Source organism: Ursus arctos, unplaced genomic scaffold, assembly GCF_023065955.2.
Source record: "Ursus arctos isolate Adak ecotype North America unplaced genomic scaffold, UrsArc2.0 scaffold_16, whole genome shotgun sequence".
NCBI classification, from domain to species: Eukaryota; Metazoa; Chordata; class Mammalia; order Carnivora; family Ursidae; genus Ursus; species Ursus arctos.
Window position 1 is genome coordinate 41610773 of NW_026622830.1, and position 60948 is coordinate 41671720.

At 41.9% G+C, this 60948-nt stretch overlaps 1 protein-coding gene across 12 annotated transcripts; it reads left to right on the forward strand.

Annotated features, from left to right (window-relative positions):
• The first annotated feature begins 29696 nt into the window (after positions 1-29696).
• ZNF133 (zinc finger protein 133) lies at positions 29697-54535 on the forward strand. 12 transcript variants are annotated; one of them, XM_057312682.1, is made up of 7 exons: positions 29698-29857; positions 30054-31154; positions 32448-32520; positions 42921-42998; positions 50294-50420; positions 50562-50660; positions 52611-54535. In XM_057312682.1, the coding sequence occupies exons 4-7, from the start codon at positions 42966-42968 to the stop codon at positions 54356-54358; spliced, it is 2007 nt and encodes a 668-aa protein (XP_057168665.1). In that variant the 5' UTR covers positions 29698-29857; positions 30054-31154; positions 32448-32520; positions 42921-42965; the 3' UTR covers positions 54359-54535. The 12 variants fall into 12 exon arrangements, with proteins under 12 accessions (XP_057168668.1, XP_057168665.1, XP_057168670.1 ...); XM_057312685.1 differs by lacking the exon at positions 32448-32520 and having other exon boundaries at positions 29697-29857; positions 42921-42992; positions 52614-54535; XM_057312687.1 differs by lacking the exon at positions 42921-42998.
• Positions 54536-60948: the final 6413 nt, after the last annotated feature.

Sequence of the window (60948 nt, forward strand, 5' to 3'; positions counted from 1 at the left end):
GCTACCAATTCTCCCTGTGGCATTTGGCAATTTCTCAGTTTTCTCATCAATGTGATTAGTGAAGGGCGCCACGGTCCCATGGACGACGCCCACAGCGACGCGATTTTCTACCACGTACTTGCAAGAACCCTGTCGTTTCCTCTTTTCTCTGTTACATTCTTTTGGATTATTCTAGGTATTATAATACATGTTTTTCACTGATAGCCCACTTCAAGTTAATACTGACTGAATTCCGGTAAAATATATGAATCTTTCCCCAGCATAGACCCATTCCCTTCCCTTCCTTATGATACTATTTTCTTAAGTAGCCCATCTCTATATGTTATATAACCAACATACTCACTCACAGACTCTTTACATCTATTATTTATACAATATTTGTTTTAGCATCTTAAGTTGGGGTGGTACCTATGTAGTAATCGATGAACCACTATTATTACATTCTTGTTAACTAAAAGTCCATGCTTTACATTAGAATTCACTTTTCGTGTTGTAGAGAACTATAGGTCTTTGATAAATGTATACTGTCATGTGTCCACCATTACAGTTTCAAAGAGAATAGTTTCGCAGCCCTAAAAATCTCCTCTGCTCTAACTATTCACCCCCGCCCTCAACCCCCAAACCTCTAGCAACCACTGGTCTTCTTGTCTCCGTGGTTTTGCCTTTTGCAAAATGTCTTATAGGTGGAATCATACAGTATGCAGCCTTCTCAGATTGGCTGCTTTCATGTAGCAATATGCATTGAAGGTTCCATGCTCTTTGCGGCTTGATAGCTCATTTCCTTCCATTACTAAATAATATGCCATTGTACGGTGGTATCACAGTGTATATATTCAACCACCTACTGAAAGTCACCTTGATTGCTTCCAATTTTTTGTGAATATGAATAAAGCTGGTATAAACGTTCATGCGCAGATTTTTGTGTGGACGTGAGTTTTCAACTTATTTTTTTTTAAAGATTTTATTTATTTATGTGACAGAGAGACAGCCGGCGAGAGACGGAACACAGCAGGGGAGTGGGAGAGGAAGAAGCAGGCTCCCAGCGGAGGAGCCCATAGTGGGACTCGATCCCGGAACGCCGGGATCACGCCCTGAGCTGAAGGCAGACACTTAACGACTGCACTACCCAGGCGCCCCTCAACTTATTTTTTAAATACCTGGGGGTGTGACGGCTGGAATGATAAGACTACATTTAGTTTCGTAAGAAACAGGTAGACTATCTTCCAACGTGAGTGTACCATTCTGCATTCCCACCAGCAATGACGAGAGTTCCTATTGCTCCACATCCTCACCAGCATTGGGTGTTGTCATTGTATTAGGTTTTAGCTGTTCTATCAGGTTTGTAGTGGTATCTCACTGTTGTTTTAATTTACAATTCCCGTGTGATGTGTGGTGTTGAGTATTTGTTCATACGCTTGTCATGTAGATAACTTCTTTGATGAGATACCTATTTAATTCTTTGGCCCATTTAAAAAGTGGGTTCTTTGTTTTCTTGTTGACTTTTAAGAGTTCTTTGTATATTTTGGATAACAGCCCTTCATCAGATACGTGTTTTGCAAAGTTCTTCTTCCACGCCATGACTTGTCCTTTCTTTTAATACAGTCCAACTTACCTATTTCTTCTTTCATAGATGGTGCTTTTGGTGTTGTAGCTAAAAGTTATTTCCAAACAGCATAAAGCCCTTGAGGTCCACCTATGTTGTCATGAATGGCAGGATTTCCTTCTTTTTTACGGCTGAAATATATTCCATTGTTTGTATAAACCATATTTTCTCTCTCCACTCATCTGTTGATGGACATTCAGAGTGTTTCCATATCTTGGCTATTGTGAATAATGCTGCAGTGAACATGGGAGTGCAGATATCTCTACAAGATCCTGTTTTCATTTCCTCTGGATATATACCCAGAAGTGAGATTGCTGGATCATATGGCTGTTCTATTTTTAACTTTTTGAGGAATCACCATATCATTTTCTATAGTGGCTGCACCAGTTTACATTCCCACCAACAGTATACTATTCTTGCTGCACGATCCAGTGTTTACCTATCTTTGCATCCTGGGGATAAATTCCATTTGATCATGGTGTATTATCCTTTCAACATGCTGTTGAATTTGGTTTGCTAGCGTTTTGTTGAGAATTTTTACATCTGTGTTCATCAGGGCTATGGGCTTGTAGTTTTCGCTTCTTGTAGTGACCTTATCCAGCTGTGATACCAGGTAATGCTGGCCTCGTAAAATGAATGTGAAAGTATTCCCTCCTTTTTAAATTCTTGGAAATGTGAGAAGTACCGGCATTAATTCTTTTTTAGATATTTGGTAGAATTCACCAGTAAAGTCATCGGGCCTTGGGGTTTTCTTTCTTTGGAGGTTTTTGATTACTGGTTCAGTCTCCTTAGTCATTATTGGCCTGTTTAGATTTTCTATTTCTTCATGATCCAGTCTTGGTAGGTCGTATGCTTCTAAGAATATATCCACTTCTTCTAGGTTGTCCAATTTGTTGGCATATAATTGTTCATTAGAGTATCTTATCACTGTATTTCTGTGGTTTAATGTCTTTTCTCTCATTTATAATTTCATTCATTGAGTACTCTCTCTTTTTTCTTCTTGGTAAATCTAGCTGATGTTTTGTCCATTGTTTATATTTTCAAAAAAACCAACTCAAAGTTTCGTTGACCTTTTCTATTCTTTTTCTATTCTCTGTTTCATTTATTTCTACTCCGATCCTTATCTCTTTCTATCTGCTAACTTTGCCTTAGTTTGTTCTTTTTCTTCTAGTCCTTCAAGATGTAAGTTAGGTGTTTATTTGAGATCTTTCCTTTTTCCCAGTGTAGGCATTCATGACTATAAAATTCCCTCTGCTTTTCCTGCGTCCTATACATTTTGATATGTTGTGTTCCCATTTGCATTTGCTTCAAGATGTGTTTCGATTTCTTCTTTGACCCATTAGTTGTTTGGGAGTGTGTTGATTGATTTCCACACATTTGTGAATCTTCCAGTTTTCCTCCTGTTATTGATGTCCAGTTTCATGCCATTGTGGTCAGGAAAGATACCTGACACGATTTCAACCTTTTAAAATTTGCTGAGACTTGCTTTGTGACCTAACATATGATCCATCCTGGAGAATGTTCCATTCTTGAGAAGAATGTATAGTCTGCTGTGGTTGGATAGTATGATCTCTATATGTCTGATAGGTCCATTTGGCCTAAAGCACAGTTCAAGTTAAATATTTCCTTATTGATTTGTAAGTCTGGATGACCTATCCTGTGCTGAAAGTGGGGCACTGAAGCCCCCTGCTATGACTATATTTTTGTCTATTGCCCCTTCAAATCTGGTAGTATTTGCTTGATATATTTAGGTGCTGTAATGTTGGGTGCATGTATATTTACAATTGTTATATCATCCTGATGAATTGACCCCCTTTTCATTCTATGATGACTTTCTTTGACTCTTGCGATAGTTTTTGACAGTCTGTTTTGATAGTCTGTTTGTCTGATATAAGTATAGCTACCTTTGTTCTCTTTCAGTTTCCATTTGTGTGGAATATCTTTTTCCATCCCTTCACTTTAGCCTATGTGTGTCCTTGAAGCTGAGGTCAATCTCTTATAGACAGCATGTAGTTGACTCTTATTTTTTTAAATCCATTCAGCCCCTCTGCCTTTTGTTCAGAGAGTTTAATTTACGTTTAAAGTAATTATTGATAGGTAAAGACGTACTAATGCTGCCATATTGTTTTCTGACTGTTGCATAGTTCTTTTGTTCCTTTTTTTATCTCTGTGTTCCTTTCTTTATCTCTCTTCCTTTGTGATGTGATGATGATTTTCTATAGTGTTATACTCTGATTCCCTTCTCTTTATCTTGTGGGTATCTACTATAGATTTTTGTTTTGTGGTTACCCTGGGGCTTCCATAAAGCATCTTCTAGATATCACAGTCTATTTTTGGCTGATAACAGCTTAGCTTTGATGACATACAAAATCTCTATGCTTCTACTCCCTGCCCACATTTTATGGTTTTAATATCACAATTTATATTTTTTTACATTGTGTATACATTAAGAAATTATTGTGGTTATAGCTATATTTAATACTTCTGTCTTTTAACATTTATACTAGAGCTAAGTGATCAACACACTGCCATATTATGGTATTAGAGCATTCTGAATTTCACTATATACCTACCATTATCAGTGTATTGCATATTTTATATGTTTTCATGTTACTAATTAGTGACAAGGGGAACTCAAGCCAGGGAGCTTCTCTTGGCACTGAGTGGTGCCAGCCTGGGGGATGGGATGGTGGCGACAAAATACAGCTTTCTTCCTACTCTTTTTGTGCAGTTATTCTCAGGGTTTTTTTGTTTCACTGTGTTGCTGAAACTTCTTTAGTGAACTCCTGAGCTCTCCCAGAGTTGTTTTTGTTCATGGATACTTGCCTAACTGTTGTCCTTTGTTGGAGGTTGGAGGTGCTGGGTCTCTTACTCCATTATTTTGGTTACTTATGCACATACATTTAAAAAAATTTTTAAGTTATCTCTACACCCAGCATGGGGCTCAAGCCCACAGCCCTGAGATCAAGAGTCATGCTCCACCAACCGAGTCAGCCAAGTGCCCCCTACACATACTTTCAAAGAGAAAAAATATACCTACTGATTTTTTCACTTAATAAATTACAAACACAAGGATTTTATTTCAGATAAAATTATTCATCCAACAGATATTTCCATACTTCTTATACATTACTATGTACAAGTAGGATAGAGAAAACAGATGAACAGTGTGTGGCTACCAAACAGCTTAAATTCCCACACAAATTTGGTACTTAACACACTGTGAATTAGAGTAAATGATCTCATTGTGCCATGTTAGTATTTTTAGTGTTTATTTTATGGTGCCTATTAAAGCCTTAATTAAAAATATTAAAGTAATTATATTACTTATCCCTTAGTTTTGTTTTTTTTTTTCTGTATAATCACTGTTGGGGCAGAATATCTTCCTCAAGGCATGATAAAAGATAAACGAAAGATAGATAATAGTGCAAGATATAAAATACCCAAATAATTAGGTTTCAAACTTCAAATTTAAGATTTCATTCTCATCTTGGCATTTAATTAGAGAAGCAACAAGATGCAATTAAGAGTGGTTTTTATTTAGAGACCTGCATTTGCATCCCTGCTTAGTCCCAAGGACTAGCTGGCACCCTCAGCAGGTTCCTTGACCCATTCATGTAAAGGATTCTATGGCTGGTCTGGATTCCCTAATCTACTGTGTATGAAGATCTATTTCTTATGGATGGCTGGAAGGCATTCATATATGTCCAGGGCTTACTGATGAGCGTTTTTGCTCTTCTGGGTAAAGGCTGCAGATGTTCCATGTGCCCAAGCAGGGAGAGCTCTGTCCCACTACGCACGAGTCTTGGCTTTCCCTGGACAGGGCATCAACTTTCCTAAGAGCAGAATCCTCTTCTTTTATTTATTCCCTTTGCCTGCCTCTCAGTTTCCTCATCAGTGAAATGGGATAACAACCCTCATCTGTCAAGATGATTGTGAGGAGTAGGACCATGCCTGGCACTGATCAGGTGATCAAGAAGTAAATCAATAAGTGATGAGTTCAAGCTTATCACCATATGATTTCCTTAGGGACACAGTGGTACATCAGGGTTGCTTAAGATGCTTGCTGAAACTCACCGGCCCACAACCCACCTTTGGCGAAGGCTCAGTATTCTCTCAGCAGTGGTCTTCCCAAAAGGCCAGCCCACACAGTAAGTCTTCTGGCACTGCTGCCCGAGTGGGTTCCACAGAGAATGACCGGTACAGCTGGGCTGCTACCATTGCAGAGCTAAGGTAGTCGACTGGAGGTCTGGAGCAGTGGTGATGCTCCAATGAACACTTTGGGAGGAAGTGGAAAGTTGAATGGATGGAGTCCCTGCAGGTGCCTCTTTTTCACAGCTGTCTCGAGGTCCCTTTGGAGAAGACGAAGCTGGGCTTACCCATGTCTACCTTCTGACTTACTCAGATGACCGGGAGCTGTCCCTTGGCTTGCAAGCATTCAGATAGCTGAAGTGCCTCCCATGTAAGTTTGGGGTTATAAAGGAAGGACAGGATGAGGCTCTGACATACCCTCTCCCCTTCCTGTATTTATAGAGGGCAGGAGCTGGATCTTCTGGAAGATCAGTGAGGTAGTTCTAAAATAAGTCCACAACTCTTTGAAATGCCTCCCCTTGAATGGTGGACCTAGTCCCCCTCCTGTCCCCGCCTTTGAATATGTGTGGACTTCCGATGAACAGAATGTGGTAGAAGTGATAAGCCGTCACTTTTGAGGCCAGGTCATATAGCTTCCTGCTTTCTTCTTTCTTGCTCTTGGAATCCAGTCACCCTATCACCATGTTGTGCAGAAGCTTGGGCCACACGCAGAGGGGATGTGTGGCCTTTTCACCCGGTGACTCAGTTAAGTCCTCAGCCCACAGTCAACTTCAATTACCAGACGTGTGAGTGAAGGAGATTTCAGATCATTCCAGCCCCAAACCTTCTGAGTCTGATAAACCATCCCCTTTGTGCCCTGTCTATATGCCTGTCCTCCAGGAACAGTGAGAAGTAAGAAACGATTACTATGCTGTAAGCCACCAGTGGTTGGTGTAATTGGTTATGCAGGAACAGAAAACCAGTACAGCCAGTTTGTTGTGACAAGTTAGAGCATCTTTAAAGCAATTCCACAGTTGAACCTACTCACTAACACTTAGACACAGGCAGCAGATGACTGTCATCCGCTTTTTTTCCAAAGGCCATTGAAGAGTCGAGGCAAGAAAAGCAGTTTTCAGTCTGATAAGGTAAAGCAACAGGGTACCATTCCCAGAGGCCATATTGGATAAGGTAAAGCAACAGGGTACCATTCCCAGAGGCCATATTGGAAATCTGTGGAAGTGTGGTTGGGGGTGGAGCAATGTGCAAGGCAGACCTGCAAAAGAAAGAATTAGCTAATGTCCCACACAGCTTTCATATCTTCTTTGCCCCCTGGCTCCTGTTGGATCTGGCCAACGTGAGGCTCTTGAGAAGAGAATGGAGGGTAGAAGGAGAGAGGTGAGGCTACTTCATATTCTAGTTTCCTCCCTGCCCAGCGGTGGGTTGGCGGTAGCCTGTGCCCACAGCTACAGCGCTGGTGTAGCCAGCTCCACAACTCACTGCGTTCCATCCATCGCTGCTTCCCCTGGAACCTGCAGGAACTTTCGCTAGCCACTTGAGAGCCTCATCCTTCCCTGATGGGTTCCCGGAAGCCTGCCTGTACTTTCATGAAACATCCTTCACTTCTTCTAAGCGTGCAGTCTGTGTCCTGCTGGGGTGCCCGTGGATTCTTCGTACGTCCACCGTGTCCTTCTTCAGAAGTATATTTGTTCTAACATGTTATCCCTGCTTACGTTAAGATTAGCTTGCCATTTCACTTTTCATATGCAAATAAGTCTGCTCTAGCTTACCTGAGCGCTAGTTTTCAGTCTCTCCTCCACCCTTAAATGTCGTCTTTTGTTTTTCTGTCCTTCTCGTCTGGAATGTATTTGGAACTTTTCCCTTACTTTTAAATCCAAATGTATTCATGACAAGTAGGTATAACTTTAACTTCTACACATAAGTATAAGCATTGACTCTTTTATCATGTTTTCTAGTGTAGTCGTGATAGAACAACCACATATTGAAATACGTATTACATAGTATTTCTTAATTTTTTAAAAAGATTTATTTTATTTATTTGAGAGAGATTGAGAATGAGCAGTGGGAAGAGGTAGAGGGGGAGGGAGAGAAAAAAGCAGACTTCCCGCTGAGCAGGGAGCCCGACGCGGACCTCGATCCCAGGACCCGGAGATCATGACCTGAGCCAAAGGCAGACACTTAACCACCTGAGCCACCCAGGAGCCCCTACATAGTATTTCTTTATAAACTACTTTTTTCTACTTCTATTATAGCTTGGAATATATACATATAAATTTTCATATATATAGTTGGGAATATATACGCACATGATATGTATGATGTATGTGTGATGTGTACATGTGTACATATGTACACATGTATTTAATTATATACATTTATTATCTGTGAATTTCACTTCCAGACAGTAAAGGGGATTTATTCCTTTACAATAGGGAGGTTGTTAGGTCTCATAGGGTTGAGGACCTCTGACATAATGGTTCCATGGTGTTAGAAAAGGATTGAACACAGTGTCCTCCGTGACATTGGCCCTCTCTACCTCACAGATCCCCTGAGCAACCTGTAAGATCTTGTAGCCTTCCAGAGAATGGCTACCCTCCAATCCATGAAAGGGCCTCCCATGGGCAGGAAGCTTTCGTTTGAGCACCTTCCCCCTCAAATCTTCCGGAAGTCTGATGTGCATTCTGAAACCCACTCAACCACCTGGAAGCCTCCGAATCACTCAAGCTGTAGATTGAAGTCAAAGCCTCCTAGGGTGGAAATGCACAATGTGGCTTCCTCAGCCCACATTTACTTGTCCTGTCCTCCACTTCCCAAGATACTGGGAATACGCACCAACTAGACAAAGCAGTGTAGACAAGGTCATGAGGACCTTCTGAAGTATATTGCTGAGTGCAAGAGTGATCACCCTGGGCCATTCCAGTGCCTTTAAGAGAAGACCAGTTAAAACCAGTTGTAAGGAAAACGCATGATTATAACACATCATCCTATACATGGACTGGTATTCTTAATTCTCTTATCCTTTCATGCTCTCATGAAACACCCCCTTCCTTGAGAAAGCTGCTGTTATAACGAAACCAGACAGGGACAAGGTACACTAGAGCAGATCTCACTAAAAACAATCAGACTCTTAACTGCTGCAATAAGTATGGCTCCATAATATCATCATCTTCCAAAAAGCTGAGAATATTTGCAGACATGACCTTATTTATTTATATGACAAGCCTATCCATAGGTAATATCATCCCCATTATATCTTATGCAGTTGGGACCATCTCAAAATCACCTGGAAAATTGGCCGTAAAGAAGAGACTGGAGGGGCGCCTGGGTGGCTCAGGGCATGTTAAGCGTCTGCCTTCGGCTCAGGGTGTGATCCCGGAGTTCTGGGATTGAGCCCCACATCGGGCTCCTCCGCTGGGAGCCTGCTTCTTCCTCTCCCACTCCCCCTGCTTGTGTTCCCTCTCTCGGCGGCTGTCTATCTCTGTCAAATAAATAAATAAAATATTTTAAAAAAAAAAAAAGAAGAGACTGGAAACAGTCTTGTACTTTTCACTTTCCTTCCCGACCTGTTAGAGCTTGTGGCTGCAAGGCGTGTGAGACATTTGGGAAAATGCATCTGCATGTTGCCATCCAAACGTGAAAACAGCACTATCAAAGCCTAATCATTTGAAAATGCTCTCCAAAAGGGGGAACAATTGAGATTCTAACCTATCACTAAAGATACTATAGGATATCTCTGGCTAGCACGCCTGCCAAAAGCACTGGGGGCTTCTAAGTATCACGCCATGAAAATAAGAGAAAAAAAAGAAAGAAAAGAAATATGAATAAAAAAGAAAGAGGTAAAATCAAGATTGCTTTTAATTGCTTTTAACAAAAGAGTGCAGGTAACCGAGAGATAGATTCCGTCCAGATCCCTCGGCTATTAGAGGCGTTACAATACTCACACATGAAAAAGAATCCAAGAAAAGGAAAGAAATAATTTGCCTTTTGAAGACAACTAATTTTCATCTCCAATTCACTGCAATCTTCTTCCTATTTGGCGTATCCTTCAGTGACAACCAAGAATCTGAAGCATCCCAGGGTCTCGATTAAACATATTCCCTCAGTGCATGTGAGGTATCCATGACCCTGTATGGTTGACATCAATGTCTACCCTTGAGCGAAAGTATCCTAGCCTATTGCTAACCTGAAACTTTTTCCTAAATCAGAAAAGTTAACTACAACTCTAGTAGAACATAGTATAAAAATAAAATAGAAATCGAAAGCATCTCTCTAATGCATTGAGTGTAGAGTTTGAGTTCCACCTGGCCAGGTAACACAAAGTTCTCCTAGCATCTTGTCAAGTGGGATGAGGCACTCGACCTGGGCGACCTTGCACACACCATAGTTCCTATGTCTGGAAACTTCACTGTAAAAGAATACGGCTAAATCAGAAGACTTTTGGAGCCCTTTTCTTGAGCTCCCACCTGCTTATGCATGAATTTGCTTGATGGGACTGCCGACTTTTTTGGCTGCACTTGGAACCAACTTGCGTTCCCCTTTGTGACGTATATCCCAGCATCACCAGATAATTATCTGAACTTTTTGTGCCAACGGAATGTTGAAGACTTTTCTACACTCACTACATTGACGTGAATAGTTCTTTACTTCATCACCTCCCCAAAAAGACTGAGTGTCCCCCACTTTGAATACCAGCAACCCAGCTGACACAGTAAGTACTCAATACATGGCTCCGAGCTGTCTATACGTTAGAGCATTTATCAAACATACAAATATATAACTAATATATCAAATCAATATAAATATAATAGAAATGGATATATTTGTGGGAGATGTATATTTATTTTTTAAAATTAATTTACTTAAATAATCATAATCTAAGATGACATTTTTGTTTCTTAAAAAAATATTTCTGAAAAAAAGCTGTTTCTAGGTAAGAAGAAAATGTGTCATTTCATCAATGATATGTAAGTAGGCAAGATAATGAGACCCATTCATATTTCATTTTCAGTAGAATCTTGAACACCGAGGAATTCAAAATGTATCATAGAAGCAAGACTGATTTAGCTTTTTTTAAAAAAGATTTTGTTTATGTATGTATGTATTTATTTTTCTTAGAGAGAGAGCAAGAGACACACAAGCAGGGAGAGGGACGGAGGGGAGGGAGAGAGAGAGGGAGAAAAGAAAACTCCTCGCTGAGCACAGAGCCAGATGCAGGGCTAGATCTCAGAACCCTGAGATCACAACCTGAGCCAAAACCAAGGGTCAATTGCCCAACCAACTGAGCCACCCAGATGCCCCTTGATTTAGCTTTGTAATATTTTTGAACAGTGAACTGGAAGAAGACACAAAAATATCCATTTAAAACCTGAACCCTTGCCGGAGTCCACCAATCAATGCTAGAATTCTGAACTTCCAATTCCCTGAATTAGGGTTTCTTTTCTTTTCTTTTCTTTTCTTTTCTTTTCTTTTCTTTTTTAAGATTTTTTATTTATTTATTTGACAGAGACAGCCAGCAAGAGAGGGAACACAAGCAGGGGGAGTGGGAGAGGAACAAGCAGGCTTCCAGCGGAGGAGCCTGATGTGGGGCTCGATCCCAGAACACTGGGATCACGCCCTGAGCCGAAGGCAGACGCTTAACGACTGCGCCACCCAGGCACCCGTAGGGTTTCTTTTCTTGGTGTCTGTCTTACTAAAGATGATCACTTTATAGTCAAATGCACAGATCCTTTTATTTCATTTTGTAAAGCCCTAATCCAACAGGAGCCCAGAATGTCAAGTGCATGAAACAGGAAAACATTCTGGGGGCACGTTCTGCTTGTTAACACTCAAGAGTTTTCCAGCTTTCTGAGCAGCCAGGGACCTGCCCGGCTACAGCAGTCTCCTCCCTTCTATCTCCGAAGCTCATCAGACGTTGCTCAATGGGCCCTGGAGGCACCTGCCTATCTCAATGTTCTTATCTTTCCATGTCAGGGTTCCAACCAAGTCCTGAGCACTTCGTGAGTGTCAGCTCTGAGGGCATTAGGTGATAAAATGAGGCCTGGCACCTCTCCTGGGGAAGCTCGTGCCTGCAGGGGGAAAAAGCCAGGAGAAACGTGCTGCATGGCAACGTGATAAGAAACATCAGGGTGGGGGTGCCTGCTGGGTGGCTCAGTCGGTTAAGCGTTGGCCTTTGGCTCAGGTCACTATCCCAGGGTCCGGGGATCCAGCCCCATATCGGGCTGCCTACTCAGGAGCCTCTCCCTCTGCCACTCCCCCTGCTTGTGTGCTTTCTCTCTCTCTCTGTCAAATAAATAAAATCTTAAAAAGAAAAGAAACATCAGGGCAGAGCCTTATAATATGGCCAGGAAAGCCACTCAGGACCAGGAAGGAGGGGACCGGGGTGAGTCTGAGACATGCTGAGCTGGAGGTGCCTGGCAGTCACGCAGAGACGTGCTCCCGACACCGGAGACGAGGTCTGGAGTTCCAGAACTCGGAGAAGGGATGGATCTTATATGCTACAGGCAGAGCTTGGTTCTGATTGAAAAGATTGCAGGGTTCTCCTAATTCCGAAACAATGGAGCAGTACACTTCCGGAAGGTGGGATAAGAGCATGAGAGCTAATCTGGCCGCTGAAAACAATGGCCCGATGCCAGCCCAGACGGGGATGTCTCCTAGGCTTTAAAAGTTGTTTTGTTTTGTTGAGGGTGTGCACTAGCAATTTCATTTGCTTGCTTGTTTGTGGTGGTCATCTAGAGATGAGCTGTCTTCTCCCAAGAATGTACTTAATTGCTGGGATCTAGAACAGACTTATTATCCATTGGCATAAAAATTTATGTGTGCCTGCAGGTGAGAAGAGCTGGTGTCTAGAAGAAGGGGTAGAAAGAAGGCAATTACAAAATAAGGTTATGAAATAAGTTGCCCTCCTGTTTCTTGCTTCACAGGACTTGATGACACCTACCAGGAGAGCTGTTTTATATCGCCGCACAGGGTGAGCACTGAACAAAACTAGGGAGTGCAATTCATATCTTAGACCTTGTAGAAATGGATACCTAGCACAGAAAATTTAAAGATGGAAGTAAAATGCCTTAAGGAAGGGGGCATCTTTTTCTAGAAACTCTCCTATTGAAGATGACTCACTGGTGAGAAATGTAAGAGCAGTAACATATACTCATTTCACCCAGATTATTTGAAGGCTGAGGAAACACGATTCACCCATTCTCTAGCTGCTGGAATCACACTGTGGGTATCAGCCTGAAATTCAGTCTTCAGCCAGAGCAAACACAATTCAAGATATAACCAGTTCTAAAATCTTGTTACTGTTGAATGCAATGTTCTTTGACCAGAAGAGAAGGTCCAGCAACTCCACCTTCTGCTTCCGTGTTGTGGAAGTGGAGAAGGAAGCCAGAAGCTGTCTTGACCTAAGTTCTTTGCTAGGATTCATGTATCAATTCCTTAAGTGGAAGATGTTTACTTACAGGAGCCCATGTCTTAATCCATTCTGGCGGCTGACGCCACAGGCAGAGTGGCTCAAACAATGAACATTTATTTCTCACAGTTCCGGGTGCTGGAAGTCCAAGATCAAGTCATCGGCGGATTCCATGTCTGATGAGAGCCCACTTCCCGGGGCTCTCACATGTGTCCTCGCGTGGTGGACAGGTGAGGGAACTCTCCGGGATCTCTTTTGTAAGGGCACTAATCCCTTTTATGAGGGCTCTGCCTGCATGACCACATCACCTCCCAAAGGCCCAACCTCCAAATAGTATTATGGGAGATTAGGCTTCAAGGTACGAATTTTGGGGGGGATACGAACATTCCATCTATAGCAGCATATCATCAAGAATACTACAAATGCTATTTTAAGGTTGTTAAAATTAATTCCAAAGAAAGAAAACACGACGTCCGTTACACCTTCGCTTGTTTAATTTTTTTTTAAATTTATTCCCTGGAAATTGTAAGCTCACGAGAAGGTAGATGCTATCTTGTTTATCACCAAATCCTTAGTGCCTAGAACAGTGCCAGGCACATAGTAGGTGCTCAGTTCGATTTGATGTTTACATTTTTGCTGACTAAGCAAATTGAAACTAAGTTTTGAAAGACTTTAGTCAGGATGAAAAGAAATCAGGCCCATTTCAAACCATCATGATCATCACACTGGTGACTGTGGTGAAGATTTACAGAGCAATGACTATGTTCCCAGCCACTGTTCTAATGGCTCAAGTGTATGGACTCGTGGAATCCTCATGACCCACTGAAGGCAGAATAAGAAATTTCCCGCAAATCAGCCAGTTGGTGATTTAATTCCAGAGCCTGTGCAGTTCACAGTAGGTGCCTTAGCCACCAGGATTAGTGGCTAACATCCTTCCACACACTTGTACTCCCCCTGAGACTGAGAAATACAAACCGAGCTGGCTTTCTTGTCTTTCTATCCAGAATGTTTTCTCTGTACGTTGAACTCATTCAACAGTTTCTCAATTACCCCATTTTGCTGGTGGGAAAATTCCCAAATAGATAGCAGACTTTCTACTCCATGAGCAATTTCTTTTGAATATTATCTGGTGTTTGTAAGGGCCACACCTGTGGTTAGCTCAAATATGCCTATGCATTCCAACACCCGAGACCCTATTTCAGCCCACCATCTTAAAATGCTCACAGTATAGGGGCGCCTGGGTAGCGCAGTCATTGGGCAACTGCCTTCGGCTCAGGGCGTGATCCTGGCGTTCCAGGATCGAGTCCCACATGGGGCTCCTCGGCTGGGAGCCTGCTTCTTCCTCTCCCTCTTCTCTGCTGTGTTCCCTCTCTCGCTGGCTGTCTCTCTGTCACATAAATAAATAAAATCTTTTTTTAAAAAAATGCTCACAGTATAGGTTTTAATGGGGGCAAGGACTTTGTTTTGTTAATGCTGTAAACAAACAGAGGTGGCCACAAAGTAGACCACCAATAAACATGAATTCATGTTCTGAGAACCTTGGGGCATTATGTGAACTCCACATCCCCATCCCCACCCCCACCCCCACCCCCAAAAAGACTAGCTCTATTACCTATCTCTGCTTAATTTTAGAGCAGTAAATTGCCCTACAACTATAAGAATATGAGTCCTTGTTTCCATCTTTTTCAATAATATCCAGACTTAAAATACAATGAAATGTTTCAGTCTCACAAATATTTGGAAAGATACAAAAATCAACGGATTCCTCTGAGGCCTTGGCTAGCCGTGCTGTTCAGAGAGAAGGCTAGCCTCTGGACAACTGAACCCTGAAATTTGAGAAGTTGGCCGGCTCCCATTGTTCCCCCCACACCATCCCCAGGAGTGCCTGCAGGGAAGGGAATGAATCGCCGGGTTTAGGGCGCCCCCTGCTGTTCAGCGCTGCCGCTGGGAGAACGGGGAGGGACTTTCCGTGGATAAGCAGCTTGGGTGAAAAGGTCGGAGAACCATCTATTTCATTTCTGGAAAGGACCTCAGAGGCGACTAGTTCAAACCCACATATTACAGATGGGGAAACTGAGGCCCAAGGAGGTCAAATGTCTCACCCCCGGGCACCCAGCTGGTTAAATCTCTTAAAGGGGAAGAAGCTGGGTTCCCCTGCCTGTGCCTCCCATAGAGGGAAATTGAACTTGGAACTCGTCTCTTCCGCCTTTTTAAAAATTTAGACGTGTCATAAAAATGAGTTGCTGAAATCCAGCCAACAAAAATGTGACATTAATGAGGATCTCACACTTAGAGGAGGAGCAGTAAATGGATTATTACGAGCACAGAATCCAGTTTAATACAGACCCAAGACGAAGCCATCATGAGAATTACCGGGTAATTGATGGAATGTAAACGATGTGAATTTTTACAGAATAAAAATAGTTCACAAAAATTGAGCGTTGGGGGAGTTTATTTACAGGCTGATTTCCACGCTTCTCACAGCACATCCACAGGTACTGCCTAAAATTGAAATATGTACTTTAAATAGTTGCTTTATGTTTTTCATGATCCTTTCTTTATCTTTAGAAGAATAACTTAGGGGCACCTGGGTGGCTCAGTTGGTTAGGCATCTGCCTTTGGCTCAGGGTGTGATCTTAGGGTCCTGGGACTGAGCCCCATTTCCGGCTCCCTCCTCACCCCGAGTCAGGTTCCCTGAGTCAGTCTCCCTCCTCACCCAGGAGTTGGCTTCTCCCAACCCTCCCCTCCCTGAGCCCCCCTTGTGCTCTCATTCTCTCTCCTCCAAAGAAATAAACAAAATCGTAAAAAAAAAAAAAAAAAAGGAAAACTTAAAGGAGGAGGGTCCTATTATAAATGTTTAGCTGGTATTCAAAGTTCATTTAGATTTGTTTAATTCATCCTTTTTCTCTAAATTCAAAAAATCTAATTTAATATGTTTAACTTAAATAAATCATTAAAATGGCATGACTAAAGGCACCTGGGTGGCTCAGTTGATTAAGCACCTGCCTTCAACTCTGGTCATGATCCTGGGGTCCTGGGATCAGGACCCACGTCAGGCTCTCTGCTTGGGGGGGGAGGTCTGCTTCTCCCTCTGCCTGCTCCTCCCCCTGCTTGTTCTCACTTGCTCTCTCTCTCTCTCTCTCTCTCTCTGACAAATAAATAAATAAAACCTTTTTAAAAAAATAGCATGACTAATACAATCCCCATTTTGTATGACTATAGCCAAGCAGTTAAGAGTCTGAATTCTTTTTTTTCATTTAAATTCAACTAATTAACATAATGTATTATTGGTTTCAGAGGTAGAAGTCAGTGATTCATCAGTCTTATATAATACCCAGTGCTCGTTACATCACTCAGTTACCCAATGCCCCCACCTCCCTCCCCTCCAGCAACCCTCAGTTTGTTTCCTACGATTAAGAGTCTCTTATGGTTTTTCTTCCTCTCTGATTTCATCTTGTTTTATTTTTTCCTCTCTTCCCCTATGATCCCCTGTTTTGTTTCTTAAATTCCACGTATAAGTGAGATCATATGATAGTTGTCTTTCTCTGATTGACTTAGTTCATTTAGCATAATGCCCTCCAGTTCCATCCGCTTCGTCACAAATGGCAAGATTTCCTTTTTTGATGACTGCATAATATTCCTCTGTGTGTGTGTGTGTGTGTGTGTGTGTGTGTGTGTGTGTACCACATCTTCTTTATCCATTCATCTGTCGATGGACATCTGGGCTCTTTCCAAAGTTTGGCTATTATGAACACTGCTGCTATAAACATTGGGGTGCAGGTGACCCTTTGGATCACTACATTTCTATTTTTAGGGTTAAATACACAGTGGTGCAATTTCTGGGTCGTAGGGTAGCTCTATTTTCAACTTTTCGAGGAAACAAGAGTCTGGATTCTTGACTCAGATTGCTAATGAATGAAGGTTGCTCATTTTCTCTGAGTTCATCTGTAAAATGAAATTAATAGTCCCTAAGTTTTGGGTTTACAGGTAATCCATGTAAAGTTCTTAGTACAGGGTTCAAATGTTAGCTATAACTATCTCTCCTTCCAGCTCTGTTGTTCATATCTGTAATGATATTCACCAAATGTTAATGATAGTTGTTTCTGGATGACAGGATTTGGGGTGATTTCTTTCTTTTTCAGGCAGTTCTGTATGGCCTTGTGTTTGGGTGTTTTTTCCTTTTTTACAATGACTGACACAAAGCTGTCCCTTAACAAGTAAAGTAAAAAAAATATATACATTTTTTAAAGTTAAGAATGACTGATCATAAATTTATTGTACCCATTTCTTATGATTTATACCTTCCACTTCCTATCATGTGAACTATTCACATATTCAGTATGTGATTTAAAATAAATCACCCATTATTTTTGCATCTCAAGGGCTCCCCGTGAATGATTCTCCTTACACACTAATGAGACACTTGCCTATTTGTAGCCTAGATATTTCATTCATTATTTTTCTCCATAGGCCTCATATTTTGAAGGTTTTTAATATACCAAACAATGCACACATTTAGAGGGAAAAATGTGTCTTCTGGCTCCTAAAAGCATAGATACAACTACCACGAATGAAATGCTATGGTACTGACTGGTATTATCACTTGAAATCAGATGTGTAAAACCCTTAAAATGGTGGCTGAGACAGAGCGAACTTTCTGGAAACGTTAGCTATTATGATTACATAATAACAGCCCAAACTAAGGGGTCTAAAAGCGATTTCTGTCAGTCTGGGCTGCCTTGTGGAAAATTAATGTATCACTTCTACTTGACATTTTGAAATATTAAAAATAGTAAGTGTTCGAAGGTGACCCTGAGGATACCCTGAGGCCTAGGAGCCCTGACTTTTGTGAGCCATTGAATCTCCCACTCGGGGGGTCGCTCTGCTCTTACATGGGACCATGATGCTCCTTGACCGAATGTGTTGATGTGGGCACCCTGGTGGGAAGTGCAACCTTCCAACCTTTCTTACCACTCAACGAAAACAAATGTTTCCTATAAACTAATTTTTGCAGATGTATATCTGAAGTCTACTTTGTGTACAAGTGTTCGCTAAGACCACAGGCTTCTCAAAAAAAAAAAAAAAAAAAGCTGATTCTATTTCCATGATCTAGGACAGCAATCACTAATCTAGCGATTGTCTCTGAAGCTATAGCGATGAAAATTGACTAGGAAAGGACAAGAAGGATTTTTTCTGGAGTGATGGGAACATTCTACGTCTGGAGAACAGTTTGGGGCATCTGTGTTTGTGAAAATTTATTAAATGGTACACCTAAGATTTGCACATTTCATTGTAAGTGGATTTTACTTTAAGAAAAGGACTGTAAACAAATATTGAACTCTAGTTAATGATACGCATGCAGACGTGTTTAGAGGTGAAGTGACTAATATCTGGAAATTTGTAATGCATTAAAAATTTAGAGGGACTGATGGATGACAGAGAGGTGTGTGACAAAAGCATATAGTAAAATGTTAACTGCAGTGGGCATCTGGATATTCATTGCACAATTGTCCCAACTTTCATGTTAGGAAATTTTCATAATAAAATATTGAGAGAGAGAGAACTAAGGTAGGTTTAATCATTTATTATCTTTAAATATAATGTTACTCCAGCATGTTTCATTCTCAAGATTCTACTTTGGTTTTGTTTTTTTAAGATTTGTTTATTTATTTATTTGAGAGAGAGCACAGAGGGAGAGGGAGAAGAAGTAGACTCCCCGCAGAGCAGAGAGCCTGATGAGGAGCTCGATCCCAGGACCCCAAGATCACAGCCTGAGCCGAAGGCAGATGCTTAACCAACCGACTGAGCCACCCAGGCGCCCCGTCAAGATTCTACTTTGTGAAAGGGCACTTATTACAGCTGTAAACAAATAAGTCTGCAGAGCCGAAGCCTAATACCTCAGTGGTCCTTTTCTTTACTCCCATGGCTGGATGGGAACTCCTTGCAGACACATCCTTCTTCCCCTCAGTCTGTGCTGCTGGAGGTGGGGAGTGCCACAGCATTTCATGAGCTCCGTGAATGGTGCATGGTGGGCACTTCATTCATATGTGATCGGAGCAGGGTTTGGGAGCCAGATGGGTTCAGATTTGGCTTGCACATCTTACCTGCTGCCACCAGCCCTGAGCTTCCATGTCCCCACCTTTAAAAAGGGAGTAATCTCCGTTTGGCTTTACTGAGGCTTCAATGAGACGATGTAGGTAGAGCCCAGTATCTGGCTCCTGAGAATAGCTTTAAAAAAGTAGCCCATACCCAAGGTTGAGCCACCCCTGGGTCATCGAGCCCTCAAGGAATACTGGGGATAAAAACTCCAAAGGGTTTGGTGGTGGTGGTCATGGTGGTGACTGTTCATGCTCATGGAGACTGAGATATCTTGTGATTCCACTGCTCCTTCTGTAGCTTGCCTTATCCACACCCTCCCTGTGATTACGACATGCCTCCTGGGGACTGACAGCTCTGAGTGTGGGCCCCGACCAGGAGCATCTCCTTTGCTGGGGAGCTCAGGTCCCTGGGTCACAATCTGCATCTTATCAGAACCCCCAGCATATTCATCTTTGAGAAGCTCTAGTCTACATCAGATGGGATTTCTGGTGACTCCCAGTTGCCCATGGATGATAACTCTCATTTGTCCTTAGCAGAGCTACCCCCGTCCTTTACTGTCTTCATCTTACTTCTTATGGCCCTATATCTCTTCATTCTTCAGAACCTGCTCTGCACTGCTGCTGCATTATTGTCATTTTTAACAAATCTGATCATGACACTCTGTCTTGTTTAACTATGAATATGATAAAAAAATTTAATTCGTTAAAGGACAATTGGCTTTTCTGAAAATACTAAATATATGAGTACATGGGTGCATTGTTGAAATAAAAATTACTACATTGATAAAGTTCTTTTCTCCATAATTTTTATATTGTTACGATTTTTATTGGCTCACTAATGTTCAAGATTGAGTCTAGACACCTCTGCTGGGGAGGTGAGGAAGTCTATGGAGCCCCAGCCTCCCTCACCAGCCTTGCCTCCTGCACCCCCACCACCCCACCCCTGATCCACTCCCCAAGCCCTCGCAGCTCTCTGCACCTCTAAAGAGCTCTGGTGACTGGGATCAGGGCTGTGCACATCCGTCTCTCACTGCTACCTGGAAATACTACTTTTTAAAATAGAATTCTAGGGGCACCTGCATGGCTCAGTCTGCCTTCAGCTCAGGTCGTGATCCCAGGGTCCTAGGATTGAGCTCCCTGCTCAGCTCCCCGCTCAACAGGCAGTCTGCTTCTCCCTCTCCCTCTCCCCTAGCTAGTGCTCATGCTCTCTCTCTCGAATAAATAAATAAAGTCTTTAAAAAACAATAAAATAGCATTCTATTCCAATGCCTAGTGACGACTGGACAATATGGAAGGAGTGTAGGCATAGGAAAATCGTCACTTTGTAACCATCAGAGTAAAGACTGGTTTAGGCAAGAGTCATTAATGGATATATGTTCTTGAAGTGTCTCCCCACAGGTGGTCTTAGGTAAGAGAGAAAGAAGTGTAACTGTACAAGGCAGAATCAGATGCTACCTAATGTAGGATACATTAGGATACAACCGACACATGTGAGCTCTCAGCCTGAATCTAATATGTAGGAACTCCTTCAGCAAGAAACGTTCACCTACCAAAAAGAAGGCCCCTCTTCTTCAAGATGCAATTGTCATAAAAGACAAAAATAAAAACAAAACTGAGAAATATTCCAGATTTAAGGAAAGGAGGGACATGACAACTAAAGGTAAAGTCCTAGCCTGGATTCTGTACTAGAGTGGGGGAAATGTACAAAACACTTCGTCCAGTTGATTGTCAAATTTGAATATGAATGGTAGGTTCTGTAAAAGTATCACATCAGTGTTAGATGTACTGAACCTGATCATTACCGTGGTCATAGAAGAGAATGTCCTTACTCTTGGGAAATGCATGCTGACATACCAACCCACGAATGATTCAGGGGAAATGTGTGTGTATGCCTGTGCGTGTGTGTGTGTGTGTGTGTGTGTGTGTGTATACACAGAGGCTTTTTTTTTTAAGATGTTTATTTATTTCAGTGGGAAAGAGTGCAACAGAGGAGGGGCAGAGGAAGAGGGAGAGACAAACTCAAGCACACTCCACCCTTAGCCTCACGCAGGCTAGCTGATCCCACAACCCTGAGATCAGACCCGAGCCAAAACCAAGAGTCAGATGCTTAACTGACTTTGCCACCCAGGGGCCCCGCCCTTGTGTTTCTTTTTGCTATTTTTTCCTAACTTGGGTTGAAGGCTTAGTTTTTTGACTTTATAAATTTTTTTCTTTCCGTAATATAATCATTTACTTATTTATTTAAAGATTTTATTTATTTATTTATTTGACAGGCAGTGAGAAAGGGAACACAAGCAGAGGGAGCAGCAGACAGAGGGAGAGGGAGAAGCAGCCTTCCCACTGAGCAGGGAGACCGGTGTGGGGCTCGATCCCAGAATGCTGGGATCATGACCTAAGCCGAAGGCAGACACTTAACAACTGAGCCACCCAGGCGCCCCTGTAATATAATCATTTAAATCAGTGAATTTGCTATGATCAGAATTCTGGTTTTCATATATTGTTTCTAATGTAAAGAAAGAGGCTTAAGAAAGAGGCTTAGTTTATTATATGCACCACTGAAAAAGTTTCCTAAGTTGTTCATTAATGGGGAAATTTCACATGTCTTAGAATGTTCAAAAGTAGAAAGTGTTCATTGTGGCTGTGTTCATTGAGGACTGAAAGCTAGCACCCTGGACAGGTTGGAATGAATCCATAAAACTGCTACATGATGGATTAAAAGAGGGTCCATTTTTCAGAGGTCAGGAATAATTCTTGAGTTAAATCCAGAAAGTTTTTGGCCTAATGGGGTCATTCAAAGTTCATGGTTCTTAATAGATTTAGCTGAAAAGAGACAGCATCTAGTTATCTTCTAGGTAAGTGCTGCTGTAAAATATTTTCCTTTTATTGTCCCTCCATTAGGTCCTTTCTCTTCGTAAAATGATGGGATGACCATGCAAATACATAATAGCCAAATGATCGCGTTTTCAGCTCTACACCTCCATACTGTTTTCAGAGTCATTCTCACAGAATTTGTTTTTTATCAGAGATGCTTCAATTTCCTTTTGATATAAAATCATCTGTGGTTCGAACCAAGAGGTCGGTAGCTCTGCCGATGTGCTTAATACTTTGTTAACAATACACTCGACGGAAGAATGACGTATTGTTAACAAGTACAATAGCCTAACTAAGACTTGTAGAGGATCCTTCAACCGACTTCCTGTTTGGCCAAACCAAGTCATGCAAAAGAAAATTTGGTGGTGGAGTTTGTCCTGCCTGGGATAACCAATCGGCTTGCTCTTGAACTTTATTATTCGGTAACACGTACCTGAATACGACCAGAAATGATGGTCACCACACAAATGCCAACTTGTTTGGTACATAAATATCCCAAAGTGATTCTCTTGTCCAGCACCTTTGCAGCAAGTGATTTAAGGTTTTTCTGTTGTTTGTATAGTAGACAAATTATGGCCATGACTGTCATCATAAGAGACAGGCTCCACATGTATCCTACTAAGTTCGAGGGCTCAGAACGAAGGGAGGAAGCTGGACACAAAGCAGTGGAAATAGCTGTCTCCCAGAAAGACTACACTTCCTCCTGGAAGTCCGCACTTCAACAGGCACAGTGATGAGGGAAGATTATGTCATTTGAGATCTGGGAAAGGAGTGTATACATATTAAACTAAATAATGACATAAAACCATTCCTCAGGGGCAGACTCCTTCCTTTCTCCAAAGCTGACATTATCCCATGATCATACCTTGGCATTAATACATCAAGCCTGGAGGGGTAAAACGAGTCAATTTGAATCATTCTGTAACTATTTCCCAGATGTCAGGAATATAACAAAATATGTGTAAGGTAATAATTTAAAGGTATAATTAATTAAACCAGAATAAGGACATTGATTAACTAGCTGAATGTAATAAGTATTATTAGTTATGTCCTGTAATCTAACATTAGCACAATTACATATTACAAGGTTTTACAAAAACCTAAAGTATCCTAAAGCTGAAATGTCTGTGTTGTGTTGCCAGGGATAATAGTAACACTAGTCACATACCTTTAAATTTTTCAATCCATTACACTAACTTATGTCAAAACAGGTTCCTGAACATTGCTAACCTGTGAGGTACTTGTGTGTTAAAGAGAAACATAATTACCTTTGTTTACGGTTGAACTTTATCACAATTGCTGCCGAAGACTTTTTTAGGATACCTTAGTACAATGTTCCTGACAAGCATTTCAGAGAAAGAATGACAAACCCAACACTTACTAAATCCCTTATACAACCATGGCCTTACTAATTCTTTATGGAGGTGTAATTGGTATACAGAAAACGGCTTGTGATTAATGTATACAATTTGGTGAATTTGGACATGTGTATACACTCGTTACTATCCCCACAATCTAGGTAATGAACATATCCATCATCTGTTTCCTTGTGCTCCTTTGTATGTGTGGCAAGAACACCGAACATTAGATCTACTCTCAGCAAGTTTTTAAGTACACAATATCTTGCTGCTAACTATAGGCACTATGGACTTTGGCAGATCCCTGGAAATTACTTATTTTGTGTAATTGTAACTTTACACCCACTGTACAATTCCCCACATCCCCTTCCCCAAATCCTCTAATAACCGTCATTCTGTTGCCTATTTCCATACTTTTGACTATTTAAAATGCCTTATATAAGAGACATCATGTAGTATTTCTCCTTTGGCGATGGACTTAATTCACTTAGCAGAATGGCTTCTGGGTCCATCTGTGTTGCCACAAATGGTAGTGTTTCCTTCTTAGGCTGAGTGGCCTGGGGTGCCTGGGTGGCTCAATCGTTAAGCATCTGCCTTCAGCTCGGGTCATGATCCCTGCGTTCTGGGATCGAGCCCCGCATCAGGCTCCCTGCTCAGTGAGAAGCCCGCTTCTTCCTCTCCCACTCCCCCTGCTTGTGTTCTCTCTCTCGCTGCCTCTCTGTCAAATAAATAAATAAATTCTTTAAAAAAAAAAAAAAGGCTGAGTGGCCTTATTGATTCTAACAAAATATTGCTTATATAAAGGATTACTCCTAGAATTAGAATGTCAGAAAAATAAATATAAATTTTGTGATTAAAAGTAGTTACCAGATGAACTTGGCTCTGCTGGCTATGATGGAGTAGCTGGTACCAAACCATCATTTCCATGATAAGTAACCCTAACAATGGAGAAAGTATGAAGTAACTGCTTTTAGGCACTGGACCAAAGGCAGCACGAGACTTTGATCCCTGAGAGAGGGGAAACTTATAAGGGGAGTCTCACATTTCCCTGGTTGCCAGGCTTGGGGACAATTTCTTATAGGGTGGTGGGGCCAGAGCATACTGGTCCCCCACTAAGGTGAGGAGACAAATAAAAAAAAAAACACTTCACGGATGATAATAAAGCAGATGAAATGAGTAGCGCAGATCTCCGAGGAGGCAGCTGTGCAGAAGGAGCAGGGCCCGTCCTTGGCTGAGGGTGGGCCTTGCCTGTGCGGTGTAGACTACACAAGGATTAACTACGCGAGTTGCTGTACAGTTGAGAGGACAGAGATACTGGAAGTTGGGCAGGGCTAGCAACTGCAGACGTTTTGATTCCACCAGAGTGGAGAGACCTCATTAACACCTCAATCATTCAAGTTGAGAAACCAGAGAGGCCATGCCATAGGAAGAAAAACCACATCCTTTTTATTTTCAGGATCACATTTTATTTCAGTGAATTTCTCTCCAACAGTTTTCACCTAATATCTTATAATCTATAACTGTAACAACCCCAAATTTCAAAATTTTAGGTTAGATGAAAACATCTCTTTTCATACATTATTCTTGAATAATAATTTAGCTGGTATATGATTCAAAGTTGAGTTATTACTCCTTAGTATTAAGAAGATATGATTCCATGGATTTTGGTCTTCATTATTGCTATTGAAATATCTGCTCTGGGTCTAATTGCCATTTCCCCTTCCCCTTCCTTTTTTTTTTTTTTTTAAGTAGGCTCCACACCCACTGTGGAGCCCAACGTAGGGCTTGAACTCATTACCCTGAGAACAAGACCCGAGCTGAGATCAAAAACCAGACGCTTAACTGACTGAGCCACCAGGCACCCCAAATTGCCATTTCTTCATAGCCAAACATTCCTTTCTTTCTTGCTGTTGCTGAGATACATTTTTTTGGTCTCTAAGTACTTATATGTTTAGGTATGGCTTTCCTTTCCTCTTATTTCCTAGTTTTTATTTTCTTTCTTTTATTAATTTCCTTTCATGCTGCTAGGGATTAAAAATTAATTTTGGAAAAAATTCACCCTTTATCTCTTTATTATCTCTCCTCCATTACCTATATTGTCTCCTTCTTATTTTATCTTCCATATTCTTAACTGCTCAACATTTTTCCCTCTTTGTCTTTCTGTGCTACATTCTGTGTAAATTTGTGGCCCTTATCTTCCACTTAACTAATTATCTCTCAACTATCTAATGTAATGTTTAACCCACCGCTAAGAAAAAGCACATCTTATGGTAAGTTCTTCTTTAAACATGCTCTAACGGAAAATAAAATAAAGTTGTAACATTTGCATGGGTGAAAGAACTTGGAATTTGAGTCCTGCCAAGTTAGAGAGGCTTGATAAATACCTTGAACACCCAAATATCTACCCTAACAAAGCATAAGATAAAGCCTGTTCATAACTAAACTGCCTACAAGAACAAAAAACACACTCAGAGGAGAGGGACAGAAGAGAATTTAGTCTTGTTAACAAAAAATGTCCAGTATAAAATTGAAAAATTACTGGACATGCAGAGAAACACAGTCAAGGAAAAAAAAAAAAAGCAGTCAACAGAAAAAGATCCTGAGATGGCCCTGTGGTTTTACAACAGCGGTTAGAGATATAATAAAAGAACAAATGCACATGATGAGTGAACAGATGGGGGAAATCTTAGCTGAAAGGGAGAAATTATGAAAAAAGAACCAAATGGGAATTCTAGAACTGAAAAGCATAATAGATAAAATCTTAAAATTTACCAGAGGGGCTTAAGAGTGAAGATGAAAAAGGTAGTGTCAGTGAACTTGAAAACAGATCATAGAGATTAACCAATCTGACAAACAGAAAAAAATACTGAAGAAAATTGGACAGAACTTCAGGGAACTGTGGGATAATCAAATGGTCTAACTTACGTATAACTGGAGACCCAAAGGGAGAAGAAATTGAGAAAGGGGTTGAAAAGTATTTAAAGATATGATAGCCAAAGTTGCCAATGAAAAATATTGGCTTACAGAACAGAGAATCTTAACAAGCCTCAAACTGGATAAATACCAAACAACAACATCAACACAACAGCAAACTATCAATGTCATACTGCTAAAAACTGAAGAAAAAGCAAACCTCCAGTGCAGCAAGAGAACTAAGAAGCATTATCTACAGGGGACATGAAAGCTGACTTCTCAATGAAATGATGGAGGCCAAAATAAAATGGAAGCACAACTTTTAAAGTGCTAAAGGAAAATCTGCAACTCAATTCAGTATCCAGCAAAAATAATTTTCACAAATGAAGGCAAAACAAAGACAATTCCAAATAAACCAATACAGAATTTGTTGCCTCCAAATCCACACTAAACATGCTAAAGAATGTTCTTATAGCTACAGGAAATTAACCAGATGGAAAGTCAGATCTACAGAAAAGAATAAAGAGCACTAGAAATGGCAAATATATGACTTATTTTTTCTTCTCATAATTTCCCAATGATACAATTGACTCTTTAGATGTAATGCTGTAAGATGGGGGTTCATGATGTATACAAAAGTTAAAGCTGTAACACATACCAAGAAAATGTGGCTTCCTGTCTCCTCACAGGGCACATTAGTGAAGTTCCATTTTTTTTTATGTTTCATGTACTGAAAATCATGATCCTGACCAACTTTAATAGGGCAAGTCACTTGCCCATGATCACACAGCCAACTGGAAACACCCCAAACCAAACCTGCTGACTCAGCATACCAAAGTGCAGGTGGAGCAGAGAAAAGGTCTTTATTGGATCCCTCTGACATCCAACACACCATTTCTTGGGCAGCCTTGGGCACACAGTCTGGTGCTCATTTAAGATTAGGCCAATTGAAAGAAGTGCATGAACAGAGAAAGACTGTGTAGGCTAGAAAAAGCAAGCCCAGTGGGACAAAGGGTGGTTTCCCAGCAGAGAAAGAAGACAAAGTATGCTAGAAACCACTCTCGGGTAAAGGATGAAAGTCTGGAAGAAAGCAAGGCCAGGCAGTCTAAACAGTAACCTAGAAAGCCATGAACACAGCTTCTTCCCTACCACCTCAATGACATCTCCTAATTCCTGACCTGCTGACCATGTCAACTGCACTCAGCACCCTCTGACCTAGACAGGGGCCCAGCAGTTGTTGTGGCCCCTCCTGGAGAGCTCCAGCAAGTGATGAGTTCTGGTTTGCAAAAATGGAATTCCTGCACATATGGAAAGAAAACGACATAACTAAAATACAGGCTTAAAGTGCCATTTCAGAACTCAGAGCTAAACTGGGTGAGTGAACTCTCAGCAGTGAAGAAGGGGATGAGTAAGGGAAAGGAACCTCAGATCAGCAAAGCAGCACATTAGGTCTACTTCTTGCTGGGTGGATAAAAAAATCTTTCCTGCCCAAAGCAAGAGAATATCTAGGAATAAAATCCAGCCTGGGGAAAAAGGCCTGAAGTGTAGTAAACACCCACCCTCCTGCTCCACCATCTACCTATTCTCAACTGTACAAAAAAGCAGACTTCCCTTGGGGGAAAGGAAGATTTGGAAAATTTCCAAAATTTGGAAAAAGCACATTTTTGTAGTCAAGTCCAATCCTAAGGCAAAGGTCAGCTATGCCTGGCAACTGTATGAGAAGTTTAAACTAGGTCAGATTTGAAGTTGTAAGGGAAGCCATCAGTACCCAGTGTGACCAGGTTGCTATAGTTCCCTAGCATCACCTGTCTGTGTAGCACTTGTGCCGGACTCCACAGCGTCCACACCTCCTAGATGAAAGCCGTGGCCGTGGCACCCCTGAACACTATGAAAGCCTGTTATACCAAATAGTTCTCACTCTTTTGCCAGACTTGCCTATGATTCAAAGTGAAGAAGCAAGAAAGTTGCCCTGAGAAAGGTAGGGAAAATGTCTTGAACCTGTTTTTTCTATAACCCTGGTGTGGGGATTCCAAGACCAACTCTGGTCTCTATCCAACCAGCATTATTTGTCTGTCTAGGTCCTGGTCTGGCTACTATGGGGTTTCCAAGCAAAGCAAAAATAGAACTCCTAAACTTGAAGTGCTTTAAACTTAGGAAAACTACACATGAAAATAAAACATAAATATAGAATCATAGTCAGATCTGAGTTTTAGGAATTTGGAGAATACTTGATCTAATAGTATTAGACTGAAGGATCTGAGTCCCTCGATTAAATTCTTGTTGCCTAGTGTGGTCTGAAGACAGAGTCAACATCTGGAAGCTTGTTAGAACTAATGACTGAGCTCCACCCCAGTCATGCTGATTCATAATTTGCATGTTTATAAGACCCCGGGTTATATGGATGGACATTTACACCTGAGAAGCACTGGGTTAAATGATCTACCCAGATATGTGGTTCAGTAATAGCAACAACTAACCAAGAATGAAACTTCCTTTTCAATACAGAATCTGTCCTCTACATTATCAGATGACATTTTCCCTTCTTTGAGTGAAAACAGCTTTATTACAAAATGGATGCCAGGGCCCCACTCTAAACTTATTTCTTGGGGTTGTGCTCAGGCATTTTATTTTTCAAAACTCCCAGGTACAGCCAGGGTCAAAGGAATCTCAAGAAATCACCACAGACAGATTAGAGAAGGGTTCAGGAAAGAGAGCTGGGAATTTGGTCTTGAAGGATGTGCAGGATTTAGAAGTCAAGGAAGAGGAGGCAAGGTATTCCAGATGAGATAGGGAGTGGGATAGAGTGGGTGGGAAGTACCATAGGGAAAAAGGAGACAGGGAAGAGAGGCCAGGAGTCTTTTTAGAAAGCAGGGAATCCTTGGGATGCCTGGGTGGTTCAGTTAAGCGTCTGCCTTTGGCTCAGGTCATGATCCCCGGGTCCTTGGATTGAGTCCCACATTGGGCTCCTTACTCATCAGGGAGCCTGCTTCTTCCTCTTCCTGCCACTCGCACTGCTTGTGCTCTCTGACAAATAAATAAAATCTTAAAAAAAAAAAAAGAAAAAGAAAAACAGGCAATCCAGATTTTTAGATGGAAACTCCTAGTTATTAAACGCTGAGAACTCTTTCAAATATGAACCATAAGGCTGGCCAAACTAAACATCTGTATACCACATGTGAACAGCCACACCACACCCTTGCCTATATGCACAGAAAATCAGCTGGATACAAGACGATTTTTCTTTTGAAAACCTCCCTCACTTAAGCCAGGGCAGTACACCCAGGGACTAAGCTTCTGAGACTCTGACCTCACTTCCTGCTCTCTTCCCACTGGCTTGTGCTTTTCCAACTCTTCCTCTCACCCACTCGCTCAGGGAAGCTTGGGCAGTCTCTTATCCTGGAAGTCTTCCTTGTTTCTCATCTCCAAGGCCCCTAGGATCCCAGCCATCTCTGCCCTTGGCATACAGCAAGCATCATTGGACTTACACATGGACGTCCCTGCATTGTTACTTTAAACCTCTGTGGGTGTTAACAGCTAATTTCTTGGTGAATAAGTCATGGGTGGGGCAGAGAGGAACTGTCAATACTAGGCACTTCTCCAGAGCCAGGGATGAACTGAATTCACTATGAACAAGGCAACGGGGCACAGGAAGGGAATAGATTAATTTTACAAAAGCTAATTAGAAATTTTAGTAAATTCTCTTTTTTTCTCCCTAGTTCTCCAGGCCACGTGGACGTTTTCTTGGGTCTTCCTAGAGAAGAACGAAATTTCTGAAAGCCTATCTGAGGAAGGTAAAGACAAGTGAGAGGGTGACCGGGTGTAAACACCCTCCCACGACTTTAGTGGGGCTTATTCTCTAGCTTCTAGATCGGGGTGTTCCTGATGGGCGCCAACGCAACCCTGTTCTCAACCACAGCCCGGAACAAAGACCCAAAGAGCTAAACCGACAGCGGGCTCTACCCCAGCAACGGTCTAAGAGTGAGGTTCCTGTCCCCCAGGAGACAAATGAGAGTTTGCCCAAAACTCTGGGGACTCCAACAAAGGAAAAAGGTCTCAGAGACCCCATAGTGGATATTTCATGTTGAGGGCGTGTGCTCAGAATCCGGGTCCACCTCGCACGGGATGGGAGACCTCAAGAAGACTGCTCTGCGTCTCTCAGCTTCGCTCTCTCCATGGGCCTCAACGGAGTTAAAAGGGCACGTGAGATGGACGAGACCACACCTGCCGGTCGCTCACGGAAAACGGGACGAAGGTGTGCAACACGACAACTGGACAACGGCGACCTCACCGCCCCACTACCGCTGACCCTCGCCAATCCCAAAAGCCAAAGCGAACCTCCTCTTCATGCGTCATATCCGCCTGTCGGGAGGCGGACCAGCACCGGATGCGGAAGTCGCTGCAGGGGCCACTGGGGAGTGTAGTCTTCGAGGCGGAAGCGTTAGAGAGGGGTCACGGCAGTGCGAGAAGCTTCACCTGGGACCCTGTACATGTTTTGTGAACGTGGTTTTAAGAAAAAAATGCCGGGGATCCAGGTGCCACACTGGTCATTCTCTAATGACAGGGGCGCGGTACCCAAAAACGGCTCCCTGGGATGCCAATAGGAGTTGTGGGCTGTCAGTGCGCTTCTCGTTGCGCGGAGCATCCTGGGAGGTGTGGTCCCGGCGGCACACCGAGCATGCTGGGTAGCGTAGTCCCGGCACCCTACAGAAGTAGAGCCCCAGCTGGTGGCTGGAGTGACCCCTTGTTCTTCGGTGGCGCTGGTGAGTGACGCTCCCGCGGGACCCTCGCAGCAGCTGTGCCCTTCCCGGCGCAGCAAGGTACGTCCTAAAATACTGGTCTATGGGCTGAGGCTGGGGACGGTGCAGATGGCGGGGAGAGGAGGTAGTGGTGGGGACACGCTGTCGTGGCTCAGGCCGTGCTCTCCCGGATGTCTTATTTTGGGGGGTGTGGGCGCGCATCTCTGAGGAACGTGGGTGAAGCTCAGCCGCAAAGCCCAGTGGTGGTGGGTGCTGGGTTTGGGCCTTTCGTCCAAGGGTTCCTGCGGGTGGGGCAGGTTCGGCCTTGGCTGAAATAGCGATTTTGAGAGAGGGGGTCGCTCATGTCACAACTCCCCGGGTTTGCGGGCAGTTCAGGAAGTAGGCTTTTGGGGGCTGATATTTCCTAGGTGGTGGTGTGGGAGCTGTTCCTGGGGCCGTGTGTCAGGGGTTTTGGGGGTTGGATGTTGATCGTCTTTCTTTTGGGTCCAGCTACCCCTCAGCTTTGCCGAGGCAGGGCGACTGGCAGACTGGCTTGGCCAGACTTGCCCGAGTTGCACTGGGTGTGGAGTGGCCATTTTGGCGCGATCCTAGGCTCTCAATTTGGCTGGTCGCCCCAGGGTTCCGGCCTTGGAGGAAGAGGTCGGGTTAGGGTGCACTCCTCAAGTTTTTCAAAGGTCCAGAGGATCCTCACTGACCACAGGAATCACAGATTCCCCCATCTGTAGTGTGAACAGGCTTTGGAATTTGAAGGTCCATTTTAACTTTTTATGATGGAGAAATTTCAGTCAGAAGTAGATAGAACTCCACAGACCCATTACTCAAATTCAGTGCTTATCACCTGATGACCAGTTTTGATTCTTCTCATAATGGATAAACTGAGAATCCTTACAACCCACGGAGATTCGCCATCACCGCCCTTACTGGTTAAGAATATGGCCTCTACAGCCAGATCTCATCCATGCTCAGTCATTTTATAGCTGTGCCACCTTTGGCAAGAGACGGACCTCTCTGTGTCTCAATTTTCTCATCTGTAAAATGAAGATAAGAAATTGTACTTCACTGGGTGAGGAGAATGAGGTGAAACTCCTCCAGTGCCTGGAATAGTCGCTGGTGTATACTCAGTGCCCGATAAGTACTATTCTTATTAAGAACAAAGGTGAGAGAGGATCAGCTCAGCTCATGCTCGGTGTCAGTGGCATGTCAGGGCAGGCTGTGTTCCCAGCAAGCTGCCCACAGTCTTTTCTTCTGTGATAGGTCCATTCCTTTAAGGAGGAGGAGGCCCTACCCTACTGGAGCGTGAGGGTTTCCAGTAACTCTTCTGAAACTTTTTTGCTCTTGATCTGCCCCCTGCAGCCCCTTCCTGCCCGGAGAGAACTGCCTGGTGGGCAAAGAGAGGACTCCCGGGCTCCTGACAGTCCAGCTTCAGGTGGGGACCCCTTCCCGTTTGCTTGCCAAACCTCGGTGGGTTTCCTTTGCTCACCTTTGACATCTTGCACCCTACAATGTCCCATCTGCCGGAAAACAAGGTGGCAGTTTTTACAGGGACTGTTCTTCAGACCTTGTGTCCTTACTTGTGACCCCTTTGATTTCTCCATGCGTCTCTCCTTCAGTATAAACTCTGTTGAGTGAGCTCAGATGCGATCCCACTGCAGAGCATTCCTGGATTTCCCCCAGGGGGTACTTCAGTGTGTCCTTGTCAGCAGCAGAACACTCTGTGCTGTCAGGACTCTTGGGCTCTCAGACTGCATTGTGACTCTCCATCTGTCCCACTGGAGTGTGCAGTAGTTCTTTGAGGATTGGGCACCTCATCCTTCTCCTCTTGAGTCACTGATCCAATACCTGGCACCTGGTTAGACAAGCAGGTGATGTAGTGTGAAGACACGCATTGTCGTCTTTGCTGGCTGGAAGGGATGTTCACGGGGTGGGGGTGGGGGGACACGCTGTTTGGAAAGGCGTGGGTTGGGCATTGTTGGAATGAGCCCTAAATGACAAGTCAGTGAGTGTGGCCTTGATCTGAGGGAAGGGGGGAGCAGAGCAGTGACGCAGTTTCCCCCTCCAGCTATGGCTCTGTGTCTTTCCTTTCCATCAGAGCTAAGCTTGAAAGAATTGCCTCTGCTGCTGTCTCCATGTCTATCCTTCCTTCATCTCTTAAAATATTCCAGTGAGGCCTTTTCAGCTCTACCCACTGAAAAACATTCTCATCAAGGTTGCACATCCCGTGGCTAATGCCGCAGTCAGCGCTCAGCCACATTTTACATTGTCAAGTCGTACTTCCTTCTCCATAAAATACCCTTTCACGTGGTTGCTCTGCATTTCCAGGTTTTCCTCCTACCTCATAGGCCGCTCCTCCTGTCCCTCTTCCCAGCTTCTCTTCTCCCAAACCGCCACTGTTCTTGGACTTCTCATCTTCTCCAGCCACACTGTCTTCATGGTGGCCCTGTCTCCTCTCAAGGCCTTAAATGCCATCTCTCTGGGGTTCAGCCTAGACCTATGCCTTTCACCCCAGATTCCAGTCTCCTGCCATCTACTTTGAATTTCCTCTTGGATATGTCTTCGGCATCCCAAACCTAGTGTGTCCAACAGCAAACTCTGATCACCTCCCCCAAACATGCTCTACCCCAAGAAAGTGTAGACCATTTTTTCAGGGAGTTTAGCTCTAATAGGGAGCAGAAACATGACATCTCCTTTCTTTAGATTGGTCAGGCTCAAAACCTTGGCCTTTTTATACTCCATCCCCACTAAGCAAATCTGGACCCTAACAGTCTCCAACCTCTGCTGCTTCCACCGTGGCCCAAACCACCACCGTGTCACCTGGCTCACCTGGATGATGTAGCTCTTGAATGATCTCTTTGCGTCTTCCCTTATCCCCCTAAAGAATATTAGTCAGTACAGCAGCCAGAGGGATCTTTTAAAATGTCAATCAAATCATGTCAAGCATTTGCTCAAAACCTTCTAGTGGCTTCTTATCTCAGTCAAATTCAGAACCAGTATCCTACAAAGCTGGGTATGATCTCCCCCCATGTTTACACTTGAACTTCTGTCTTCCACTCGGTCTCAAGCACAGCACACGAGCAACAGTGAACTCTGTACCTTGACCGTGCACTGGCTCTTGTCTGCGATGCTCAGCATACCAGCCCCAGGGAACTGGCTCTTTTCAGAGCTACCCACTTGGCTCACTCCTTCACATGCTTTAGATGTTTACTCCATCACCTTTTCAGAGAGGTCGTGCCTAACTGCTATTTAAAATTCCAACCCCCCCAATTAAATAAATAAATGAATGAATAAATAAATAAATAAAATTCCAGAACCCCACCCTGGTTCTGTTACTTTTCCCCTTCCCGGCCATATTGGTCTTCATCTCACTCATCACTTCCTGATGTACTGTGTGTTTTATTCATTAATTTAGTATGCCCATTTTCTTCCTCTGGACTTCCGTGTCAGTGAGGGCAGATGTTTTTTGTCTTTGTTCACTTTTGTATCCCCAGTGTCTAAAATAGTGCATAGTATCATACAGTAGAAGCTTAATATTTTACTGAATAAGTGAATGATCCAACTGTACGTAGAGCTCATTCTGGAAGGAATGGATGAGGCTGACCGGGATGCTGGGAGAGGGTCTGCAGAACATACCAGGAGGGACTATGACCATTGTCCTCCTCCCCCAGCGGGTATGGGAACGGGGAGGAATTGAGAGAGTTCTCAGAGGTAGAATCAGTTGGCCTTGGTAATGGGCTTGCTGTGGCAAGTGGGGAAGTAGTCCTGGTGTCTGAATAAAGCACGTGGTGAGAAGGAAGGTGCTTCGGTCACTAAGAAAGTTGAAAAAGAAGAAGGCATAGCATGTCTCTAAGGGTTCTGAGTATTGATTGCTGCACAACAAACCATCCCAAAACTTAGTGGCTTAGAAGAATCAGCATGTTATAATTTCTCACAAGTCTTGGGGTTTACTGGGATCAGCTTTGTGGTTCTTTGGCTCTGTGTGAGTTATAGATCTGGCTGTGGCCACAATCCCTGGGGGCCTTATTCGGGTTGGAACATCAAAGATGGTTCTCTCATATATTTGGCCCTTTCTGGGTTGGCTGGAAGGCTGGGGTCAGCTGAGACAGCTGGGCCTCAATCTCTCCATGTAGTATCAGGGCCTCTGTCTCTGCATGGTCTCCGGCAGAGGAGTTCAACTTCTTTTTTTTTTTTTTTTTTTAAGATTTTATTTTATTTTATTCGACAGAGATAGAGACAGCCAGCGAGAGAGGGAACACAAGCAGGGGGAGTGGGAGAGGAAGAAGCAGGCTCATAGCGGAGAAGCCTGATGTGGGGCTCGATCCCATAACGCCGGGATCACGCCCTGAGCTGAAGGCAGACGCTTAACCGCTGTGCCACCCAGGCGCCCCGAGGAGTTCAACTTCTAACATGGTATCTTAGGCCTCCCTAGAGCATAAGCTCTCTGGCCTTCTTAAGACAAAAGCTGTAACTGGCACAGCATCACTTGGGCCACATTTATTGGGTAAAACAGGAGCAAGGCCAACCTGAAGGAGCTCCCAGTGTTTGAAGCTGGAATAATTGGAGCAGCCAAATAGTGATGATATTCTGTTATAACCCATGGGATAAGATATGAATCCATACTGATATAAAGAATCAAATAAATTTAAAGAATGGGGGGGAAAGTGACAGCTCTTGTTTACAGAACAGTTAATGAATTTAGAATTAAAAAGAGAGATAGAAACCTCATCATTTGGTAAATACCACAGTAATAACTATCGTGGACACATCCCACAAATGCATGCTAACATTAGTGAGTGGACATTTGAAGGGAAACAGAGTATTTGTATAATCTCAAAGTATCTCTCCCAAGATATTTATTAATTATAAAAACCCAGCAGACATCGCCTTGACCAAGTGATCAAGATCAAGGTTAATATCATCAGTAATGAGACATATCAGTGACATCAACTCTTTGATCCAGAGCAATGAGAAGGACATGACATCACTTCTGAGATAATCTAGCCAAAAATGAACTAACCGCCTTCTGATCATGAAAAAAAAAAACATCTGACAAACCCAAAATTGAGGGATATTCTTCAAAAGTGTCAAGTTCACGAAAGACGAGAAAAGACAGGAACTGTCACAGATTGGAGGAAATTAAACATACCTGGCAACTAAATACAATATGGGAACTTCATTTGAATCCTGGACCAGAAAAAGGACATTAGTGGAAAAACCAACAACATTTGATTAAGGGCTGTGCTTTGGTCAATGCCAATTTCCTGTTTTTGATCATTGTACTATGGTTTTCTAAGGTGTTAAAGTTAGAGAAAGCTGGATGAAGGTTATATGAGAATTGATATTTTGCAACTTCTCTGTAAGACTAAAATTAGTTCAAAATAAAACGTTTTAATCCATCAATCTTACATTCTTGAGTTTTGGTTTGTTTTTTTTTTAAGTAAGGAATGGGTGTTGAGTTTTGTTAAAGAATATTTCAGCATGCATAAAAACACTTGGATTTTCTCCTTAGATCTGTTGATTAATATGGTGTATTATAGTAATGGATTTCCTAATATTGCACCAATCTTGAATTTCTGGGAATCCCACTTTGTCTTGGTGAAATATTTTCTTATTGTCATGTTGAAGTATCTTAGCTGATATTTCTACAATTTGCTTCAATATTCATAAGTGCTAATGGTCTTAAATCCTCAGTGTTTTTGAACTGCCATCAAGTTTAGGTGTCAACATTAGAGTTGCTTTATAAAAAGAATAAGGAAGTTCCCTTCATTTTTCAGTGCTCTGGGACAGTGTTTAGAGCATTGGGACTTATCTGGTTTGAAAGTTTGGTGAAATTCCCTTGTGACCATCTAGGGTCAGTTACATTTCCTTAGAAGTTACACATTTCATCTTGGTATACAAATTTTTTAATAGAGGTCTGAAAATACCCTTACCTGGCTTTTTAAAAAATGTGTTTTGGTGATTCAGTAGTTTTTTCCCCTTTGTTGTTTCTGATTTTCAATATTTATGCTTTCTCTTCTTACGTTAGCCATGTTTCGCTAATTTTTTACAAAAGTTAGGATTTAACTTATTACACTCTTTTCTGTTCATTAATTTCTGTTCTTTATGAAAATATCCAAAGCTGTACATTTCCCTCACCTCACCGTTTTAAATGGATCCCACACATCCACAATGTTTTCATTATTATTTTTAGAAATTCTGTGACTTCATTTGTATTTTCCCTCTAACTCTCACCTAATACAACATTCAGTAAACCTTTTCTACTTTCCCCTTCCATCCCTTGTCCCTTCTCCCATTTTAGTGGCATTTCTACTTTATCAGGACACATGCCATATCCCATTAGCATACGTTTTTCTTCCCCACTCTCTTACCCACCATGTAAGGCTAGATCTATGATTATGTGTATTAAATGGTCACCATCAGTTCTTTACCTGGTTTCCCTTTCCTGTCTTACCGTGTTTAACATTCATCTTCCGGTAGCTTCCTCACAGAGAGCTCATGGCTATAGAATTCCCCAAGCTCTTGCATGTGTAAAACTGGTTTCCTGTAGGCTTCTTACTTGAAGAAACCCTTGGATGATCATGAAATCTTTGGCTCATAATGTCTTTCCTTTAAGTTCCTGGTAAAGGTAGCTCTGCTGTTGCCTTGCGTTGAATGACTTTTTTTCATACATTTTTAATGTGGTAAAATATATATGACACAAAACTTACCATTTTAACCATTTTAACGTATAGTTCAGCAGCAGTAAGTATATTCAGGTTGTTGTACAACCGCCCCACTCTCCATCTCCAGTACTTTTTTCATCTTTCCAAACTGAAACTCTGTACCCATTAAATATTAACTCCCTATTTCCCCTTCCCCTAAGCCCCTCTCAGCTATCCTTCTACTTCCGTCCGTGTGAATGTGATTACTCCAAGTACCTCATGTATGTGGAATCATACAATATTTGTATTTTTGTGTCTGATTTATTTCACTTAGTCTAATGTCTTCAAGGTTAAACTCTATTGTACCATGTGTCAGAATTTCCTTTTTATATCTCTGTGTGTGTGATTTTGTTTATCCATTCATCTGTTGATGGACACTGGGTTGTTTCCATGTTTTAGCTATTACGAATACCGCTATAAACATAAGTATACAAATATCTGTTCTAGTCCCTGCTTTCAGTTCTTTGGGGATATCTCCAGAAGTGGAATTGGTAGATTATATGATAATTCTTTTTTTAGTTTTTTGAGCAACCACTATACTGTTCTCTATAGTGGCTGCACCATTTTATATTCTGAGCAGTGCACGAGGGTTGAGTGATGATTTTGATAATTATGATGGAAGTCTGGTATATTTTTTGCTTACGATCACTAAGGATTCTTGTTCTTTAAAGGCCTGATAGCTCTTCTAGTAGATATCTTTTTTTTTTTTTAAGATTTTATTTATTTATGTGACAGAGATAGAGACAGCCAGCGAGAGAGGGAACACAAGCAGGGGGAGTGGGAGAGGAAGAAGCAGGCTCCCAGCGGAGGAGCCTGATGTGGGGCTCAATCCCGGAACGCCAGGATCATACCCTGAGCCGAAGGCAGACGCTTAACGACTGCGCCACCCAGGCGCCCCTCTTCTAGTAGATATCTTAAAGTGGGTGGTTGTGAGTAAACTTCCCTGGTACTCTGTAGGTCCTTTCATATTTAGATTCAGGTCATCTATTCTTGAAGTTTTCCTGGACTATAATTTTAAATACTGTTTCCTTTTTTTGTTTTCCTCTTCAGGAACTACAGTTATATGGGTAATATTCCTTTTTTTGTCTGATTTCCATTTCAACCACTTTCTCTCTAGCCCATCCTTTATTTCATTTTTATGCTCTCAAGTGGTTTTCCTGCTGTGCTTCAGTGCCCATCCTGTTTTCATTTCAATCTATTCTTTGCTGTCTTGTAACTTAGTTTCATTTCTTTCTGAAGTTGTCAACACTCATTTTGTTTCTTTATTTTTTTGCCCATTTCTGTTCTTAGCTTTTGGATTTTGTTTCCAGTTTTGTTAAAATATAATTGACATGTAACATTGTATTAGTTTAAGGTGTGCAACACAGTGATTTGATACATGTATATGTTGGGAAATGATTATCACAATAAGTTTAAGTCTCTCCAGTTTCCTCAACATAGTTAGAAATTTGAATTTTGATTCAAGATGATTTCTGATATGCCCAAATGTTTGAAAATATTGAATTCAGCTTGTAGTGTTTTGTTACAGCTTTTTCTCTGTCGCTATTTTTTCTTTTTCCTTTTTTTTTCCTTTTCTTTCTTTCTTTCTTTTCCTTTTTTTTTTTTTTTTAAGAAATTTTTTTAGCTAACTCTGGATTCTCAATTTCTCTTTTAGTTTTCTATAGAGGAGGACTACACATCTGCATTTCTGTAGACAACTGCCAGATTCTCATGTTTTTGAAGTTTCCTAGGTCAGGGAAAACTCTTCTGTTGGTGTAACTAATATGATTGCTGGATTGGAGGAGGAGGAGAGATTGTGTATTCTTTTTTTTTTAATTCTCTTCTGTTTTGCAGGACCCTGTATTTCCCCCTTGCTTATTTTTCCCTTTACCTTGGAGTTTCTAAGAGGTCCCTTTTCCTTGCTTGCAATCCCCTTTTCCCCTGGAGCTTCCCCTTTCCAAGACTTCCAGTGCTCATTCTGCCTACACCTTTAAGTCCCTTCCCTGTAGTAAGTGCGCTGACTTATCAGTACACCTGTTCAGCATTTTCTCATGTATGGTAACTTTTCTTTTCTGATAGTTGTTTCCTATCAACTTTAAATTCACTATTAGTACCTCTCTTCTTTTATGTAGTCCCGCCCCCCCCCCCGCCCCGCCCCGAGTTGCTCTTGTCCTCTCTGATGGCTTCACGTAGGAAGTATAGGAGATAGCTCACTGGTTTCATGTTTAATGCTTTTTTCAATATTTTTTAATTTTTTGCTTTTTTGTATAGGTAATTTATTCACAGGTAATTTGAAGTTAGAATATTCTCTGTCTAGTTATGCTGAAAGGATGTATGTTTTGTATAAGTGACCTGTGTTTCAGTAGAAGCTTATCTAGGGTATTTAGCAGCCTTTGACTTGTTTGGACTCAAGCTCTAAACTCAGTCGCACCTGTAAACAGTAGCAGAAACAGCACAGCTCCATTCACCTTCCATCCGTTGTTAGCACCTGAGATTTTCCTGGTCTTGCCTTATGTATTCAGCCAAAGTATCCAAACAACTTTAGGAGGTGTTTGTGTGTAGAGTTGATTCTCCATCCTTAGTTGCTCCCACTTTTCTAGGATTTTGCCATACGGTTTCCAGGAAGTCTCTTGATCTGTTCCTCATGTGCCACATGGACAGGGGAGTGCCCTCGGTTGTAAAATGAGTTGAATATAGGTCTCAGCCAGTGTGCATCCCTTCTTTCAAGGGTTGTACCCCCTCTGGCTTCTTGCTGCTTTTGGTTGCAGTGTCTTCAAATAGTTGTTTTTTATGTTTTGATTAGGGTGTATAGTTACTAGTAAGGGGGTTAGTTTGATACAAGCTGTTCTCAGTGTCAGAATCTAATGCTACTGGTTCTTCATTTACTGTTTCTTGTCCTTTTAAAAAACATTTTCTTCTCTTTTTCTCAGTTTTTGTTTTTTTCCTCCTTTCTGGAGTAGAAGACAAGTGAAACAAGTAGTTGTTTGTTTTTTTTTTAAACCCAATACATTGACAGTTCGAAAACCTGGCATTTCCCCTTTGTGGTTTCTTATTTTGAATATTCGTGCTTTCTCTTTTCTTAAGATAGCTGTGTTTATTTCACTAATCTTTTAAGAAGTCAGGATTTCACTTACTACACTTTTTTCTGTTCATTAATTTCTGTTCTTTATGAAAATATCCAAAGCTGTACATTTCCCTCATCTCACCGTTTTAAATGGATCCCACACATCCACAATGTTTTCATTATTATTTTTAGAAATTCTGTGACTTCATTTGTGTTTTCCCTCTAACTCTCACCTAATGCAACATTCAGTAAACCTTTTCTACTTTCCCCTTCCATCCCTTGTCTCTTCTCCCATTTTAGTGGCATTTCTACTTTATCAGGACGCATGCCACATACCATTAGTATATGTTTTTCTTCCCCACTCTCTTACCCACCATGTAAGGCTAGATCTACTATTATGTGTATTAAATGGTCACCATCAGTTCTTTACCTGGTTTCCCTTTCCTGTCTTACCATGTTTAATATTCGTCTTCCAGTAGCTTCCTCACAGAGAGCTCATGGCTATAGAATTCCCCAAGCTCTTGCATGTGTAAAACTGGTTTCCTTTAGGCTTCTTACTTGAAGAATCCCTTGGATGAATCAAGTATTATCAAAAGTGTGGAAAGGGGCATACTTGTATGTGCTCATCAGGATTGTGAGTTGGTCAGCCTTTGGAGGGCAATTTGGCAGTGTAAGCGTATGTTCAATAGTAAGTCCAGTAAGTCCACTCTGTTAACACTCATACAGAAAGGCTGACATGTTTGCAAAAACGTATTGCTTATAACCGTCTGCTGATAAACAGGACAGCCTGTCCATTGACAGAGGAATACTTTTTAAAGAAAATGTGGTTTGCTGATGGACATAGTATAACAGTAAAAAGAATGGAGTTAAAAAAATTTTTTTTTAAATAAAAAGAATGGAGTTAGGTCTGTGAGTACTGGTACACACATAGCCCCAAGATATTAAATGCAAATGAGTCAGATTACAGGTGGTTTTTATTTATGGGAAAGTAACGTTGTTTGCACACGTACCCAAAAACAAAGGAAAATGAAGAGACAAAATGATAAAGAGCAGTCAGGAAATAGTTAACAGCAGTTACCCAGGTGTGAGCCTGAGGCAGAGTCCAAAAAGAGAACTAAACTTTTTCCTTTCTAATCTTCAGACTATTCTGGATTCTTTCTAACACTAACGGAGATGTTAGTCACATGTATAATTAAATAGAATGAAATTAAACCACAAAAATAAATTTCTTGAAAAATCTTTTGACTTCCCTTATGAGTGATTTGCTGTTTTATTTCATTTCTCTCCTGACCACTTTGTCCAAGTCATAATTATTTGTTTAATCTGAGTTGTCATAATTTATTATTTAAAATTGATAATTCATTCTTGCCAGTTTCTGTCCTTGGTTATTGCTTTGGATTCCACTAGTTTTGTTCTCAACACAATGTTTTTTTCTGTCCTGGCTATCCAATGAAAAATTGTATACTTTCTACTTTTTTAATGAAAAATCTCAAATATAAAAGAGACGATAGCTTAATGACCACCCTTACATACATCATCTTGATTTAATACTTGTTAACGTTTTTACCATATTGCATAAGTTTTTTTGCTCTCTAAGAACTTTAAAATTTTTTATTAATGGAAGAATTTCAGACATGTTCAGAAGAAGCAAGAGTAGTGTAATAAAGCCTCAGCTTTAACCAATCATCACCATGTTGCAATCTTGTTTCATGTTTTTGTCTCATTTTTTCTCAAATGTTTTTAATCATTTCCATCCATAAATACTTCAATATGTGTTTCTTTGAAAAACAACCAGAATACCAGTTTCACAACCCCTCATATTCAAAATGCTGCATTTAATATCATCTACTGCCAAGTAAATGGCCTCAAAAATGTCCTTTTGCATTTAATTTTTTGCTGTCAGGAGAGTTTGGAACTGAACCTGCTGAAGGCCTGGCTCTCTGGACCTTTTTCCAGGGCCCTAGTTGAGAATCAGCCCATTAACATTCCCCAACATGCCACCCATCCCCCAATTGAGGCAGGTCCCGCCTCACTCATGGGGAGAGCATTTCCACCTGACACCCTTTCATTTCTCTTTTCCTTACCCAGATCTGCCTTCTGAGATATCATCCTTCTTTAGGGATACCAGGAAAAATGGCCACAGGGTCCCGGAAAGCCAGGGTAATGGTGAGTGTTTTCTGTATTTCCACACTGGCTGTCTCAGGATAGACACATTTTCTTATCCTGACCGCCTTGTTGGTACCTGGCAGAGGCTAGCATTAGTCCTGGAGGTGTGATTTACCTTACCTGAAGCTCGTGCCACCTGTGACTTAAGTCACTCACCAAGTGGCTAACTCTGAACGACACACAGTTCTACAGGACAGGAGAGAGTCTACATTTCTTTGTTCATCTTTAAAACTTTTACAAGCTGAGAGTGACATCAGGGAAAATAATGAAGTAGGAACCACCCGGAATCTGTCTCCCCACCTAGGCAACAGTTTTACTGGCAAAATCTGTCTGATGTAACTATTTTGGAAAAACTGGAGTCTAGCTGAATGCTTGCAGCTTCCAAGGGAAGGTTTGGAACAGTCAGTTTCAGCTCTTAGTGCAGTACCCATCGCCCACCCCCATCCCCATGGCAGAAAGCCATCCATGTGTTCCTGAAGCAGTTTGCACACAGCCTGCAGAAGCCAGGGTAGGCAGTAAGGACCTTGGCCTCCAAATATTGAGGATCTACGTTCTGATTCCTGATTGCCGCTTCTGATTACAGAATCGGGCCACCATTGTTACAGCCCCCACCGCTGAAGTAGGAGATTTAAAGAACCAGATCCTGGGAAGTATCTTCCCCTTTATTTTTTCCCTTTTTGCTTTTTACATCAGACATTTCAGGACTAGAACATCCAAAACAACTGCATACACAGGGGATTTAGAAAGTTACCATGCATGCCCATGAAAAGGCACAGGATCAGAAAAGCATAAGAAAGACCTGAGAAAACCTCAAGTTTATACCTCTTGCTGAATCCCAGCACAGACAGCCTACAACAATTGTAAAACCCAGTAGATACTAGGAAATCTGAGTTCCAGAGTTGCCATATTATAAGACTCAGATATCCAATTTTCCACAAAAAAATCATGAGGCATACAAAGAAACAGGACAATATAGTCCATTCAGAGGAAAAAAATAAATCAGTAGAAACTATCCCTTGTAAAGTCCAGATGGTGGGACTTGCTGAACAAAGACTTTAAAACAGATGTCTTAAAGATTCTCTGAGCTAAAGGAATGATGTCAACAAAATCAAGAAAAATATGTTAGGACAAAATGGAAATAGAAATAAAGAGACAGAAGACCTAAAATGCAACTAAGAAGCTCAACAAACTGGATAAACTATCAAAGAGACCCACACGACAATACTGCGTAATCAAACCCTTGAAAGCCAAAGAGAACAGAGAATCTTGAAAACAAGGGAGAAGCAACTTTTCACATAGGAAGGGTCCACTAAAATCTGTCAGCAGATTTCTAATCAGTAACTTTGGAAGCCAGAAGACAACAGGTTGATATATTCAGTGCTGAAAGAAAAAACCGTCAACCAGAAATTCTATATCCAGCAAAACTGTCCTTCAAAAGTAAGGGAGAAATCAAGACATTCCCAGAAAAAGAAAAGGCGATACAATTTGCAGCCACCAGACTTGCCTTGCAGGAAATGCTAATGGTGATGGGTAGTAAGGAGGGCACGTATTGCATGGTGCACTGGGTGTTATACGCAACTAATGAATCATCGAACTTTACATCAGAAACCAGGGATGTACTGTAGGTGACTAACATAATATCATAAAAAAAACATTAGAAATTAGTAAATAAATAAATAAATAAATAAATAAATAAATAAAAATTTTAAAAAAGGGCTCAGCCAGTTGCAAACAGATTCATCAGACAAAAGCAGGTGCTGATAAAATATTTAAGCCCTTAAAATAATAAAGGAAGATTAAGGTGTCAAAGTGGATGAAAATAAATATTCCCCGGTTTAAAAAAAAATGCTAATGGGAGTCTTTTAGGTTGCAATGAAAGGAAACTAGACAGTTATTTGATGCTATATGAAGAAATAAAGTTCTATGGGTGAATAAGTCAGCAGTTACCTAAGCTAATGTCCCTTTGGTTTACTACACTTTTTGTTTTCTGCATGAGTTAAGAGACTAATGCCTTAAAGAAAACACAATTATGAGTCTATATTTTTGGACACAATGCAAAAAGATGTCATTTGATGACTTTGATAACTGACAAGAAGTTATATGGAGCTATATAGGACAAGAATTGTGTATGCTATTGAAGTTAAGCTGATATCAGTTCAAATTAGGGTGTTAAGTTTAATCACTGTGATAACTCTAATGAAAATAGATACAGAATGTACACAAAAGTTTATGAAGGGGTGCCTGGGTGGCTCAGTTGGTTAAGTGTCCAACTCTTGATTTTGGCTCAGGTCATGATCTCAGGATTGTGAGATCAAGCCCCACGTCCGACTCTGTGCTGGGCATGGAGCCTGCTTAAAATATTCTCTCTCTCTCTCCCTCTCCCTCCCTCCCTTTCCCTCACTCCCTCTCTTTAAAAAAAAAAAAAAAAGGAAAAAGAGCTCCAGGAAACGGCATAATTTTACAACTTAAGAATCTAGAAAAAGAACAAACTAAACCCAAGGTAGCAGAGGAAGGAAATAGTCAATATTAGAACAGGGCTAAATAGAGAATAGAAAAATAATAGAGGAAATCAAAAAACCAAAAATTATTTCTTCAAAAAGTTTACCAGAAATGACAAAACTTTTAGCTAGCTTGACTGAGAAAACAAGAAAGCTCAGATTACTAAAATCAGAAATGAAGTGCGGCATTACTACTGATTCTACAAAAATTAGGGGGGTTATACAAGACTGTTATAAACTATTATACCCGAACAAACTGGATGGCCTAGATGAAATGGACAGCTTCTTAGAAACAAAAAACCTCAGTACAGAATCATTAAGAAATAGAAATTCTTGATAGACTAGTAAGTCTATTGAGCTCCCAACAAAGAACAGCCCTAGACCTGATGCCTTCATTGGTGCATTTTATCATGCGTTTAAAGAAAAACACCAATTCTCAAACATTTCCCGCCCAACATGAAGAAGGAACATTGCCTAGCTAATTCTGTGAGGCCAGCATCACCTTGATACCAAAACCAGACAAACTTTGATACAAAACCAGTAAAGAAAATTACAGACCAAGATCCCTTGTGAATACTGGTGCAGAAATTCTCAACATAACACTAGCAAACCAAATTCAGCATATTAGAAGAATTATATGCTTCTCTACACTAGTAAAAGAATTCTATACACTGTGTAGAATTATACAGCATATTAAAAGAATCCCACTGACTGTCTAGTCCTAGAATGCTAGGATGGTTCAACATGTAAACATTGTATACATGTATACATGTAAACAACAACATGTAAATATCAATAAATATACCACATTAACAGATGAAGGGTAAAAACCCCATGGACATCTCAACTGATACAGAAAGTATTTATAAAAGCCAGCACTCTTTTATGATAAAAACAGTCAATAAGCTAAGAATAGAAGGAAACTACTTTAACATAATAAAGTCTGTATATGAAAAACTCACGGCTAACATACTCCATGGCAGAAAACAAAAAGCTTTTTCTGTAAGATCAAATATGACAGGTATACCCACTTCGGCCACTTCTGTTGAACACTGTATTAGAAGTTGTAGCCAAAGTGAGTAGGCAAGAAAAGTTAAAAAAAAAAAAAAAAAACGGGGGGGGGAGGGCATCTAAATTAGAAAGGAAGGAGTAAAATTATCTGCAGATAACATGACTGGGTCTATGTAGAAAAGATTCCAGACTCACTTCAACAAAATAGCAGCATACAAAATTAACACACAAAAATCAGCTGCATTTCTTTTTTTTTTTTTTTTTTTTTTTTTTTTTTTTTTAAAGATTTTATTTATTTATTTGACAGAGATAGAGACAGCCAGCGAGAGAGGGAACACAAGCAGGGGGAGCGGGAGAGGAAGAAGCAGGCTCATAGCGGAGGAGCCTGATGTGGGGCTCGATCCCGTAACGCTGGGATCACGCCCTGAGCCGAAGGCAGGCGCCTAACCGCTGTGCCACCCAGGCGCCCCAATCAGCTGCATTTCTGCACACTAACAATGAACAATCTGAAAAAGAAATTAAGAAAACAATTCTATTTCCAATAGCATCAAAAGAATAAAATACTTTTTAAAAATTTGAGGTGAGAGACTTGTACATTGAAAAATACAAAACCTTGCTGAAATAATTAAAGAAGTGGAAAGATACCATGTTCATGGATGGAAATTTTAATATTGCTAAGGTGACAACAGTACTGAAGTCGATTCAATGTAATCCCTACCAAAATCCCAATGACGTTTTCTTTTTTTTTTTTTTTTTTTCAGAAATAGAAAACTTCATCTTAAAATTCATATGAAATCTCAAGGGACTCTGAATAGCCAAAACAATCTTGAAAAAGAACAAACATGGAGGGCTCACAGTTCTTGATTTCAAAATTTACTACAAAGCTACAGTCATCCAAGTTGTTTGGTACTGGGATAAAGATAGAATCACAGACTAATGGAATAGAACACAGAGCCCAGAAATAAACCCTCATGTATATGGTCAAATGATTTTGGACAAGAGTACCAAGACCATTCAATGTGGAAAGGACAGTCTATTTAATAGATTGTGCTGGGAAACTGTATGCCTACATGCAAAAGAATGTGGTTGGACCCTTAACCTCACACCATATGCAAAAATGAACTCAAAATGGATTGAAAACCTAAACAGATAGGAGCTAAAACTATAAAACTCGGAAAAAACGGGAAAAGCTTCATGAAATTGGATTTAGTGATGAGTTCTTGGGTGTTACACCAAAAGCCCAGGCAACAAAAGAAGAAATATATCTGATAAGTGGTCTGATAAGTGATTAATATTCAGATTATATATAAAAAAAACTGTAACCCAACAAAAATACAAACACCCCAATTCAAGAATGGGCAAAGAAGGGGCATCTGGGTGGCTCAGTCGTTAAGCGTCTGCCTTCTGCTCAGGGCGTGATCCCAGAGTCCTGGGATCGAGCCCTGCATCAGGCTCCGTGCTCCGCTGGGAGCCTGCTTCTTCCTCTCCCACTCCCCCTGCTTGTGTTCCCTCTCTCGCTGGCTCTCTCTCTCTCTCTCTCTGTGTCAACTAAATAAATAAATAAATCTTAAAAAAAAAAAAAAAAAGAATGGGCAAAGAAAAGAACTTGAATAGATATTTTGCAAAGGAGTTATATAAATGGCAAATGGGCATGTGAAAAGATAATCATCCACTAATCATTAGGGAAATGCAATTTAAGTCCACAGTGAGATACCATTTTACACCCATCAGATAGCTGGGTATAAAAACAACAAAAATAAAACAGAAAGCAGCAAGTGTTGGTGAGGATATGGAGAAATTAGAACTCTTCTGCATTGCTAGTGGGGTTGTAAAATGATGCAGTCGTGGAACACAGGGATTCCTGAAAAAATGAATGTGACATTACCATTTGCTCTTGTAATTCTACTTCTGGGTATATACCTCCAGATAATTGAAAGCAGGGACTCAAACATTACTATACACCAATTTGAGAGGTAGTGTAATTCACAGTTGTTAAAACGTATACACATAAAATTGAATATTTTTTAGTCTTGAAAAGAGAGGAAGTCTGAGCTCGTGCTTCCAAAGGAATGAACGTTGAAATTAGCCAGACACAAAAGAACAGTACTGTATAAGTCCACTTATTTGCAGTACATAGAATAACCACGTAAGTAGAGATGGAAGCCAAAAGGGTGGTTACCCGGGTTTGGGAGAAGGAGGGGTTATTATTTAATGGTTACAGTTTCAGCGTGGGGTGATGAACAAGTCCTGGAGATGGATAGCCCTGATAGTTGTACAACTGTGTGAATGTACTTAATGCTCCTGAAATGTACACTTAAAATGGTAAAAATAGTAAAAATGTTTGTTAGGTATATTTTATAATAAAAATTAAAAATCTATAGGATGCTACATTCCACTCTTCTGTATTCTACCTTTCATTCCTCCCGGGTTGTCCTCCCTGTCCACATGGCGGCTTCCTCTCTTCCTTTGCTCACAGTGTCATCTTCTCTGCTCCCCGCATGCTTCATCTGGAATACGTAACACCTCCCTCTTCTCCTCACTCCTGCCCATCCTTTAAGAGAAGTTCTTGGGGCTGCCTCAGGACCCTTTTCCTGATGTCTGTATTTCACTGTGCCCTCCATTTTGAAATAGAATTAAGGAGATGAGTAAAACTGGGCAGGCAGATAAGAATGGATGTAGAGATGAATTTGTAGGTTGAGTGGCCAAGAGGGCCCACCCTGAGCATCCACGTTGTGGGGCCATAAGTGTAATATAGTATGATCTGCATTTCACTAGTTGACCACAGAGGTGGACCCCAAACCCAGGCAGTACACGCAAGTCCATGCTCTTCACTACTCCCCACTTGTGCCTCTCAGACCCAAGGAGGCTGAGGGACCATGTCATTTGGGGAAAGGACTGAGTTATAGTTAGGCTGTGCCATTTTTCTCTTGTATGAACTTTAGACATTCAGAAGCTTCAATACTAACATGATTGGTAATATTACTTAATTTTTTTAATTCCTAAAATTCAAAGTCTATTATGCTTTTACTTTTGTTTAATTTTTATTTTATATGTTGTTTGTTCTTCTGTCTGCCTAGATTTAAAGTTCCTGAAAGTTAGGGACTCTTTTTTGCACGTATTTTCCACACAGCCCACCCAAGATCTTGAATGTAGATTCACAAGGGTTGTTGGCTGGACAGCAACAGAGGTTAAAGGTCTTGGAACAAACACATGGCATCAGGGTCACAAAGGCAGAATCTTTTTTTTCTTTTTTTAAGATTTATTTATTTTGAAAGGTTTATTTTATTTTGAGAGAGTGAGCACGCGCAAGCACGCAAGTGGGGAGAGGGGCAGACAGAGAGGGAGAGAGAGAATCTCAAGCAGGCTCCCTGCCCAGCAGAGGCTGACATGGGGCTTGATCTCACAACTCTGAGATCATGACCTGATCTGAAATCAGGAGTTGGACGCTTAACTGACTTAGCCACCCAGGTGCCCCTAAGATTGATTTATTTGTTAGAGAGAGAGAGCACGAGCAGGGGGAGGAGCAGAAGTAGCGGGAGAGAGAATCTCAAGCAGAATCCCTGCTGAGCAAGGAGCCTGACATGGGGCTTGATCTCATGACTCTGAGATCATGACCTGAGCGGAAATCAAGAGTCAGAGTCTTAACTGACTGAGCCACAAGGTGCCCCAATCACAGAAGCTTGATAGCTCACCCACCTCCCGCCAGGCAGCCTTCTCCCTTCCCCTCAGCCTGAGTCACGGGCGAGGCTGGCTCCTCAGTGAGCAGGGCTGTGTTTTCTGTTACAGGCACACATGGCATTCAGAGATGTGGCTGTGGATTTCAGCCAGGAAGAGTGGCTGCTGCTGAGCCCTGCTCAGAGATCCTTGTACAGGGAGGTGATGCTGGAGAACTACAGCAACCTGGTCTCACTGGGTAAGCCCTGGAACCTCTGAGGACTTACATTCTTGCTGCTGGGCGTTGTAGGCTGTGCTTGAAGCAGCCATCTTGCTTTCTGAGTTGGCCCTGGCACCCCTAACTAACCTACAGCCACCTTGTTTTTTCTTTTCCTGTAAGCAGGAATTCCATTTTCTAAGCCAAAACTTATCAGCCAGCTGGAGCAAGGGAAGGAAACCTGGAGAGAGGAGAGAACATGCCCACTGGCCACCTGTCCAGGTGAGTGGGGAGTGCGGGGCAAATGGAACTCAGAGCTGCAGGCAGCTCGGCATGGGAGAAAGGAGGCGTTGCCCCCGTGCTGGAGAGGGCAGCTCTTCTGACCTCCTGCACTGTGGGTGGTATTGCCTGGCTGGCCTTCCCTCTAGACTTTCATCCTCACCTGAGGGCAGGGCTTTCCTAGTGTCTCTCATCTCCTTCTACCACTAAGAGCCTTTCTTCCTCCCACTGGGTTTGTCCTCTTTCCCTCACTCAGATCTCTTCCACAGTCATGGGCTTCTTTCTTATTTTTTTTCTTTTCTTTTTAAAGATATTATTTATTATTTATTATTGAGAGAGAGATAGCAAGCGAGAGAGAGAGAGAGCACAAGCAGGGGGAGTAGCAGGCAGAAGGAGAGGGAGAAGCAGACTCCCCGCTGAGCAGGGAGCCTGACGCAGGACTCAGTCCCAGTACTCCAGGATCATGACCTGAGCCAAAAGCAGACGCTTAAGCGAGTAAGCCACCCAGGCGCCCCTATGGGCTTCTTTCTGTTACTGTTTTTTAAAAAGATTGAGGAAGAATGTAGGAAAAAACCCAGTGAGCTACAGAAAGAAGGCAGGCTTGCAGATGGCCACCTTCTCTTTATGTCCTCGTGGCTTCTCCTTCGTGTGCACATCCTTGCTGTCTCTGCCTCCTCTTGTAAGGATGCTTCTCACATTGGGTGAGGGCTCTACCCTCATGACCCCTTTTAACCTTACTTACCTCTTAATTAAGGTTTAACTTAATTACCTCTTTAAAGGCCCCATCTCCAAATACAGTAACATTCTGTATCGAACACTGGACTATAGATGTGTATACTGTTGGTTTTTAAAAGTTCGGTTCATTGGGAGGCCTGGGGGGCTCAGTTGGTTGAGCATCTGCCTTCGGCTCAGGTCATGATCCCAGGGTCCTGAGATCGAGTCCCACATTGGGCTCCTTGGTCAGTGGGGAGCCTGCTTCTCCCTCTGCCTGCTGCTCTCCCTGCTTGTGCTCTGTCTCTCTCTCTGGCAAATAAATAAATAAAATCTTTTAAAAAAATAAAAAATAAATAAAAGTTCAGTTCATTGATCAAGAAAATTGTGTTCAGGTTGGTCCAGTACAATCACTACCTGGTTTCTCAAATTGGTCGTTTCTTGCCTTCAGAAGACTAGAACCAGCTGTGATAATACAGTACACTCAGTGTTAGCATAAGTTAGAAGTTAGAAGAAATTTTTGCTTCTCTGCTGATTTCTGGGAAGATTTTTATTTAGATTAATTGTGGAAGTTAGTGGGGCTTAAACTGGTCAGGGGCTCCAGGCAGGAACATCTTTAAGGGAATAGGGGACTATACTGTGTTGTGTCTCCCATTGCTGAAAATCTATGGCCTTGTAGAAATTCTGGCCCAAAGTCATCCTCTAATAAATATTTGTTAGTGAGTAGAGGAACTCCAGGCATCTCACACCCAGTCTCTTTAGTCATTCTCATGCTGCTTCCTACAACGAGGGGTTCTCCGTGCTGAATGAGTGTTCGTTCCCATCCGTCCCTTTGTCCTCAGGGGGAAATAGGGAAAGACCTGACCTTCCATACGGGTCCTCTGGTCAGATCTCTCAGTCAGAGAAAATGCTTGTGGACACAGTTTCTGTCGTGTGCGTGGTGGTGAGGAGACAGTTGCGGGAGCCTGGGAGGACTGTTGCTCAGCGGCCCTATTTAAAAGAGCTGAAACTGCCTATGGTGATTTTTATAACTGGCCACATGGGAGAGGCTTGCGAGTGGGTTTTCTGGGTTGTAAGGGAAGAGGCTGGAAAAGCATGTCATTTAAGGGAAGTCTTGACTGGGTAGCTCTCAAGTTTTAAGCATTTTGAAGAGCAGGGAAGCAGGTTTCACAGCAGACTAGGCAGGATTGCTCGGGCTGCCCCGCTGAGTCTCAGTTCTGACTCCAACTTTTCCCTCTGCAGCAGAACCAAAGCCAGAACTCCACCTCTGTCCTTTCTGCCCTTCGGATTTTTCCAGTCAGAAATTCCACGTGCAACACATGCTGTGTAATCATCCCCCCTGGGTCTTCACGTGCCTGTGTACAGAAACTCATGTCGAGCCGGGGGATTTGTGCCCAGGGGACCAGAAGCGGCAACAACAAGCCTCTGATCGAGAGTCCTGGAGTGAGAAAGCAGAAGGTCAAGAGAGAGAAGGCGCCAAGCCTTTGTTTGTCAAGACAAAGAAAAGGACTTCGGGGGCATTCTCTAGGCCACCCCAACGGCAGCCAGTCAGCTCTAGGAGTGGCATCAGAGGCGTGGAAATAGAGTCCAGCCCTGCTCCGACAGGGAACCCTGAGGAAGCAGACAGACTGTTGAAGAGGATAGAAGTCCTAGGATTTGGAACGGTCAACTGTAGAGAGTGCGGCCTGGGCTTCAGCAAGATGACAAATCTGCTCAGTCACCAGAGGATTCACTCCGGGGAGAAGCCGTACGTGTGTGGGGTGTGTGAGAAGGGCTTCAGTCTGAAGAAGAGCCTTGCCAGGCACCAGAAGGCCCACTCGGGGGAGAAACCGATTGTGTGCAGGGAGTGCGGCCGTGGGTTTAACCGGAAGTCAACACTTATCATACACGAGAGGACACACTCCGGCGAGAAGCCGTATATGTGCAGTGAGTGCGGGCGAGGCTTCAGTCAGAAGTCAAACCTCATCATACACCGGAGGACACACTCGGGGGAGAAGCCCTATGTGTGCCGGGAGTGTGGGAAGGGCTTTAGCCAGAAGTCTGCTGTCGTTAGACACCAGAGGACACACTTAGAGGAGAAGACCATCGTGTGCAGTGACTGCGGACTAGGCTTCAGTGACCGGTCGAACCTCATCTCACACCAGAGAACACATTCCGGGGAGAAGCCTTATGCCTGCAAGGAGTGCGGGCGCTGCTTTAGGCAGAGGACCACCCTTGTCAACCACCAGAGGACACACTCCAAAGAGAAGCCTTACGTGTGTGGCGTGTGTGGGCACAGCTTTAGCCAGAATTCCACCCTCATCTCCCACAGGCGGACACACACCGGCGAGAAGCCTTACGTGTGTGGGGTATGCGGGCGCGGCTTTAGTCTGAAGTCACACCTCAACAGACACCAGAACATACACTCAGGGGATAAGCCCATCGTGTGCAAGGATTGTGGGCGAGGCTTCAGCCAGCAGTCAAATCTTATCAGACACCAGAGGACACACTCAGGGGAAAAGCCCATGGTGTGTGAGGAGTGCGGGCGAGGCTTCAGCCAGAAGTCAAACCTCGTTGCACACCAGAGGACACACTCAGGGGAAAAGCCGTACGTGTGCAGGGAGTGTGGGCGAGGCTTCAGTCATCAGGCAGGTCTCATCAGGCACAAGAGGAAGCACTCGAGGGAGAAGCCTTACATGTGCAGACAGTGTGGACTAGGCTTTAGCAACAAGTCAGCTTTAATCACACACAAACGGGTACATTCAGAAGAGAAGCCTTGTGTGTGCAGAGAGTGTGGTCAAGACTTTATCCAGAAGTCACACCTCCTCTTACATCAGATGACACACCAGGGGGAGAAGCCTTACGTGTGCAAGATGTGCGGCCAAGGCTTCAGCCAGAAGTCCCACCTCAGCAGACACAGGAGGCTGAAATCTGTCCACTATAAACCGCCACTCCAGCCCGACTCTGAGGCCCGTGCAGGGCAGTCTCCTGACCTCTTAAACGCTCTTTGAGAGCAAAGATGGTGGTGTGGACTAAATCCTCGAAATTGTTACACTTTCATGAAATGGAGTAGAGAAGTGCATTCCGGAAGTGGCCAGAGGACATTTGACTTAGTTCACTCTCTCCACACTAAGTCTTCATGTTTTGTGGCCTTTTGTTCTAATAAACATTGCTTCTTTACAAATCCATAACCTTGACTGCATATCTCATTCACTCATCTGTAAAGACAGGGAACAAGGAGTGGTACAGATAGCTTGAACTCCTAAGGCCACTCTCCCACAAGAATTCAATTCCTTGGAAGACAGGAACTGAGTCACTAGACTATTTACTGGAAAGTCTGGTCCTTGGTAGAGGGGGGAAATCGAGGAACTGTGTTCAGGGATTTTGGGTGAGGGGAGGGAATCTTCCAGGTGTCTTCCAAAAAACATGGCTTCCCCTAGCAGGTCCACTTTGATCTGCAACTACCCTCTTCCCTTGGCTTCTGTGACAGCTCCCTTTCTCGCTTCTCTCCTCCCAGCTCTCAGATGTCTCTACTGTTGCCTTTGCTGAATCATCCCCTAACCACCTTAAATGCTTTTTCTCAGAATTTATTTAGTCCCTGGTCTTCCCACCATGGAGTCCCTTCAATAGTACATTGTTCCTAGCACTCCGATCCCCAGGCCTGGGGTCTTTTAGCTGTGACCAACCGGTTCCTTCATCTCAGAGCCTGGGGTCTCCAGTCATATTCCTATCAGACCACCAAGAACATGGAGGATCTCCAACCACCCCCAGCCACACCACCTCACTGAGACTCCAATAATACAATGACCTTTAACCGCATGCTCTCCTCAGTCCTCTAATAACAGGGAGAAGACTCTTGAAGCCACTCTCCCCTGTCAGTCCTGGAATACCAGGGTTTAGAACTTACAGTCGTGCTCCTCAGCTCTCCATCCCAGGCCCAGGCCCCGCTGCAAACCCTCAGTGGTTCTCCAATTACACGGGTAAAGATATTCAGCCATATTTAAAGACTCCTAACCATACTTTCTCCGTGTTCCAGTCCAAAGTGGCTTTGCTCAACAAATGACCTTTAAGGAAAAGACCATCCCAACGATGCAGCTGTAAACCCTTTTTTAAGACTTAAGAAGATTTAGGTATATAGCTCCTAGACTCTCAACTACACAAAACCGTTTCTATGAATTGTAAAGATGTCATCCTACAGCATCCTGGCAACTCAAACCAGAGAGAGTCTTCGCCCGAAGAGCTCTGTGGACGTGGTTTTCTCTAGTGGAGTGAACTTCTCTAAGAGGCATGGGAAACATGAGTTTGTAATAGAAACACCAGCCTCGTCTGAAAAATCCCTATTCTCTCTCTCTTTTTTAAGATTTTATTTGAGAGAGCACGAGCAGGGGGAGCAGCAGGGGGAGGGAGAAACAGACTCCCCGCTGAGCAGAGAGTCTGATGCTGAGCTTTATCCCAGGACCCGGAGATCATGACGTGAGCCAAAGGCAAATGTTTAACCGACTGAGCCACCCAGGTGCCCCCCAAATCCCTACTTTTCTATGTGCAGGGAGACAGGCTGAGAAATCGAAGCTGCAAATACAGGCCATTTCTTACAGAAAAGAGTAAGTGTAGACATAAAAGCAATGGAGAATCACTGCCAGGGAGCAGTACTAGACCGTAATTAAGGAACTGGTGGCATGTGCCCAGCTGAATTTCAAAATGTCTGTGAACTGGTACTGCTGTATATCTGTCATTTCTCCACTTTTTAATAGAAGGATTTATTGCGGTTATATTTTATCCCTAAATCAACATTGAATGTCAGATACGTGTCTTTAGCACTCCAGTCTTCAGATAAAAGAATCATCTATGCTTGGATGTGGTTTAGATAACAAGATTCTGAACTTTGAGTCGATGCCATAATGAGATAAGATTTTGAGGGTCTTAGGTATGAGTGTATATTTCACATGGGATGGACATGAAGTTTGGTGTGCAGATGGTAGACTGTGGAGGTAGTCTCCAAGATGGGTGTCATCGATTCCTTCACATATATATGTGTGTGTGTGTGTGTGTGTGTGTGTGTGTGTGTGTGTGTGTGTGAGAGAGAGAGAGAGAGAGAGAGTCTAATTACCCTCCCCGTGGATCTGGGATTGACCTTAGTGATTTGCTTGATCGAGAGATGATAGGAGAAGTGATATTATGGGACTTCCGATGCTTCTAGTTCATGAAAAGCCTTATAGCTTCTACTCTGAATCCCACTTTCACGCTGTGAAAACTTCAAAGCCACATTGAGAGGCCTCATGAAGGTGTTCTGGTCGGTGGCCCTCGCTGAACTACCCAACAGCTAACACCAACTGCAATTACGTGATAGAGCCATCTTGGAAATCCCCCTCTGCTGAGTCTTCACACCTCAAGAGAGAACCATTCAGCTGAGCTCAGTCAACCTAGGGAACTGTGAGGGAGGATGATAATAAAATTGTCTTAAGCCCTAAATTTTAGTGTTGCTGTTATATAGCAATAGATAATTATAACACCCTTGAAACACAGGACTGGCTTTTCTAACTATGACTCAAAATCTTAAAGCCATAATGAAAGTAGGTCGAGGTTCGCTACACAAAAATAAATTCTGCAAGACAACCCACACCTTCAGCCAAAACAAAAGAGAAACTGGAGAGAAATACTGAAGTCCGTATTATAAAGAGATCTATAAAATATCCCTAGAAAAGGAGTTTTTAAAATCAACAACAAAAAATACTCAAACTGACTGATCAGACTCAGATCACAGTGTAGGAAGTCATTTTCATTTGAAAGTGTCCTTATTGTCAGTGAAGCTACAAATGAAAACCACACAGTGATATTTACACCTGTCAGACTGGCAAACATTACAAAAGTTGAAAACATACTTTTGTAGCCTATGGAAACAGGTACACTTACACGTTAGTCTTGGAAGTATAAATTGGCACAAGTCTTAAGGTGGACAACTTGGTGATATCTACCAAAATTAAAAATTCATATTCCCTTTATGAGCCCATAAGCTCAATGGAATTTATCCAGTAGCTGTACACGTGTATGTGCAAAATGATTTACATGAGTTCTTCAGGGCAGTAGGAACTTCGAATTTTAGTTAAGAAAAAAGTTCACCACTAGAGGAACTAATTAAAGTCAACCATGCATAAATAGAACAAGATGCTGCATATCGTCAAAGAACGAGAAACATCTCTATGCACCGACATGGGAAGATCTCCAAGATTAACCAGTGGGGGGAGGGTTGGAGAAAACAGTCTGAGAAGGTTACCGACAGCGTGCTATGTTTTACATTGAAAAACAATAGAACGTATTTTTAGAAAATAAGAACTAAGTTGAAGGACTACACTTCCAGTTTCAAAACGTACTAAAGCTAGAGCAATAATTAGTGGAGTTTCAGCAACAGAAGTCTTACAGCAGAATTTTCTTCCAAAATAGCCCAAGAAATGCAGCTTTTCATACGGATTCACGCAGTTTAAGTTTTGCACCTAAACTTACACACTTGGCTTTTCTTCTAAAATGGCTTAGAAAGATATTTTTCATCCAAATTAGCACAAGTGGATTTTCTGTCTATAATATTACACTATAGTCTTGAAAATACAAATTTTTCATTAAGTTTTATGGGTTTTTGGAAAATATTCTTACGCCAAATTTTCTTTTTCTTTCTTTCTTTTTTTTTAAAGATTTATTTATGTGAGAGAGAGAGCAGGAGCAGGGCAGGGAGGAGCAGAGGGAGAGGGAGAAGCGGAGCCCGATGTGTTGCAGGACACTGGGATCAGGACCTGAGCCTAACACACTCAACCTATTAAGCCACCCGGGTGCCCTGCCAGACTTTTCTATGATGACAAAAAAGTGTGACTTTCCATCGAAGTATGCTCAAATTGTTAGGTGTGGTTATAAATTCTATGCTATGTTATTTTGCAAAACTACCTAGAAATACACTTTCTCATCCAAACTCATTCAAATCATTGGTTTTGGAGGGCAAAAAGCCTTCATCAAATTTTCCTCACAAACAGACAAGAAACATGATTTTTAAAATCCAACTTCATATAAATAGTGGAGCTTTGGGAAATAAGTCATATACCAGATATTTGTCCCAGATGCCCTGGAAATGTGATGTTTTCTTCTAAATTTGTTCAAATTTGGGGTACTTATTGGAACTAGGTCTTACATCAGTTTTTTTTTTTTCTAAATTATGCAGAGCATGTGATTTCTGATCCAAATTCACTCAAATCTTGGTATCTTTCAGACATAAGTATTATGCAAGAGTTTTCTTTTAAAAGACCTGGAAATGTGATTTTTCAAATTGGCTTAAATAGTTTTTTGGCATTTTTTTGGACATAATTTCTATGCCAGATTGTCTTCCAGAGTGGCCTAAAAATGTGACATTTCATCCACATGTCCTCAAATGTTAGGAGGTATTTTTGGTAAGCCCTGTGCCAGATTGTTCTTTGCAAATGGCCATAAAATGTTATTTTTTATTAAAATTTACTAATATCATGAGGTTTATTAGACATAAGTCCTGCAGCATATTTTCTTACACAGTGGCCCTCAAACATATTTTTTAAACGTAAATTCACTTTAAAATGCAGTTTCCTGGACATGAGTTCTATGCCAGCTTTTTCTTCCAAAAAGTAGGGTTCTTTAGATGTGAGTCCCATGCAATTTTTGTCTTCCAAAATGGTTTAGAAAGATGACTTTTCATCCACATTTTCCCAAAATGTATTTTCGGACATAACCATGTGCCACATTTTTCCTCCAAAATGGTGTAAAAACAAAATATTTTATCCAAACTTGCTAAATCTTGGGAGGTTTTGGATGTGAATTCTTTACCATAATTTTTCCAAAAATGACACAGAAATGCAAGTATTTATTTATTTATTTATTTATTTGGTGGGCAGCAAAGCAAGGTTTATTGAGCGAGGTAAGGTGATAGTACAAAGCTCCCAAAGAGGGAGGGGACTCGAGAGGGTTGCCCAAGACATGCAAGTTTTTAAATCCATTTTCAAGTTGCGGAGTTTTCTGGATATACATCTTAAGGCAATTTTTCTTCACCATGATCCAGAAATATGATTTTAAAATTCAGATAATCACAAAATTTAGATTATTTGAATATAAATCCTGTGTCAGATTATTTGAAAATGGCCTAGAAATGATTTTCTTTCTTTCTTTTTTTTTTTTTTAAAGATTTTATTTATTTACTTGACAGAGAGACAGGCAGCGAGAGAGGGAACACAGGCAGGGGGAGTGGGAGAGGAAGAAGCAGGCTCCCAGCCGAGGAGCCTGATGTGGGGCTCGATCCCAGAACACCGAGATCACGCCCTGAGCCGAAGGCAGACGCTTAAGGACTGCACTACCCAGGCGCCCCTGGAAATGATTTTCTAATCAAAACTTTTATAAATCATAGGTTTCTGAGGTTTTTGTTACTCTTTGATAGTTTTAAAGTCCTAGCATAATGGATTACTGTTTAGATTAGGATAAGTACTGGTGGATGGAAAAAAAAAAGTTTAACACACAAGATTATACGATATATCCCAATATAAATCATTCTCGGTATCCGAAAATGTCTTTATTAAGGGAGTTAATATTTCTGAGTATGTGGGACACTGAACATCTATTCCAATGAGAGTCCTTAAATGCTACTTACACATATCTGTTCTTTGGCTGGAGGCTACAGGGTTGTTTTTTGTTTTCTGGAACCTGGTGTTATTTCTTGTATTTTCACATTTCTTCAACAGTACTGAACACCTGGTTCGTGAAAAGATTTATGTATTAAAAATTAACCAAGAATGTTTCTGGTTCTGAACGTCCTACCGTTTTTCTGACCTTTGTTTTTAAGGAAATAATACACTTCTTTTTTTCCTTTTTCAAATTTTTATTTACATTCTAGTTAGTGAACGTACAGTGCAATATTGGTTTCAGGATTGGTTTCAGTGGTTCATCACTTACATACAACACCGAGTGCACATCACATGTGCCCTCCTTAATACCCATCACCCATCTAGTCCGTCCCCCACCCACCTCCCTCTATTGATTCTCAGTTTTTTCTCTGTTAAGAGTCTCTCATGGTTTGTTTCCATCTCTCCTTTTTTTCTTTTCCTCTTTCCCATACGTTCATCTGTTTACTTTCTTAAATTCCACCTGTGAGTGAGATCATGTGGTATTTGTCTTTCTCTGACTGACTTATTTCACTTAGCGTAATACACTCTAGCTCTATCCACGTTGTTACAAATGGCAAGATTTCATTCTTTCTGATGGCTGAGTAATATTCCATTATATATATACACACATATATATACCACACCTTCTTTATCCATTCATCAGTCGATGGACATTTGGGCTTTTTCCATAGTTTGGCTATCGTTGATAATGCTGCTATAAACATTGGGGTGTATGTGCCCCTTTGAATCTGTATTTTTGTATCCTTTATGGGTAAATACCTAGTAGTGCAATTGCTAGGTCAGAGTGATGAGGTCGTAGGATATAGGTGAGGTTCAGTGGGGTGGAGTACGGAGCTGACAACCAAGAAAGAATTCTTGTGGCGTCTTTGGTGCAAAATGGTTTATTAAAGCACGGAGACAGGACCTGTGGGCAGAAAGAG

What these genes read in the sequence shown, in the direction of transcription:
- ZNF133 (XM_057312682.1), top strand. Translation starts at nt 42,966, where the DNA reads ATGGCCACAGGGTCCCGGAAAGCCAGGGTAATG. An exon ending in CCCGGAAAGCCAGGGTAATG is followed by an intron (nt 42,999 to 50,293) that starts GTGAGTGTTTTC and finishes TTTCTGTTACAG; the next exon opens with GCACACATGGCATTCAGAGA. An exon ending in CCCACTGGCCACCTGTCCAG is followed by an intron (nt 50,661 to 52,610) that starts GTGAGTGGGGAG and finishes TTCCCTCTGCAG; the next exon opens with CAGAACCAAAGCCAGAACTC.